This window comes from Mus musculus, chromosome 19 (genome assembly GCF_000001635.26).
Source record: "Mus musculus strain C57BL/6J chromosome 19, GRCm38.p6 C57BL/6J".
In the NCBI taxonomy this organism is placed as follows: Eukaryota; Metazoa; Chordata; class Mammalia; order Rodentia; family Muridae; genus Mus; species Mus musculus.
In genome coordinates, this window is record NC_000085.6 from 30,509,662 (window position 1) to 30,581,750 (window position 72,089).

General features: G+C 40.5%; 2 protein-coding genes and 1 pseudogene across 5 annotated transcripts in view; all 3 read right to left on the reverse strand.

The window, feature by feature from the left end:
* Positions 1-29,214: 29,214 nt before the first annotated feature.
* Positions 29,215-30,057, reverse strand: Ppp1r2-ps3 (protein phosphatase 1, regulatory (inhibitor) subunit 2, pseudogene 3; annotated as a pseudogene). Its single transcript, NR_003650.2, has one exon. The product of NR_003650.2 is annotated as a protein phosphatase 1, regulatory (inhibitor) subunit 2, pseudogene 3 (transcript).
* A 6,157-nt stretch (positions 30,058-36,214) lies between these two features.
* On the reverse strand, positions 36,215-39,835 carry Dkk1 (dickkopf WNT signaling pathway inhibitor 1). Its single transcript, NM_010051.3, has 4 exons — positions 39,473-39,835; positions 39,117-39,285; positions 37,902-38,051; positions 36,215-37,777 (listed from the first exon to the last, which is right to left on the reverse strand). Exons 1-4 carry the CDS (start codon positions 39,716-39,718, stop codon positions 37,524-37,526), a joined length of 819 nt encoding a protein of 272 aa, NP_034181.2. The 5' UTR covers positions 39,719-39,835; the 3' UTR covers positions 36,215-37,523.
* Positions 39,836-54,825: 14,990 nt separating this feature from the next.
* Positions 54,826-72,089, reverse strand: part of Prkg1 (protein kinase, cGMP-dependent, type I) — a 1,200,782-nt gene continuing 1,183,518 nt past the window's right edge. For 2 of the 3 annotated variants that reach the window (NM_001013833.3, NM_011160.3), the window contains exons 15-18: positions 69,097-69,219; positions 68,949-69,011; positions 61,951-62,017; positions 54,826-59,675 (exon numbers count right to left, since the gene is read on the reverse strand). In NM_001013833.3, the coding sequence (NP_001013855.1) occupies positions 59,577-59,675; positions 61,951-62,017; positions 68,949-69,011; positions 69,097-69,219 (352 nt within the window). In that variant the 3' untranslated portion in view covers positions 54,826-59,576. The remainder of the gene's footprint in view (positions 59,676-61,950; positions 62,018-68,948; positions 69,012-69,096; positions 69,220-72,089) is intronic. The other variant, XM_006526768.4, reaches the window with a different exon arrangement.

Here is a 72,089-nt window from a genome sequence, read left to right on the forward strand (position 1 = left end):
TCTGTACCATTTAGTGGCCCGATAGCACAGTAATAAAGCAAAAAATAATAAAGAAGTAAGGCTTAAAACCATGGATTCATATACTTCTGGATAAAGGACTGTGTTCAGAATACTAGCCCAAGCAAACGATTCTCAAGTTCAGCTACATTTTCTGCTGCAGGGGTGGCATGGAGAGACAGAAGCCACACAAAAAGACAGGGGAGGAGGTAAGAGGAGGGTTAATGAATAGATACTGCAATACTTAGAAGCTCAGTGTGAAGACAGGATAATGCTACTGCTACAGAAGCAAAAGGAGATGAAAGAAACATCATGTTTTTAGCTGTGTAATTATGAAGTAGATAGAACTTGAGAAAGAACTAAACTAAGAGAATAAATGACCTGGACTTCCCATAATTAGTACATTCTGGGCATACTGGATTATATGGTCTAATAGGCTATGCTGCCGCTCTCTAGGTTACTTCAGGTCAACAGAGTGGAAGCAACAATGTAACAAGAAGAATGAGGAGACTGACACTGTGGTAACACTATCAGCTAACTTCTTAGGATACCACGTGTCTAGATGGAATCTCTGAGACCTAGCAAGTTTAGACAGAAGTGGTGTGAGGATTTCCCCCAAGTTTGATAATGAGACACATTTCCCAGCATCTCCTTCCTTACAGTCCTGGGGAGATGAGAGTGTCTCCTCTTCATTCAATTTGCTTACCTGGTAAGCAAAGCAAAGCATTCATTTGGATTTGGGCTAAATGACAAGATGCTGTCAGGGACTTGTGTTTAGCATCAAAGCGGAGAGGAACGCCCAGTCACAGTTCTTTCCGACAGTCTTTCTAGGCCATTGTCATCTCTCCTGTTATCACCACCCCCCACCCCCTCTTGCTTGTTCAGCCATCACCCATTTGTCCACTCCAACTTTTATTCCATTTGTCTTTTACACACTCCCTGTCTGGTTGAGCGCTCCCACTCATGTCTTCAGCAAACACTGGATGAGTCTTGCAAGTAGCTGGTGCCACACTGTAGACTAGGAAGGGAAGGCTAAACAACATAAGAAAGTTCCAACCCCGCAGGGAGTTTGCTAAATATTAACCCAAAGGATACAGGGCAAAAGCAATGGGCTGGCTTCTTTATTGTGTGCATCTAAGCATATCCACAGCGTTATCTCCTCTGATAGCTTTTTGAATGGATACTACGTCTTGTAGGGAAAAAGTGTGGACAGGGTGATCAGGGTTTACAGTTTAATAGTTGTGAATTTAGCTTTGTAGCTGAGTGGAGAATGGTAGAAGAGCATACTCTCTTTTTTTGGAGGGGATTGTTATGAACATGGCTTGCTCAGTTAATGGCAGTAGTGAAGATGTGAGAATTTTATTACTAGCAAAAATACATTCACTAGCTTCTGTAGGGTAAGAAATATTTTGGGCGTAGTTTCTTTCTTTCTTTCTTTCCTTTTTTTTTTTTTTTTTTCTTGTGATTTCAGCGAAATAGGTGTATAGAATAGAGCTCTGACAATAGTAACACAAGGAACGAAATATAAACCTCATATCCCAAAGAGCTGGATTTGACTCTTAGATCTGCCACTGATTTTACCACCTTGCACAAGATAGTGACAGCCCTGGGCCCCTGTTTCTGTATCTGACAAACTTATATAATAATGCCTATCTTCTCTGAATGTTCATGGTTTCAAACACATATGGCATTTTATAAAGTTTTAAACTCTGGGCATAACCATTCATCAAATATAGGTGATAAATATTTTCCTGTCTAGCCCTTTCTTCTTTTGGCAACAACAAAAGGAAGGGACATGAAACACTTTATAATTTTTCTAGACTCAAATCTTGGCTGCATTCTATCTTTCTCAAGATTTATTTATTTATTTATTTTTTGTTTAGTCTACATGTACGTCTGTATCCCATGTGTGTGCTCCTGGTGCCCAGACAGGGGGTCAGAAGAGGACAGTGAATTCTTGGGAACTGGCGTTGCAGACAGTTTGGAGCACTGGGCACTGAATTCAGGCCTTCTAGGAGAGAAGGGCTCAGTCTGCCGAGCCATATCTCATCTCCATTCAGTCTCATTTCTCATTGTTTCTATCAATGGACATTTCTGTTAGTCATGTCTCATGTCCCCATCTTTTAAATCTGTTACAAAATTTGGTTTTTTTTTAACCTAAAAAAACAATTTTCACTTTATCCCATTTCATATCTTTCAAATTACAAAAAGAATATGTTTATTGTAGAATGTAAATATATAAAGATGAATAAATCCAGACTAAACTTTGACATCTCACCTCTTCGAATCATGATTCTCGTGGTATAACCAGAGGTGTGTGTTTCTTGTGGAGACATCTTTTTTTCTGAAAAGAAAATAGTTTAAAACACATTGTTTATCTTACTTTTTAAAATTTAACATTTAATAATATTTGGCACAAATGTATCTTTCCCCACTTTCCTTCCAGGGTTATCTCTTGCTCTTATCAACAGCTAGATGTGTGTGTGTGTGTGTGTGTGTGTGTGTGTGTTTGGGACTAATTAAAGGTTATTAGGGTATTCCAAACACACACACATTGATACACACACACACACACACACACACACACACACACACACATGCACTCACACACACACACACACACACACACACACACACACACACGAATGAATGAATGCAGAACTCAAGAAAGTTAATGTGCAGAAGGACCCAAGTAAGGGTGCTTCAATTCACTTGGGAGGGAGAAGAAAACAATCACAGGAAGCAGAGGGAGGGAGGGATCTGAGGGGAAAAGGAGAGGGGAATGGGAAAAGGGGAACATGATCAGGTATGAGGGGGATGGGAGAATGAATGGAAATATGCAACCTGGGGGTGGGGTGGAAGGTAGGGGGATGCTCTAGAAAATACCAGAGACCTGGGAGGTGAGAGACGCTCAGGACTCAAAGGGAGGGACCTTAGATGAAATGCCCAACAGTGGGGAGAGGGAACTTATAGAGTCCCCTCCAGTAGAAAGACAGGGCATCAAGTGGAGGGATGGGGTTCCACCCCACAGTCAAATACTCTGACCCAGAATTGTTCCTGTCTAAAAGAACTACAGCGACAGAAAGAGAGAGAGAGAGAGAGAGAGAGAGAGAGAGAGAGAGAAGAGAAGAGAAGAGAAGAGAAGAGAAGAGAAGAGAAGAGAAGAGAAGAGAAGAGAAGAGAAGAGAAGAGAAGAGAAGAGAAGAGAAGAGAAGAGACTGAAAGAAAGAAGGTCCAGTCACCAGCTCAACTTGGGATCCATCTTAAGGGGAGTCCCCAAGGCCTGACACTATTACTGATGCTGTGGTGTGCTTACAGACAGGAGCCTAGCATGGCTGCCCTCTGAGCAGCCCAACAAGCAGCTGACAGAGTCAGATGCAGAAACTTACACCCAACCATTGGACTGAAGTCAGGGACCCCTGTGGTTGAATTAGGAAAAGGCTGAAAGAAGCTGAGGAGGAGGTCGACCCCATAGAAGGACCAGCAGTCTCAACTAACTTGGACCCCTGAGATCTCTCAGACAATGGGCCACCAACCAGGCAGCATACAAGAGCTGATCCAGGGCTTCCAACACATATACAGCAGAGGACTGCCTGGTCTGGCCTCAGTGGGAGAAGAAGTGCCAGGGAGTGGGGAAGCTTGGTTGGGGGTGGGGACATGCTCTTGGAGACAGGGGAGAGGAGGACTGGGATGAGGCACTTTGGGAGGGTGGACCAGGTGGGGATAACAACTGAAATGTAAATAAAAGTAATTAAAAAAATTTTAAAATTAATTAAAAAGTAGAGCACAGGAGAAAGAACAGAAGCAGCAACAACAAGAAGAACCCGTTGACAATTACCCAGTGTGGTTATAAAGCTAGGCTTGTTTCTTTATGCTAACTCTTGTTCACATACATCGTTCTTTCTCCTGTCTATGTTCCTTCCGAGCCTCACTATTTCTTGAGGTTAGTGATAACCTTCGATTCATACTCTTATCTTTAGAGGCAGATAGTAAATATACAGAAGCCTTTAGAAAAAGTAACTTAGGTAATGGCTCAATGCCCCAGTGTAGGGGAATGCTGGGGTGGTGAGGCAGGAGTGGGTGGGTGGGAGGGTGGGGGGGGGAGCACTCCAAAGGAAGCAGGGAGAGGGGAGATGGGAGAGGGGAGTTGAGGAGGGGAAACTGGGAAGGGGATAACATTTGAAATGTAAATACATAAAATAACCAATAATTTATAAAGAAAGAGTCCTAACTTTTCAAGTCAAAGAGATTTAGATTCAAATCCTCTGGCTGAAGCTGGGTGAGTGTGTCAATGGGCAAAGCTCTTAAAACAAGAGCGCCAGAGTTTGGATCCCAAGGACTCAAGTAAAAAGGCAGCAACAGCAACATACATCCATACTTTCTGTGCTGGGGAAGCAGGGGGAGCCAGTAGACAAGCTCTAGGTTCAGTGAGGGACCATGTCTCAGACAAACACTCACACACACACACACACACACACACGCACACACACACACACATGCACAACCACATACACACACACACACACACACACACACACACACACACACACACATACACACATGTGGAACAACTGAGGAAGCCCACTAGTGTCCACCTCCAGCCTCTGCATGCAACATTATTGGGTTCAAGAACAGTCAGATTTATCAATGAAGTGAAAAGAGCATAAGGGAGAATCTTAGAGATCTTGGGAATTGAGGAGATCTTCTGACCTTTCTAAATCACTGCTAAGCCTTTGTCCAACCTTTGATGCTCCCAGGGCCTTGTCACTTCCCTTCTGTTTGGGGGACTCTAGACCTGTCTTTTCAGACAAACCTTAAATTCCTCACTGACTTCTCTCAAAAGAATGTCTTTATCTTACACCTTAACTTTTGCTTCTACATTTAAGAGAATAATTAATACAAACTAGTCGAAAGTAGTAGATGAAAACAGAGATCCTTTTAAGTAGAGTTAAGAAGTAATCCAAATGTCATTGTCTCATAGTCCGAAACCAGGGGTGTTCTTCCAGGTGGTCGAAAACCATCCTTGAGCTAGGAACCATACTGAGGGGTCAAAGCAGTTCCCCCTCCCCTGGGAGACCATGGGGGAGATAATGGGATCCATACAAAGAGGCTTATCTCACTGAAAACCATGAAAGAAGCGAGCAGTTTAGGAATGAAAGGTTATCAACCAGAGACAGAGTGACCTGGTGGGAAAGGCAGTCATTTGAAAGGTGTGTGTGCAGCTCCTGGAGCCCTGCAGTGTGCAGTGCACCCTCCCTAGCTGGATAGTTGTTACGCAGAGTTAATACTGAAAGTGACTGTTAGGCCGCTGGCAATCAAGAACTATAAGCAAAATTAAAATTGCATGTATTCAGATACTAATAGGCAGTTCTAAACTATTCAACAGCCTTCTCATGGAATTAAGAACATTAAAACGTGGTAGGCCATCTGAACACCTCAGTCATTGCCTCCAGGAAGGACATAACACATACATGTGGAAGGAAAGCCCCTTTATATTTAGTGGAAGTTCCAGGCACAAAGGTAGTTTTGGTAGTATAATGGTGACTCAGGGAAAGAGGAATCAAAAAGTTAAAAAGAAAAGAGATCAGTAAGAAGATGCCTAATCAGCCTAGGGGCCTTGGCAAAGAAGAGACCAAAGAGGAGATAGGGTTAAGAGATGGTTGAGTAAGAAGAAAATGGATTCGGTGAGTCCCTTGATAAGGAGGAAGAAAGGGATGCCATGCGTCTGTCTGAAAGATGAATGATAGCATCGTCTTCAGTCTGAGGGAGAGGCAGCAGCTTTGTCCACATGACACTGAGTTGAGTGACGGAGCCTTTCCTTTTTCTTCTGTAAATAATAAAAATAATCCCAGAGAATTTTGCACAGTTAAGAAGCAGCCCTAGGCCTAGTGCTGAATCTAGGTTTATGCAGCATTTACACCAAGCCTTTAGCTTTTATGAAAGGCAATGTAAAAATCAATTCATTTGTACTGAAACTTCAGAGACTTGCTCAATGGGTTCTGTTAGCATGATCGACTGCTAGTGTTTTGTTGTAATGTTTCACTCTGTATTTAATTATCATCTTTTGTGGATTTCATCTTTTAGTACACAGAGCCTCCTTACACAATGTACAGGATGTAGAACTATACATATTTTTCTAACTAGACCTTTGCTTTATTTGTGTGTGCTCATTTTTTCTTAGAATGGTCCTCACATCTGTACACAATGTTTAGGGGCTGTGGAGGGAGGAACAAACAAGAAAGTAAAAATGGATGAAATTTAATGTATAAACTAATTGGCCTTAAAGTCCAGAGTGAAAACTTTATTTGTTACGTTGTAGAATAAACGTATCATCTCACATATAAAGAACTGTTACTGAGAAAGAAATATTAGACGTCTTTGACAATACAAGAGTAAAAAAAAAATGCATGGGTAGAGATCAGCCAGATAAGGGTTAAAATCAGGAATGTAGGATGCAAACTACATCAACGAAGTAGTACTACATCTGTTAGTAGTACTACATCTTGGTACTACATCTGTTTAGTCACCATGAGTAAAACAGACATGAAAATAGATTTTTAGCTTCTTACTTAAGCCAAGGGCAGCATATTTTTGGAAAAATGAATTGGGTAGAAAGAGGTTAGATGTAGTGAAAATAGCCCTTAAATATAAAAGCCCACGACAAACCCTGGGGCTAAATGGAAGTTGTTGCTGCTCTATTTCAGTTTTCGTCAAACTCTCCCATTATCTTAGAACCCCGTTTTCCCTTGTTGTGGTCTTGCCAAAAGCTCTCTTCTGCTTTTTTCTATACTCAAAACCATGATCAAAGAGCAGGTTAGCCCAGCTGTCTGTACTGTGCAAGTTCTTTGAGGAGCTGAAGATAGAGGCACGGGCTGTGGAGAAAGATGGGCAGGTTTGATTTACGGGAAATATCTTCGAAAGTCTGGGCTGTACAGGGCTGGAGGAGAAACCGGCTGCCTTTATCTTGCTCTACTATCTGAAAGATACGGAGTCCATTCCTCCCCTTAAGAATTCAAGCAATGCCCCAGCAAGGCAAATTCCTACTGATTTGATCTTTATCTGAGACATACCAGGCCTGGAGGTCCAAACTCTACCTATAATTAGGTGAGTCACCTTGAACAATTCTAGACCTTTCTCAGGAATAGCCTCTGCCCCATAAAGATGAGAGACAGCAAAACTCCTGCCTCCTTAGCTTTGTGGGTGCCGGGATCTTCCCTGAGACCAGAAACGGAAAAAGGATGGGACTGGTATAAACCAGCCCAGGTCAGAAGCCAGCAGATTGCCTGGCTGTGCTTACACTCGCATTAATGTTTACCCAGTGACCCGAACAGCTGTGAGATCCTTACAGGATTTTTCAGGTTCTCACTGAGTACAAAAGTGAGTGAGGGATCCTAAATAAAAGAGCAAAGTTCAGATCTCAGTAACCATCATTGCACAAACGTAACACATTCTTAAATATAGAAAGATTAAACAGAAGCAAAATCCCATTGATTAAAAGGCAAAACGGACCTTTGTTTGTTTGTTTTTTTTTAATATGTAACATTGTATCGTTTTTCTCCAGCGGCCTTTCCCTCCCAGGCTTCTGGTTTTCTTTAACTGGTGTAATGAGCTGCCTTCTGTATAATCCTGACGTTCCTCAGCCTTCCCTTCAAATGCTTGTTACTTGATTTCGAGGAGAGATACAACCTGCTAACTCTGAAATACAGAGCTCTCGCCCACCAGGTCCGGGTGACCAACCAGCCCCGTTTCTCAGCAGTTACACCTTCCAGATTTCTTCCTAACCTTCACCCACTCTGTTTCTGCCCAGTCCCTTTATATGTTTAAGACACACTAACTAGTGTTCGTCTGGGTCTTTCCCTTTGACCTCCTTTCTCATTATGCCTCCACTTAATTCTACGAGGCTTCCCCAGCGAGTCCCTGCCTCTGGACTGCCTTTCCTACATAGTCTTATAGAGTCCTGGCTGAATCACACAGTTCCTCTGAAGCCTCTGGGTTTGATTTGTCCTATGAATGCTTGCGTTACGTCCAACCTTGTTGCTCTAGGCATCTGAAGAATAACAAGAAAAGCAATGTCTTAAAACATAGTGGTGAGGGATGATGGAGTGAAGCTGAAGTTTCAGGAATGGTGCAGGAGGGTTGTTTTTTGTTTTGGGGGGGGGGGTGTTTTTTGTTTGTTTTAAACATCCCTTTAAGAAAATCCTCTAGAGCAGTGATTCTTGTCGCGCCCACTTCGTCCAACAAGGAAAACGCAACATGGTCGGATTCTTCTCAACAGCTTTATTCCAGGAACTCCTCGATGCCACGGGCACCCAGAGAGGACTCCTTATATACACCCCAGCACTGGGGAGGGCTATGTGTCCTCCTGGGATTCGTCAGTCTCCCGGCATCTTAATTTGCATGCACCCGCTTGGAAGGGGTTGGCGCCAGATTCCGGCTAGCGCCTGAGCAGTGGTATTATTTACAGCGACAGTGTACCGGAGACCATCTTTTAGGCGCCGGCTGCCTACAGGTTCTCACCCTTCCTAATGCTGCGACACTTTAGTGCAGTTCCTCACGTTGTGGTGACACCCCCAACCACGACATCATTTTTATTGCTGCTTCATAACTAATTTTGCTACTGTTATGAATTGAAATGTAATGGAGATAAGACTTTTGACAAAGGGGTGGTGACCCACAGGTTGACAACCGCTGCTCTAAAGAGTTTACCATATTATCAAATCTATCAATGAAAGGCGGCGATTTATTATTTTAATTTTATATGTCTATTTTTTTTGTAGTGGCAGAGATTTAGCACAGGACTTCATATGTTTTGAGCTACAGTTCAACTGCCCTCGAGCCAAGATAAGGGCCTTTAAATAACATGGAGAAAGAAGGAAGAGTTGAATTCTGTTCTATTTTATTACATTTTTACAAAAAATATATTTAATTAGAACACATTTAGTAAGAATTATTGGAGAATTTACCAAAATATATGACAACCCAAATCTGCCTTAATTTCCAAGAATGCTAGTGAAGAATGAATGCCTCTTAGAGAAGGTGCTTCGTCTCTAAATGAACCAAGGAGATAGGAAGAAAAGACACCAGAAAGATCTGCTACAGAGAACACAGTTTTACTCAGAAATCAGAGATGAAAGTGTTCGGGCCAAATGGGAAGAAAGGGCATCCAGGTAGCTCTTCACCGGGCTTTCTCTAGCTCATTGTAGACTCAGTCTGAAACCAGGGGGAGTCCTCTTCTGCTTGGTCCCCCAGTTCCCCTTTCCATTTAGTCTGTGTAGTGTTTGGAACGAAGGCTGTAAGCACTGAAGAACTGTCGTGATCTCAAAGCTAGCTCAGCTGAGGAATGTGGGCTCTTCGAAGGGCGATTTCATTTGCCACATTCACATCCAATTCTGAAACGCTGGGGTCACTCAGGTCCGACGTTGCTAATCAGAGCAGCTCTTTCTGCTGCTCAGTCTCCCACTTGCCTAATACAGAAGGCATCAGAGATCAAAGCTGGCCCGGGACATCATCGTCTATTCCCTCGGCTTCTGTCAGCCAGAGTAGCATGAGGTAGACAACCAAAACATTTGCACTGTTATTTGTGTCTACTATGTTTAGTTTGGGGACATAAATTTTAGTACCTTAGCCCTCAAGTTTTTAAAACAGAAACCAAGTAAATATTGAAGCCAGTTAGCATTTTGTTGACAGTTGGCAAGCACAGGGTACTTATTTTCTGCTCTGATTTTTGAATGTGCTTGCTTCTAGGGTAGATTCATGGTAACTGTCATCTCTTGGCTATGTGTATAGAAAAGCCTCTAAAACAAGCCAAGTAGTCATTCTTAGAACACTAGTAGGTGCCCAACTACTAATGGGAGGAAACTTCTCTAGTGGTGATTTTTTTCTAGTCTCTACATCCAAGTTAACAATTATTGTGCCTTATTTAATTACTTATTTGAGTTCCCATTTCATTTAGAGTTTGTGTTACTAATCTTAATTCCTATGCCATTTCTGGACTAAGGTCTATACATTTCTCATCATAATAACTTGCCAAGGTGTCTTTTCTCCCCTCTTCTCATTGTGTAGTCGATTAGTCTGTGAAGCCTGGGTACTTGCCAATGGTCACAAAGCAAGTGAATCAAGGTTTATTTAGACCCAAGCCTTGTGTTATTTTCACCAAAGAAATTAAAATGGCAGGTGTAATGTAGATAAAGTATCATGTAGAGGTAAAGTAAGGAGTTTTGCTTATGGGAAATGGGTAGATCTGTAGAAGATTTATATTTGTGGAATAAGGGAATGACATGCTGTGAAATATACATTTTTCTTTTCTTTTCTTTTCTTTTCTTTTTTTTTTTTTTGCCAACTTTGAGTAAAGTGAAAAGGTATATTTGGCAAATACCAAGACAAGGATTTCAAAGTCTAGTTGAAGCCTGGAGCTAGAGATGCAGCTCAGTGGGCAAAGGTCTTACCATACAAATGCGATTTTTTAAAATTGAAAATTGGGTGTTGATCCCCAGAACCCAGGTAAAGCAAGAATAACAGTAGTGAAAGTATATGTAACCCCAGCACAGGCAAGGTGAGGTGGGAGGATTAGACAAGAGACTCCCCAGAAGAGTGTAGGCCAGGTAACTGGGTGTGGTCAGAATTGAATAACAAAAGTGGAAAGCAAGGACCAACGCTAGAAGTTGAACTCTGATTTCCACATATACTCTGTGGCCCAAGTGCAACCATGCTCACAGGCACACACACACACACACACACACACACGTACTTACACTCACAGGCACACACATATGCACATTCATGTCACATACACATGCATGCACATACACATACTCGCACACTCACTCACAGGCACACACACATGCACATATATATACACATACACACTCTAACACACACACATGCACACACACATACACACAACCTTTAAAAGTCTAGTAAAAGTCATGTAGTCCTGCCACTATGGACTCCATTAGAGTACAAAGAAGGTAGAAATAATTCAAAGGATTATAAGGATTCTGTAATAAAACCTTATGTCAAAGGTAGTGGGGTTTAGACTAGAGTCATAATAGAATGACAAATAAAAATATGAGGACATGAAATTAAAGAATAAATAATTAAAGATTATTCTACTAAAATACAATTATGAAAAGTGAAATAATATCTGATACCTCATCTGGCAAGCTCTGAACATCCTAGATGTTGTAGACAAGACAAGTGGATAAACCACAGCTAAGCAGTTTCCTAATCAGACCCTGTTTAACTCTACTTATGTGAGTGTCATGCTGAACAAGAATAACAGCGCTAACTTCAACCTTTAGGGGGATCATAAATTGATATTTGGTTGAAATGCGAGTAGGATGTGACATGGAGGGAGAGTCAGTTCATCTGTAGTTCATAAAAACACCCTAAGGGGTTCTGCGACTGTCTTCTTCTTCGGTTGTTTGTTTGCTTTTGAGACAGGGTTTCTCTGTGTAGCCCTTGCTGTACTGAGACTCAATCTGTAGACCAACTTGGCCTCGAACTCAGAGATCGGTCAGTTTCTGTCTCCTGAATGCTGGCACTAAAGGCATGCACCATCAATCTGTTGCAAGTGTCTTCTAAAACTAGATATCTTTCTGTTTGCCTATGGAAATATTTAAAAACTACAATGTAGCTTCTAGATTACTATATTTTCTCTCTTTGTTTATAGATCATGAAATAAGCAACATGGAGCTCTTGAGTAAAATAAGAACTGAATTTGCAGGATAGAGATGTAACCATCAAGCTAACATCTATTCCCACCGGTGCCCTATTTAGCTTCTAAAGCTTGCTGCGTAGTCACTGTTCTTTAAATGCCTCGCTCTGTTTTTTAAACTCAGATTTGCTCATCAACCCCAGAAGGTGGAGAACTTCTAATCCCCAACTTTGCTCTTCTAAGTTCATAATTTAGAACCACTGAGAAGACGAGGAGGGAAATATTACTGGGTAAGAGTCTTAAATACAAACACAAAAGCTCAGAGGGGGAAAGTCACAGAGCTAAAACCATACTTCTCCCTGGTATGCGGAACTGAAGACAACCAGCCCCAGGGTTTCCTACATACTGTGCCGTCCTACTACTGAGATACACTTTGCTTCCCTTCCTGCAGGTCAAGGAACAGCAGCGTGGTCGGACAGTTTGCAGGCTGGAGGGCAAAGTTGAATACCACAAAGCTCTTGAGTTTGAAAGAGCTTAGCCTGGTATGTAGACAAACAGACTATTATACTATCGCAGCAAAACTGCATTCTCGACACTAATGTAAAATGTAGTACTTGCAAACGTTAAAGGACTGTGAATTCTTTGACCTGCCTCTCACTGGAAGGTATCCCCTTCCCTGACTTTATGTCTTGGCTGAACTCTTACCATTTGAATGTAATAAAGGTCCATCTTATCATTCTGAGTTCTGATCCTTGGAAACCTATGGCGTAGTGCAGAAAATACTACTGATGGCCTTACCGTGTGGACCATAAAGAGGCCTTGCAATTACATGAAGAAGCAGAGGGACACACCTGGCCCTGCCTTTTGCTGTCAGCAGTGTTCCAGCTTGGAAATCAAACTATTAGAACTTTACAGCGAGTGATAAATCAGATGATCAGTTAGTTGTCTGAAGTTCTCTCTGTACCTTAAATTCCTATGCAACAAACTATAATTAAGTTTACTTAGTAAACTAACATAACACCTAAGGATATATGTATAAACATCAAACAGCCAAATATGAACTAAGCATGAATAGATCATGCACAAATAGCACAATTACTTAGCAAGAGCCAATCAGGTAATTACTTTGCTTTGCTTCCAGGTTTGTTTAGAAAAGTTTGCTGATCAGAAAAAAATGGGATAACTAATTTCCTGTTATGGAAGGAAGTCCTCTCACATGGAGAAGCCTGAGTATAGTGTCGAATGGTAGAGGAAGGGATGGCTTCCTCATCTAGTGGCAGGAGTCTCTTTAGGCGGATGGAGCAGTAAGAGAGAAGACAGACACCAGTATTGGTGCAAGGTATCAGAACTTTGGGGAATAAATGAGAACTTGGGGAACAGACTGGAAATGCAGCACACCCCGACTCCTAATCACTTTCAACTAGCTTACGGCTGTTGAGGGAGAAAATTGAAGTCGAAAATTCACTTAGAAGGTGACACCAGTGTTCCAAAGAAAATCAGATGTGGCAGTAGGAACAAAGATTAAGAGGTAATTTAAAACCCAACTCCATGAGCAATGGATTGGCTGGATAAAGAAAAAAAAATCAAGAAAGAATATTGAGTAAATCTTAATTTTTAGATTTGGTGACTGAGTGAGTACTCACAATTAAAAAATTACTAAGAATTTCAAGTTGGAAACATTTTTAATGAATAACATTTTGTTTTATGCACATGGGTAGCTTTTTTGCACGTAAGTATGTGTACCATGTATGTGCTTAGTGTCTGTGGAGGCCAGAAGAGGCATCCTGGCAGTGGAGTTACAGATGGTTGTGAGCCACCACGCGGGTGCTGGGACTTGAACCCAGGTCTTCTGGAAGAGCAGCCAATGCTCTTCACCTCTGAGCCTTCTCTCCAGCCTCCAGAAAGTTGTATTTCAAGCTCAATATCAGCCGTGCCTTGCGGGAACATCTTCTGGATATAAAAAATACTTAAGTTTAAGCTTGATGTTGGGGCTCTTTCTCTGTTCATATTATATATGCTATCAATATGTATACATATTAAAAAAAAAACTAACTACCCACGGAGAGATGCTGGAAACTTAGTAAGTACATGTTGAAAATAGCACAACGCAAGGGTATTCTGAATAAACCAGCAACATGAAAGTAGAGCAAGCAAGCAAGACTGACTGTTGATGCTAATGTATAGAGGGCAGGCAGAGAGAAGGCTATGAGGGGATCCGGCCAGGCAAACACGCCATGAAGATCATGTTCAGAGCCGGTCTACTCATTTCAGTTGCTTAAAACTCTGTTCACAGACCCCACCCAGTAATCTAGATTTTATTTCAGTGTCCTTGTGATTTGACTGCTAATAATATCTAAGTGTTATGTGAATTCAAATAACTATGAATTTAGGTCTGGGGGTAGCAAGCTATAAATATATATAATTGCCCTGTTTTATACATGTGTATTTATTCTATACTATTCACTCCAATGTTTGCTTTTAAAAATAGCCTTTCACCACCATATCAAGTGATCCATTGCTTATTTTCGACCCACTATCAAAAGCCAAATAAAACATAAGCGGTCAAAATATGTTTTACTTTATAAAACAAGGGCATATTCTTAAGCTATAAAACTCAAGTTAAAATTTATCAGATTGATAAATATGTAATTGACCATTTTTTTTATGAGTGAAGTAGAAACTACGAAACAAAAAGGAAATATATATTATTTTGTTAAGAACCATAGAAATGTCAGAATTTCAGAGGTGGGCCCACGGGGAGTTCAAGGTTAGCATCAGCTACCTTTGTGAGACTGTTTTAAAAAACAAAGCAAATGAACTAAAAACCCCCAAGGAACTGCTTGTTCCTGTCATTGTCAATATGAAGCGTTTTGATGGAAAGACCATTACTAATGTACCAGCCTGCTGTCATCTCCTAACTCAGGGAGTATTCAACTATTTTGAGAGGAGAAAATTCTGACATGACTTGTAATTCTCTCTTTTTTATATTAGAGTAGAAATATATTTATTTTTGCTCACTTTTCTAGAGATCAGGATTTGAAAACAAGAGCTTCACTATTTCTTATTTTTCTCCAAGACCTTAAATCTCCTGTAAACGGAACATGGTCAATTCCCACTTGTGGAATAACCACAAGGCAATTGGAAGTTAAATTGTTGAGCAGCCTGCATCTAATTGAAGTCTCTCCGTTTTAACTATTTTATTTTTAGCACCTGGAGCAGTCTGTAGCTTTCCTAGCCTGTAATCATGTTTATTTAAGAGCAGTGCAGTCTTCAGCAAGAAAATACAGACCTACCGGAACTCTCCAACTGAATAGGAGAAAATAGGAAGAGACCGGCAAGCTTCGGGCGCTGCTTACCCTCCCTTCCCTTCAGTTAAGGCCCAAGCATCCTAGCTCTCTAAAAGCCGCCCCACTCCTATAGTAAAACAGATAATGTGTATCTACCTGGGCTGAAGCAACCTAAGGAGCTAGAAGGCAGGAATGTTGAGAGAGATGTGAGGAAAGAGGAATGGCTTGTTGATGTTTCCAGAGAAGCAAGAATCTATCAGGGCCATGTGTGTGGCATTTGTGATTAAGAATCAGAGGGAAGTGAAACCTTTGCTTTACAGGGACAATCAATAATGGTTAATTGGGGCTGAAGGATCAGCAGTGATTAATAAGAGGGGTGAACTCCCCTGGGAAGTACTTCCCTTGGGTCAGCACACCGGCTGCAGTGCCATGGTGGAGGGCCTAGCTGGAAGCCGATCTCGGTAGGTAACGTGAAGAGTTTCCTACATGATACTGGTTTTGAAGGCTTGAAGGGGTCACAGGGAACAGCTGAGGTTTGGCAGTGGGAGAGTCTAGAAGAGGCCACTGGATAAACTGTGGGTACATTTTCTTGCTTGATAATGGATGGAGGAGAGCAGAGCTCACTGTTGGTTGTGCCTCTCCTGGGAGAGGTTCCTGGGTAGTGTAAGAAAGCTGGGTGGGCAGAACCAGGAACCAAGTCAGAAAGCAAAAGTTCTTCCTGAGTTTTTGCTTCAATTCATACTTCTGTGTTCCTGCTTGGGTTTCTGTTTTAACTTTTCTCCATGATCACGGAGTCTCTCCTTGTTGACTTCTGTGTCTTCTGACATGTGTTCACTGATCTTGAGGGGCTCTGTTCTGGGAATATCTAAGGGTTTTAGACTTCTCTTGTCTTTAGCCTATCCTAGGATTTTCTTAAAGAATCTTTCCCATCTCTCCATGTTTCTCTAAGTGAGGGATGATGCTTACAAATGCAATTCTAATTGGTGTGCTTGCTCCCTCTAAGTGTCACAGACTTCAGATTTTTGAGTATAAGGCAAGAGAGGGAAAGGACGTGTAAATGTGTTTGCATATGTGTTTTGTGCATATGTTATTGTACACACACATCACAAATTTATACTGGTGCCTTGGTCAATAACATCACTAGATATTAACATGGATTTCTTTAAAGATTATGGGCAATATGACGTTACTTATCCCACAGGCTACTTTTAATCATTAAACAGAAAAGAATATTCTTACAACATAAAGATCGAGTTGCCATCACGTTAATCAAGTAATCAAAATTTTCATCATTAATACAACAAACCAACGTTGCAGGTCTGCTAATATAACAAAATAGAAAATCACAATGGCTCAGTATACATGCGAGAAATATTTAATCATAAATTATCACATGACAACTATCAGGTGAACTTAAAAGGGTAGGTAGGCATGATGGTATCTGTTTGTTCTGTCACGAGGACTTCAGAGTTAGAGAAAGGAAGATGAACAGTTTAAGTTACCCTCACTTCTACGGCAAATTCGAAGTCATCCGGGGAGACATATAAGACTGTTTCAATCCCTACCCTCCTTTTAGCATCAGTTTCAAACTCTTTTTAAACATCAATACCATGAAAAGATAAATAAGGTTGTTTTTATTTGTCAAAGACATGACAACCAACTGCAATTTATGCTTTGGTATTAGGTCCAAAATTAAAGGCGAATAATAGGGACCTGTGTGGTGGGAGAGAGGCGAGGTGGTGGGCAGCTGTAGAAATGGAATATAGATTTCACATTAAGTGTTACTGTTGAGGTTAAGTTTATTACGCTTAATAATGTTAGTATGGCAATCTCAAAACACGTTCTCGTCCTTAGGAAATATCTGCTAAAATAACTTGGGAGTATTGCCCGATATCTGCAGCTTTGTTTGAAATGCTTTAAGCAAGTTCTACCTAGGAAACAGTGACGTAGCTCATGGTTGTAGTTTGAAGTTTGTTTGTAATTGAATTTATTGTACTGTTCTTTTAGTATTTTCAAAAATAAGAAAGACTATCTTAGTTGAAGTCAATACTTTCAAATAAACACATTTTGTAATCATCAATATATTGAAATTTGCTTAAAATATACATTCATAAAGCTTCAAGGGGAGAGATTAGCCTTTTAAGATTAACCATTTTAAGATCACTTAATATTTAGTAAGCATTTATTAAATACTTACTTTGTTCCAGAACTATCAGTACTTCATAAATAGGCTACTAGGGAGGTACCACTATTCTGAATGCAGTGATAAGATAAATGAAGATTAGAATTCAAGCAACTTGATAAGGGTCCAAAGCTAATCTTTTAGATTCCACTCCCGAATATACAATTCTTATCTACTTAATTCTATGAGAAGAGGAGGGCTAGTCAAAATTCAAAGCCTGAGTTCTGCACTTAGTTAGGCATTTGTGTCTACCTTTGTCCAGTGGTCTGATTTGAGAAAAGTCACATAAAGTGACCACAATTTGAATATCTGTGTGGCAATTATGCTATAGAGCCAAATCCATTGAAAACTCTTAGTACTGTAGCTGGCGTGGACACAGTCAATGCATCCTGGACAAGGTTCGGGTTCACTCTTTTTATATGTGCTTTCTCATTTTACCCTCACCCTGTCCCTCCCTCACACAGTTCCTCCTCCCAAAACCCTTCTCCTCTGAGAGGGTAGAATATTCCCCCTCACCCCACCCACCACCCCCTGCGTGCATATCAAGTCTCTGCTGGCCTAGGCGCATCCTTTCTCACTGAAGCCAGACTAAGTATCCCAGTTAAGGGAGCAGGTTACATAGACAGGCAGGCAACAGCTTTAGAGAGAGCCCTCCACTCCAGTTGTTGGGGAATCCACATAAAGACGGAGCTGCATATGTGTGGGGGTGGGGGTGGGGTGTCCTAGGTCCAGGCTGTGTATGCATTTTGGTTGGTGGTTCAATCTCTGAATGCCCCCAAGGGTCCAGGTGTGGAGTTCCTATCTGCTTCAGGCCCTCAATCCTTCAGGAAACTTCCCTAAGAGTCCCCAGCTCCATCCAATCAATGTTTGGCTGTGGGTCTCTGCATCTGTTTCAGTCAACTGCTGGGTGGAGCCTCTCAGAGGATTATGCAAGGCTTCTGTCCACAAGGATAACAGAGTTTTCTCATTCTTAAGTATTCAGTACTGCCAGGTAGATTCCTACAAATAACGCTGAGGACATCTTAAGTAGATCCAAGATCAAAACCAGGGTTTCTATAATAGCAGAGCAGGTGGCTAGTCTGCTGTCTTACCCTGAAGGGCTTTTCTAAGTTTATTAATCTAATAGGCTCCTTTAAGTTCTATCTTTTTATTCTTCAATTTTTCAAATGAGTAGATCAAATAGAACTAATTACAAATATACTTCACAGTTTTCCCTTTTGAATATAAAAAAAGTCATTGACAAAACCCCTGTTGGTTTTGATTCAAGATTGAATTTTCACAATAACGCAGGAATTAGGGTAAGATTTGTAAAGTGATGTTTATAGTGAGACTGAACTATTTTTTTTATGTCTTCCCCCTTCCCATTTTCCTCTCCGTAATCTCCTTGTCCCATCCCTCCCTCCCCCCTGCTTCTATGAAGGAGCTCCCCCACCCACCTTCCACCCCCTGCCTTGGGGCATCATGTCGCCACTGGACTAAGGGCCTCCTGTCCCTTTGATTCCAGATAAGGCTGTCCTCTGCTACATAAGTGCCTGGAGCCATGGGTCCCTGCAAGTGTACTCTTTGGTTGGTGGTTTAGTCCCTCGGAGCTCTGGCGGCTCTAGTTGGTTGATATTGTTATTCCTATAGACTACTTTTTAAAGCTTTTTAAAGAGCTACTTGTGACTTAAACTTTAAATTTAGAAATGCATAGTGTCATGAAGATATTTTTAACTTAGAAGTGTTTGAAGGCAACTTAGCAGCATTTATTTTATAAACAATAACAATGGCCATATAGAAACCCAATACCACCAAGGGAGAATGTGAAGGCTTATGGGAAAGTGACCTCAAAATACCACCCTGATAAGAATACAAATGAGGGGGAAACAATTTAAACAGATTTCTCAGTTGTAGGAAGTTCTCACGTGTTCTCCTTGGAGATCTTTGGACTATATGTTGGAAGAGGCAGGAAGATGAGGCGGCAGATGAGAGGTGGAAAGCTCTGTATCTGATCAATGCTTATAGAAGAATCATGTGAATGATACACCAAGGGAACTGGCTCTGCAAACAAAGGCGATCTGATCTGGGAGTAATGCAAAGTCCAAGGGGGTCAAAAGAGAGCAATAGAAACAGAACAGAACAACAGTGCCAATAGGTCCAGAAATGGTCTAGCATATTCACTCTGCATGTATGGAAAGTCAGGACCATGGAAAATGGATCAGTGTTAAAGACAGATGGAAAAACTGCAATAATTGGATATTATGATCCAATAATACAACTCCATACCCAAGGCCCAGGAATCATTATGGAAAAGGGAGCAGAAAGATTGTTAAGAGCTAGAGGATCCGAGAGTTTGCTGTGAGATTTTTGTCTGCTAGGAACATCGGAAGCTACACTCAGAAATTCTCACCAACAGGACTTCCTAAATGTGAGCTGAAGAACGATAACATAAATAGACATGCTAACGCGGATGATGGTGGGTTAGGGTGCCATAGATCAGAGAACCCAGGAGGCTTCAACCCTACACAAAGAACTAGAGACAGCAAAGAAAAGCTGAGCTCAGGTGGGAGAGTCTACCCTGGAAGGGCATCCTAGTTGCTAATTCAATATTAGTTTGTTTGGAAGCTGGTGTTTTCTTTGTCTTTCATCTCTAGTTGAGTCCGGTGTCTCCTCACTCTTTACTCTCGTGCCTAGCCATCTCTTTGCAGTATCTGTATGTCATAGCTTCCTGCTATCTGTCCTGTCCTGGATTTGCAGAATCTTTATCTCATGGAAGGAAGAAGTTGAAATCCAATAGATAATCTTAAAAAGGAAAGATAATCTAGGAGATTTCAATGTGTATGAATTATTGAAACAGCGTTTGCTCGGGCAGCTTTCCAAGGAAGCCAATTATTCTAACTCTCCAAAGTATGCATTTCTAAGTGTCCAACCTGTTTCTCCGTGGAGGAAACCTTATGAATGTTATTCATTTAGTTCCTGGGTCTGGGTTTATTTCCTATGAACATTGAAATTTTTTATGTTATTTTTACAAGAACACCTTCCACTTAAACTTGTAATTACAATTTTTATTTGTGTGTGTGTGTGTGTGTGTGTGTGTGTGTGTGTGAATGTGTGCATATCACAGAAGGCAACTTTGTTTGTTCTCATCTTCCACCGTGTGGGTTCAGGGGATTGAACCCAGGTACTTAGAGATGAGGCAAACACCCATCTGCTAAGTCATTACACTGGCTCACTATTATTTGTTTGTTTGTTTGTTTGTTTATAACATTAGAAAGTCTAAAACACATCTGGTAAATTCCTGATGAACTTATTTCTCCCAAGAATTTTGGGAGGAATACTTTAAATGCACCTTTTTTTTTTGTTCCCATATCTAGCTATTATAAGCCTGTATAGAGTAAATTTTATGCAGTTTTTATATATAAGTATAGAAGGACCTCATTTTGAGAAACAGGTTATTAATGGAATTGTGAGGTTGGGATAAATGTTCTTAAGACAGTTTGATACTTTGGCTTTTGGTTTTAAAAAACGTCTTCCAGGAAGCTGTCTTACTTAGAATACTAGTGTGGATACCAGTAGCTGTCATAGATATTAAAAAGATTTTTAACTCTAGAAAGTAAGGCAGGAAACATAAGTGAAAAGGCGTGGGATACGCAGCAGATAAAGTTAACTTCATGAATAGCTCCAGAAGGCAAATTGAAGCCCCCTGAACATTGCCACGTTCAATGAACAATTGAAATAGTGTTCTGTTGAAATCTGATGATTAGTAACATCTCCTGCTGGAAACGGTATGGGACTACATCCTTCTCTGACAGACACTCATTTCAGGGATACACGTGGACCTTCTCTGACACTGGTATCATGGATACACTTAAGACAGTGACTACTGAGAGGTAATTAGCACCATACATTCACATGTTAAAGTAAAAAACCCATATAAACAAAAGCCTGCGCATATACTCAAAGGTATATATTAGAATGTTTGAAACTGCATTGTTTAAAAGAGTGCAAACTTGCGTGCCAATAGTCAAGAAGATGATGATTAATAACCTACAACCAACTATGCTATGGAGTAGTGTACTGACTTTATGGTGAAATATGGTGAGTTTTTATATGTTAGTTTGAAAATCATCCAAAATAAATGACTGGATGAAAAGTAGTTTGGAGCCAATTATTATGGACAGTCTTATTTATACTATAATGACAAACATTTAATGTTTAATGATTAATGGATAATTAATAATCATGGATATGGAGTTTGTGGTAGAAGAAATGAACTGCGAAAAGATTTGTCCAGGTATATATCAAATAATGAAGACATATCTTTGTACACCTTCTGGTTTAAAATAAAAGATATTGAATTAAAATCAACAACATATAATCCACAAATGAGTATATTTTAAAACATAGCTAAGTCTTAGGGTGGACCGGGAGGGGAATAAAATCTGGAGTGTAAGAAAGAGAAAAAATAATAAGAAGAAGAAGTTAAGAGATCTACTTATCCCTGAGTTATTAATTTTTAAAAATACCTATTTTTCTTGATTCTTCAATAGTAATATCTTTTGTAAGCCAAGATATAAATATTAGTGAATAATAGCATAGCAATAAAAAATTAATATATGGAAGGCATATACAACAGTGTTCATTTTCTTTTTAAAATTTTTTTTGTGTGTGAAATAAAAGTGTATATTTAGAATTAGCCAGCTGTACTCAGTTTAGATGATCCTAATCTTATTGGCAACATCCAGAGCATCATAATCAGGAGCCAAGTGAGCATGCGCCATCTTCTCTCCATCAGGCCACATCAATGTCACAGAGATTCTTCACGGCCTGTTCGATTTGGTGCTTGTTGGCCTTGACATCCACAATGAACACAAGCGTGGTGTTGTCCTCTATCGTCTTCATGGCTGACTCGGTGGTCAGTGGGATTGATGATAGCATAGTGGTCAAGCTTGTTTCTCCTGGGTGCTGGCTTTGGAGGATATTTGGGCTGCTTCCAGAGCTGCAGGGTCTTGGGCCTCCGGAAGGTGGGTGATGAGCGGACCTTCTTTTTGTGGCTGTGGACGCCTTTCAGTGCTGCCTTCTTAGCTTTCAAGGCCTTGGCCTTGGCTTTGGCTTTGGCTTCAGGTTTGGGAAGGGCAGGAGCTTACTTCTTTGCTTTTGTTGCCATCTTGACAAAAAGGGCAACAGTGTTCATTTTTTAAAAATAAATTTATTTATTTATTATGTGTAAGTACACTGTAGCTGCCTTCTGACACACCAGAAGAGGACATCCTATCCCATTACAGATGGTTGTGAGCTACCATGTGGTTGCTGGGACTTGAACTCAGGACCTCAGGAAGAGCAGTCAGTGCTCTTAACTGCTGAGCCATCTCTCCAGCCCCAACAGTGTTCATTTTCAAAGAATTTTTTCCAGCATAAATTATTGGTAAAACAATTGCTTGTAGGCATAAAATTTTCTTTATGAAACATACTTTCTGTAGTGTTCATGGCTTCTTGTTAAAGCTTATTTTTTTCTTTTGATTTCTACTGATACAACAGTGTCCATCAATAGTTACTCTGAAGGAATAGTTATCGTTTAATTCAGACTACTCAAACAATTTTAATCTTTATTATTTTTTCTTTAAGAAATTCACCCAGGTTGAAAGATAATTACTTCAAATGAAGTAATAAATATCTGTGCCATTTCAGAATTATGGAGTCTGAGTCAGTAAAATCCAAATCAGTGGAGTACACTAAAATCTGAAACATTCATGATTAAAGTTTTAAAGTCATTATTATCAATATTTTATATTTTATTATATATGAAATCGTACACTACATAGATAGTCTCTGGGCTCAAAATTTTAAAAAATGCATAGTTGTATCTGGATATGTTTTAATTTTTATCTTGTTTTTATCATTGTTAGCATATCATATCGTCTGACATTTTCTGTGTCTCTATAGTAAATACATATGATACAATAAACAGCAAAGATTTAGAACCAAGGTCTTAGGGAACATGAAAAGCTTTAAAGCAACAGCTGCTTCCACAAATCAAAACAACCAACAGCTTAAAGTTTATTACACTGTAGTGTAAGGCAAAGGGAGCCAGAGACATCACTGTGGGCTAAAAAAGCAGTTGATGTTTAGTTTAAAAGAAAGAGTGGGAAAAAGGTCAAATGAAAGACTAGAATCCTTAAGACCTTGACACCTGTGCCACTTACTGGGCATGAAATAATTAGGAGTTAGGCCACCTGTGTGCGCATGCCCACCTCAGCTGAGGTCAAGGTTCAACTATTTCCAGACTAGAGTTCAAGGAATTAAAGGACATGTGAAATCGGCCTAAGCTGCCTTTCTTTTAAAGTGGGGTTGCTTCTTTCTTCCCTCGGAGCTTAACTTTTTATATACTTTCTGTGTCTTCCACCACAGGCCCTGTCATCTGCTGCTTTCCGCTCAGGGTCTTCCAGGTGATAGAGTATAGTTTGTTCATTCATCGAAGAGGAAGAAAAATGAAGGAGGCATAAACATTTTATGGCCACAGAAGATGTTGCTGTGTGGGACTAGAAGAACATGGCTGATGTTCAGTCAGGGTTAAGCTTGCAAGCTCTTTAGAAGTACTCTAGCACAGTACTTTAGAATCCTTGCTTACTTCCAGAGACCATTGGTTTTGAATTGCAACCTCCTCCTCCTCCTCCTCCTCCTCCTCCTCCTCCTCCTCCTCCCCTCCCCCCTTTCTAACCTAATAGCCAACATCACAGCAGAGATTCCATCCATTCTCCAGAACAGATTCACAAGACGCATCGTAGAAAAACATTTAGCACTCCCAAGTATGCGTTCAAGCTGTATCCTTCTCAGATCAAGAAGTCAAGGATGATCGGGTTGTTTCCATTGCTTGAACATTTTCTTGCTGTTGCTCATTGCAATGACTGATCCTGCTTAATTACCTATAACTGCTTCCAAGCCACCGCCAACACTTTCTGTCATACAGTTCATTTTGTTATAGCAAGTTTCATAGAGGATATACTTCACAAGTAAGCTTGTTAGAAAGAGTACAAACACTGATTTCCATACTGGATGGAGTTGCACTGCTAGTAGGGTCATAACAAGAACTTTGTGTCACGTCATTGTCCCCATATGCCATCGGGTTAGCTTTACTTTCTTTTCTTAATATTACAGATAACTTCTCAGCGTCTTATCCACAAATGAACTTGGAATTATTCTCAGTGTCTAAGTCCTTTTCTCCCCTGAAATTCCCATTGGAGTTGGAGGTAAACAGCAGTTAGAGTTAGATTGAGTGTGTTGGGAGGTCACAGATGCTGCTGAATTCTGAGCTGTTAGAGAAATGTATTGCATGCTTTCCATGCAGAGCACATCAGACGTACATTAGGGAACACTCAAAGTGGCCTCCAGTGTAGTTGAAGCTAACTTGCTTGAGAGAACTGAGAGTAGCAAGTCAGTTGGCAAGTGACCAAGGAGGGGGGCTGCTACTCTATGAAGCCTTTAGGCATGTTCAGCTGCTTGCTGCTGTGAATCAACTCAAGTATGAGGGATATTGTTACAGATAAAGCCATCATAGAAGATGGAAGTAAGTGGGCCTTTGAGCCTAATTCTGAAGCCTATAGAAAGAAACATAGCCAGAGAATGCATCTCATTGACTCTAAAGGAGGTGTCTAGCGGTTAATTCCAGCCTTGCTGGCAGGTAACCTAGACAATATCAGAGAGAAAGTAAAACCATTTTGTACAGGGGTTCTTAATTAGCAAGACCTAATAGTAGTTTTGGTTCCTAAAGAAAGAGAGCTTACAGTAAAAGGAAGGCACTCTCCTAGGCAGTCACAGTCAATACATCTTTATCAAGTGCTGGCTGAGCTCAATCTCAAGAAACACAGTATGCCCTCTCAGGTCACATTCTGTGAAAAGTTCATCTACTCAGCCATCTCACAATTTAGACACGATCTCCATGAGAGTAACACAAGATTGCTCGTTTGTTGTAAGCCTGGATTATGAGTCATGGTGTAATGCTCTCTGCCCAGAGTTACAGCACCTGCTTGGTCAGGCCATTGGTGTATTAGTCTCAGTAGGTTATTTGTTTCAGGTGGGTTCTTGGGTACTGGCTCTCATGGTATTTATAATCCAGGATAGGTTTAACTCTCCTAAAAAAGAAGACAATATTCTCCCCACCCCCCAGCATGGGGAAACTTGCTTTCAAGGTCCCGTAACTACAGGAAAGGGTATGAGCCAGAAGTTGTGAGTACCATCACAGGATGTATCAAGCTGCTGACTTTAGAGATCTTGGGTTTGACAGTGGTATCCTTGGGCAAGGTGATAACCAGACTCTTATTATCACAGTTACTGCTTATATGACAAACACGACTGTTAAGAGTATATTGTTGACTCATTTAGACATGGAAGTTGAGCACTGGAAGCAGAACTTATCATAAGCCAGATGAACACTGGTATAGCAACATACTCTATGAATATGGGAAATGGTTATACTTTGATGGTGTCTCTGTATCGGACTTCCTCGGGCTTTTCTCACATCTCTCAGATAGCACAGGTGATGTCTGTCCACATGTCTATTCTAGACTTAGATGCCTGAGTTCTAGTTGGCCTTCTGCCTCATAAGTTGACAACAATCCACAATCATCTGTATCGCAAGCATCCTAGTTTACTGCATACAAGTGAAAGTACTGTTCCTTGCTGAGGTTTCTAGGAATTCTGCTCTAGTAGCTGCCTTTGCCCTTGGTGCACCAGGCCTTGGTGGCCTCCCTTCACCTGCATCATGACCATCTCTGTTCTACAGAGGAATCCCAGATCCTTTAACCTTTCAGTTGGCACTGCTTAAGGGTGGGATTCTTGCTAGTATTTCTGAGAACTACAGCCATCAAGTATGCAAGAGTCCTGATTGATCTGAGTGTGCTTGCACTCTGTTCAGACCCTACTGTTTTAATATTTGCTCTGAGGAGAGCCAAAGTAGTACTCAAAAAATAGATTGAAGATTAAGATTCTTAATTTGACATGACAAGGTCATCATGAATACTTAAGCTAATGAAATGGATATAACCATTAATAGTGAGACCTTAGCTTGTGACCTTTCCACAATGAAGCCTCCTTATCCAAGACTAATGAGTTTCCTCTTTATAAAAAGTGATGATGCTCATGGTTTGTCTATGGTTGACAAGTTTCAAAAGTCAAGTACAGTGATTGGGATAAGTCAACCTATGAAAATGAAATCAATAACAGAAGAAAGCCATTATTTTAATGACAAGGTTATGGTAAGTATTCTAGGAATCAATAACTAAGGCTTGAATATACTCACTTAGATGGCTGTACAGTAGAAGCCATAGATAGACTCAGAAGGAATATGTTGGGACAAACACTATATGATGTTACTATGTCTTTTATTGATGAACATTTTTTTTCTATTCATGAAACTACAAAGCCTGTAGATATTGAAAAATCTGTTATCTTTAGGCCCGATGGTCTTATACAAACACAGACTTGGACAATAATAGGGAAAAGACCTCGAAACATTGGATCTTGGTCATTTGTTAAAATTTACACAGGTGTTGGTACCAGATTACTGGAAAGGAAAATAGGGAAGATGGCTGAAGACCTTATTATACTATGTGACTGGATCAAGCTTAGAAGAGAAGTTGACTAACCTTGTGGAACTGCTATACAACTTCCTTAGTGAGAAGGGAATTTGTCTACTTAGCTTGCCTGTTGTACTAGCACAGTGACCCATAGATGCCAACTGCATCTTCCCTCTTGGTCTCTTCTTGTTACCAAGAAAAGACAAGAATACATGGTCCTGGATACGATGACACCTGTCAAAGTTGATAGGTGTTAAGATCATAACTCTGTCCACTCATTGTCCTTGTCCAAACACTGGTACCTCTCATTGTTTTTTAAAGCATATATAGTGCAAGAGGGTATGGAACTTATTGTATTCTCCAAGGAAACTCCAGTTGATATTATACCAGATGATTGCCATGTTATAAATGTCGCAGTCAACAAGAGGGGAGACTCTACCATATTAGAGACCATTAAGAGATCTTATCTCTGTGGAGTGGTCTCATTATGACTTCAGTCATAGTTCTCACTGTCAACCAATATCTCGGCTGCTCTTTTCTTTGAGTTTAGAAGGGGTACTAAAGGTGCTATTTCTTGCAGTAATGCTCATACTAAAAATTTTTATGAATAAAGTCAGGTCAGCCAATTAGATTAAATCAAGTGTGTTGAAAACCCGTAGTTCCCAAGATGCTTTTGTTTTGGCAGCATGACTATTGATTAATCAAATAGCTTTTCAAACTAGTTGCCAAGGCAATATTTAATTTCTTAGAGGCAATATGTTTGTTTCCTATAATGGTCTAAAAGTCAAGAGAGGGTCATTCTAAGTAGAATAAGGAAATGGGATGGAGGGAGTGCTGGCATCAATGATTAATTCTCTTCAGTGTTTCCAAGAACTTGCAAGAAAGGCATTAGGTCAACGTGTGCATCCTGTCTATTGGTATCATTCAAGCTATGAGGAGGAGGGATTGTCTGTGGTCTTTGGTAGAGGACGTGTAGCATATAAATATGAAGCATTAGGTCCTTCTTTAGCTTTGGTTTATGATAAATGAGTTTCTGTGTCTTCCTTGTTCACCTCCTGTGAGTTACTCTTGTTGTGTGGGGCAATTTTTTTTTTTGACTCTTCCTACTTTTTTATTTTGACATCATGATAGTTCCAGAAATTTAAAGTGGAAGATAGCTGTTCAATAAAAGCCATTTCATATATATAATATACAGAAATTATTTTAAAAGTCTTTCATATAACAGATTCATTTGGTGCTACCAAAAACTTAACGATACAAATAAACAACTACAAAGGGAACCATCACTAAACTAAGACACACAGGAACTAGGCTTCATTTCAGGGGAAAAACCCACATAATCTCTATCATATTAGAGGAACCGTGTCCATCTGCCACAGTGTGCATTATCGTAGTCCCTTTAAAGCAGACTCCGCAGAATCTTTAAGTTTAAAACTGTCCAGGTATAATTCTGTCTGTACACTCAAGAACAATCATATTCTGATTACATACAATGCTTTCATCGTGCAAAAATGCCTTAGTTAATTGTTTTCTAAGGTCTAATGTCAAATGAACTAATATCAGGCATTTACTGACCAAGCTGTCAATCAGAGAAGGACAGTGATCAAGCTGCTAAGCAGTCCTTCCTGCCACAGTATGGCCACTACTAGATCTGTTTCCTTCATGCATTAGAACTAGCAGGTGCCAAGTGAGAATTCACTACTGCAGCAGATGACAGAATATGCAAGAAGAGTTCCTCACGTCCAATAGCCTTTGCCATCCTACAATACAATATTACAACTGCATGTGTATCAGCAGCGGGAGCAGGAAATCAGAGCAGGTTAAGACAGGTATATAAATAAAGGGAAACGAAGATAGCGCATGGTATTTAAAACCTTGCCTGAAGTTTGCATAGCGCACGAAGACAGAGCAGAGCAGGTGTCAGTGCAACTTTAACCTGGACATTTATTTAACCTGGACATTTATTTGTGTATTTATTTGGGGTGGGAATGGGGGAAACCAGTTTGGATAAAAAGATTTTATTCCTTTCAAGCACAAAGAAAATCGACAGGAATTTTAAAGGTCATTGATCAGAAAATGAACAAAACTTCTTAGAAACCTTTTCAATTAGCCAAAACAAGGTAAAGATAAAAGTTAAATTCTTTCAGCCTAAATATTTATCCATCTCTATATCCCACTTTGTGAATAGGCTTTTGATTAAAAGAAGAAATGACATCAAACTACCCCCAAACATTTTGTAAGAGGTACCACCATCTAGAAGTGACAAAAATAAATTAGTTTCCCCCATGATATTTAATCTCTAAAGCATAAAAAGCTATATAATATCTTATACAAATTAACCAGTGTTTTTACAAAAGTAAAGCAGTTTTGGACTACTAACAGTACACTGTACTTGTGGTGAAATATGAGGCACAAGAATATATGTATTAATTAGGCATTTTCCATCTACTCAGTCTCTATGGTCTTAATTCTTGGCAATATATAACTGGTGTGTACTCTGGTACATAAGTCACGATTGTAGAGAACAAGAAGCAGTGTAGTATAGTAACAAGGTTTGTATTTGACAACGACCGCATTGCTGAACATGTTTCTTTTATGAACTTTGTGATTTGTGTTGCAGATGGTCACTTGTAGTAGATCCTTGACTTGACTCTTCAACAATCATGCTGTCTCCATCTGCAGTCTCTGCCATTTCTTCATCTTCTTCATCATCGTGTAGGTCTTTTGAAATTAACTGTCTGGCTAACTTAATATTGAGTCCTTCATTGTAATGAAGCTTCCTTTTCATTTCAAACTGCCGCTTCTTTTCTCGCTCCTCAGGGGAGAGGTCATTATCTTCCTCTCCACTACTTTCTTGCTCCCGAGTCCGAGTCCGATACTTTGGCTCTGAGCCTTCAGCAGCAGCTAATTTCTTAGCTAAGATATCTGGAGTCATGACTTCATTGCCTTCAGAATCACTATAGGCGTCTTCATCGTCACCTATCATATTGTGATATGGGGTGTTTGGCTCGTCTATTTTCATCAAGCCATAGTCTTTGTCAGCGGGATGATATGTTCCCAGGATGTTCATTTCATCCCACTTCTGAGACTTCTTACTCAGTTCCTCTTCCACGATCGGGCGGGGCTGTTCGGCCGAGGGCACCACCGGAGGGGAAGCCGCAGAGGTCTTGTTCTTCAGGATTCCCTTGATGGGCCGGTGCGAGGCTGCCATGGCCGGTTGCTCCGGCTGCCGGCTCAGGGTCGCTGCTGGCGTGGGGTCCCGGAGGAGAAGGGATGGGCGCTGCAGAGACCCTCCAGGCAGCCGTGGAGCCCAGGCCAGGCTAAAGCAGCCGCACCCGCTGCCGCGGAAACCACGACCGGCGGCGTCTCCGTCACGACACAATGACCGCAACGCCACAGCCAACGCCGCGCGGCGGGCGGCCCTTCGCCGCCGGCAAAGTAGCCCGCGGCCCGCAGAGGAGGCCGGCCTAGTGTGTGGGGCAATTTAAGAAGGAAAAAAAAAAACAAAAAAAAAAAAACAAAACAAAAACAACAACAACAACAACAAAAAAAAAAACCAGAGAGAAAGAAAGAAAGAAAAGGAAGGAAGGGCGAAATAAAGAAAAAAGAAAGAAAGACATGATGCCAGTAGAAAAGGGCAAGCTGTCAAATGAAGTGGAACTATGTTGAGAGAGAGAGAGAGAGAGAGAGAGAGAGAGAGAGAGAGAGAGGGGCTTGTTTCCCAGTTTCACTGGTAATAGACCACAGCCACACCCAGAGCATGTTGGAGTTCCTGGTACATTTGTTTCTTTTAAACACTTTCTACCATAGACCATTTAAGTGTGGGGACGTGAGAGCACTTGGCACTCCTTGATCAAAAAATGATTGAGACGGAAGGGAAAAACTGTGAATGTACAGAATCCCCGAGTAAATATGTTCCATCCTCTTTGCTGTCTCCAGCTTTCTGTTTACATTAGCTATGAAATTCAATCTCCTAGCCAGTAAGGTGGCAAGTCAGGCTGTCTAAAAGTTTCACTCTCTCCACAGGAGAAGGGCGAGGTTTGTCTCACAAATGGAGCTGTCTAAACTAAAGATCATGTCCTGCTCAAATGGTTTGATGTATTCACGTAACTTATGTTTTCTTTCAGTTCACCAGAAAGTAGAGTTAAGAACGTAAACATGGAGCCAAGATAGGAGTTGGGGGGGGGGGGAGTGAGAGTGATTATTACAATGTAGCTGTGGTTTGTTTCTCTGCCTAGCTCCTCTCCGTGCTTTGGATTGTTAATATACGCCATTTTATTATGTCGGTAAAATTGACATGTCCTGTCATGCTTTCTACAAGCCCTGACCCTCTTCTCTGTCTCCCCACCCCCCGTGACAGTTATTCTGTTTCATATTTCTTACTGGAAAGTAAGATGTGCTTAGTAGGTGGAGGATTTTTGTCAGTGAGTTTTCCAGTTGGAACGTAACTCATCAAGCTTCATAGTTCTTATGGAAAACCCATGTTCCTGCTCTCCCTTTAGAATGTATAATATATTACATGATTGAGAAGAAAAGAATAAAAAGAGATGAAGTAAGTCCCAAAATTCTGTCTTCCAGGTAGGCCATGTAGAGTTAGACTAGGTATTCAACGTTCCTGTAGGATCATGTATGCTTTATAACATGCTAGATTCTAATGTTCACACATGGAAAAATCTTGATCATTTCTCCATATTATTTTAATGATTGCAGAGTTTCAGGGACCTACACACATTGCCTACACATATCTGCTCTGTTGTACGTTTAATCCGTTTATAGGTTTTGCGATTATGCCACTGAAAATAAACTTTTACATAGCTACAGTTCTGTTCTTAAGATAAGTTTCTAGAAATCAGAGTATTATGGGAAAGACCATTCTCATCTAAAGCACCTGCCAAGCTGTGTTTCACAAAAAGGGCCCCACTGCTCTCCCTACCAGTAGCACCTAGATTTTTGTAGCTGTACCAGATACAGATTTCATTCTCTGCTTCTTTAGATAGGAATCTGTTTAATTTAGCATTTAGGATCATTACAGGCAAAGTAAACACTCTGCACACAGCTAAAGGGCTTCGTAGTTACTTTTGTATTAACACTACAGGGCGTGCATCTATTACAAGATGATGTTTCAATCTTGTTCTGACATAACTGCCGTGTACGAATAGAATCTTAGACTTGTGTGGCAGTTAAACAGTAATTCACACTTAAGTTATCCTCTTGTTTATGATGTGAAACTAAAGCTCAGAGTATCTCTCTGCAGCTCTCCTGTAAGCTCTCTTGGTTTGCTTTGAACACAGACAAACATACACGTGGCTTTTTTTGGTGCACATATACATATTATCTTTCTTACATGTGCTTTTAGTGTGAGATGCTTTTATAAGTTATACACTATGCACTTTTGGGACATGGTTCTTTGAGAACTAATTAACACTCAGCACACTGGCCTACATATCCGTCCACAGTGCCAACTGAGTAGAAGATGAGCTAACTGGTGTCAAGAGAACTTCTGTATGGCGTTCAAAGCACGTGATGCTCTGCAGTGATCTACACAAGGCTGCTACTGTCTTCCTTCGAAAGAGTTCCAGTATGCAGGTTTAAGATGTGTTGTTGTTTGAATAGACTCACCTGAACACTTCATCCCAGTGCTGTTTGGGAAACCTGTGAGACCTTTAGGAAGGGAGACCGTGGGGGCAGACTTCATGCTGTGTAGCCTGTCCCACACTTGGCTTTCTGAGCATAATGACCAGCAAGCTGTCTTTTCCCATCACCATGCCTTTTGTGTCAGCTCCTGTGTCTTTCCTGATACATATACTCCCCCACTTTAGAGCTGAAAGCCACAATAAACCCTTTTCCCATTAAGTTGTTTCTGGCAGAGTAGTTTGTCATACTAACAGAGGAGAAACTAAGACCAAGAACATTCTAACATTATCAGGTTCGAGTGATGTGTGTCTTTTGTATTAATGTGACTATCCTAAATGAACTAGTTAGTGAACTAGTCATTTATGGTTTAGCCACCAAGCATATCAAGCCTGAATAAGAATAGAAAAGAAAGGACAGCAATACTCAGAATGCTGTGTGTTCATCTGTTCTTCATTTGCTATGAAATGTCTCCATCAGGTTCATGTTTTGAATACTTGATCCCCAGCTGGTGGGAACTATTTTGGGAGGCTGGAGAAACCTACAGTGTGGGGTCTAACGGAAAGAACTGGACCACTGGGGATCGATTCTTGGTGGTACATTGTCCCTGACCGCTTCCTATCTCTCTACTTCCTGCCCAACATGAATAAAGAACTCTCCCACATCAGTCAAGCTTGGTGACACATGCCAATCCCAGGACTTGGGAGATGGAAACAGAATCTGGAGTCCAAGATTATTGATGCCAGTCCAGGGTATACAAAGCCTTTCTCTAAGTAGAAAGGCAAATGATGGAGCGAAAAGAAAACACGTTTCCTTCACAAAGTGTCCTTGCTATCGGCAATGTTCTGCTCATGTGCTGGAGAACAAGAAAGCATCCATGAATCCCATGAAAGTGATCAGAATCAACAGGGCACTCTTCTCTCAGGTTGTTTGGTCGGGCGTGTGGAGAAATACGTCGTCGTCGTAATCTGCTCAAATAGTTTCTCTTCAACTGCTGTCTGATGTTTAACCACAGCAAGCTTGTTAACAAGGCAAACAGCATCTCCTCTGGGTGTAGGTTTTAACGCATAGTTCTCAGTCCATGGGACAGACAACACATACTGACACTCATGGCTCCCACAACAGAACCTAGCTAGCACGGCCATGCACAAGGAGCAGGAGACTAGACATGTTAGAATTCCTCTGCTCTTCCAGTTAATCTGTGTGAATAATTGTGGCAAGACCAGGGACACATAGTCTCTTTAACTTTGTTAATAGCTTTGGAACTCTGATCTTCATCATAGGAGGGAGGGAAGAAGGGAGGGAAGGGAGGGAGGGAGGGAGGGAAAGAGAGAGAGAGAGAGAGAGAGAGAGAGAGAGGGAGAGGGAGAGGGAGAGGGAGAGGGAGAGGGAGAGGGAGAGAGAGAGAGACTGTGCTATTTGACATAGTGATTGCTTGAAGAAATCTTCCCCAAACAGTGAAACCCCTCATGGTTCCATCAGATTCTCTCATCTGCTTTTGATTTGAACTTCAGAGTGTCGCAGATATGTGAAAGCTTTCAATATAAGATTCTTTTAACACTTTTTTTTTTTCCTTTTTGCCCATGAGGAGAAAGTTGTAAAATACTGTAGAATGTAATATTGAGTTATACTTAGCCATGTTTCTCGTCTTTCCCCTAGTTTAAAGGTTTGTGTGTGTGTGTGTGTATGAGTATGGGGCTGGCAGTCACTGCTCTACTAAAGATAATTCTGCATGTAGGGGCTGGGGATATAGAGACATGGCTCAGTGATGAAGACCATGCTTAGTGTTTGCAAGTCAGTCTTCCCCACCACTGCCGCTGCTGCACACTGCCTGCCAGTTCTGGGGCTATGAGAATATGCATATCTACATATACACATAAATATACACATATACATATATACACATATACACACATATTTGTGTGTATAAGAAAAAATTAGAGAAAAACCAAGAGGTTGTGGATCTGAAAGAGAGCAAGGAGAGGTATATGGGAGAGACTGGAGGGAGGAAAGGAAAGGATGGAATGATGTAACTATATTATAACGTTAAAAATAAGAAATAATTTTAAAAAGAGGAAACACATTTCAAGTCTTCCAGCTGAACATGAGATAGAGGTGAGGGACTTGTATAACCACTTTGATATAAAAGAGGTTAACCTTCTCCTAGTAGGAGAGACTGATGCTTACTGTAAAAAGTTTAAGTAAAGCTTCTATCCCACCCTTCCTCCCTTCAACAAATTTTCCTAAGAGTTTATCACCACAGAAATCAGAATCTACTGTGGCTACTGTGGCCATGCCAGACTTTGAGTAGGTAGAAAAAGCACGGCATTTGATTTGAAATTTTGTGTCAAAACTCAACTATACTATGATTAAAACAGGAGGATTTTATGCCTGTGGCACAATAGTTATTAAAGTCACTCTGGAAACCACCTGATTGTCTCTTGGTACCTGGTTGAGTAAATCAGAGAGCCTCTACCTAATGCAAGCCACTCACAGGTTGAGTCGCCCACTCTTTGTTGTGTAGGACAGTAGTCAAGACACTCAAAGCAGAGAGAGCAAGGTGCGAGGCAGTGTGTAACCTATGGAAGCTTAAAATGGTAAATTAGCTGGTGAAATATTCTCATGGGGAAGAAGTCAGATACATTGTTTAGGGGTCAACCATCACAAAGCATTTGAACCAGCTATCACAAACAAGTTCTAGATCCCCTAAGATCCCATCTAACGATTGTGTGGTATATAATGTCCCTCTTCTAATTTTTCAATTAAAAAGTTCCTACGGTTTTGATTTTTTCATCTTCATATATATATATGTATATATAATATATGCAATATACATTATGCACATATATGCAATATATTATACATATATATACCATATACTATATTATATTCTACAAAACATATACAATATATAATATAAATTTATATTCTATATATTCGTAGATTTCCTTTTCTTGGTACTGACCTCCTAAGATCCCGTTTAACGATTGTGTGGTATATAATGTCCCTCTTCTAATTTTTCAATTAAAAAGTTCCTATGGTTTTGATTTTTCATCTTCATATATATATATGTATTTATAATATATGCAATATATTATGCGTATATATGCAATATATTATACACATATATACTATATACTATATTATATTCTACAAAACATATACAACATATAGTATAAATTTATATTCTATATATTCGTAGATTTCCTTTTCTTGGTACTGACCTCCTAAGATCCCAGGTAGATGGAGGTTAACTGACCAGTCTCTCTGGCCTCAACCTGAGGGTCACCAGGAGAGGCTGAAACTTAACATGCTCAGTGAGATGTACAGAAAAAGGTATCCGCACTCCAGCAGGCCCCTGCATAGAGGATCCAGTAACCAGAGTGCAGCAAGCATCTGCCCTACTCCTCTCCTAGAAAGCCCTTCTTCCTCCTGTTTTACAAAAATGTCCCCTTGACCTTTCCTCTTATTGGGTACTCCTGAAGATGGCAGGCCTCGAGATCCACCCTCCTAGAACAAGAGGCAATGAACACACTTAGAGAGTTTCTCTGGATGAAGAAGCAGAGACCTGTGAACAAAAGGGCCACAGCCACTGAAGTCCTGCCAGAGTTCCTCTCTGAGAGCCCCAGTCGGAGTGCATACGCGGTTGCATGTCTCCCTTGAAAATTAACCACTTCCGGGAACACAGAAACAGATGAATATTCTAGGCCAGCTATGCTATTTAAGGAAAATGTTGGGACAATCAGTCAGTCCCGACTATCCTGTGAATAGTGAACCCAGCATTTTGTGGTTTTGATGCAGACTTCCAGAATACTAGAGAATAAATAAATTAGGAAGGTTGTTTTGTCCTGCCCCGCAAAGAAATATGAAATTTAGTGAGAAAACATGCAGAGAGAATTCAATTCGGGGATTTTTTTTTTTAATAAAGCCATTCTCATTCCAATCAATGGAGTACAGGTGAAGCAAAAAATGAAATAATTTCTTGGCAAGAGAAGTGTTACATTCTAGAATTTATGATTGTTTAGTAATTATTTTTTAAATCAAAGTGATTGAAACAATTCTTCAGCATGTCAGAGGATCTAAAATATTCAGAATTAATTATTTGGCTTAAGTTGGCAGGCTTCCTTCTGCATAATCTCTTCTGAATTCTGCCCATCATCTGGAATCACTTGCTTGGGCATTCCCTCCCTTCCAATAACTGTTGGTCACTTAGGTGAATATTAATTGGTTGTTAACTACTTTTGGTTGATGTTTTTTTTGAAACTGAACATTGTTCTATAGAAAGAGTTGGCCAGAATGGACCTGAGTTCATGGGCATCCCTCTGCCTCAGCCTCCAAAATCCTGGGATTATAGGCAAAAGCACCAACCACACTTGTTAGAAGTTTTGAAGGTAGTTATACCAAATTCAAGCCCATATTACCAAAGCCATTTGAGTTTTATCAATGTAGATACATTCTCTTTAAACTAACTCACACACAGACAATATATCTTATCATTTTAACCCCCCCTCTCTCTCACACACACACAGAGCCCCAAATGTATCTATACTTCTAACTTAATGATTATTAAATGTTAAATTTTATTTCAAGGACTACCAGCTGAGAGAGACAGAACTAGAGAGGAGAGATGTGTGTGTGTGTGTGTGTGTGTGTGTGTGTGTGTGTGAGAGAGAGAGAGAGAGAGAGAGAGAGAGAGAGGGAGAGAGAGAGAGAGAGAATCTAAGCAGAGAGCACATCTCAGGAAATAAACTGATACTTTCATGTTAAATTTTAGATGCCTATCACCGACTATTCCATTTCTCCTTACATTCGACCCCCTAGACATTGAAGCAGAAAGGGTTACACATTTAAGAACTGTAAACCAAAATTACTTCAATATAGAATATTTATGAGTCAAGACAATCAACCGTGTACAAAAAAAATTTACATGCAAGAGAAACAAGGCAATGTAGCACACCTCTAGAAAAATAATTAAAAGTTTTGCTGCATTTACAGGTAAGTGCCACACTGAGGATTTACAACACAGTAATTTACTGCAATCACAGGGGAGTTCCATCAAGAAACAAAGTCCTTACACTCCAGAGCTTTTGGAAGGTATTGTCGGAATGCTTAATTACACACTGAAGATTCCTACATCCTTGGGATTGAGCTGACAAATCATAAAGGATTTTCGTAGCATATATTAGATAAAAAGAGTCCATCATATTTAGACTGTCGGTTTAGTGTCTCTGGCAGGTGTGGAGCCTAGAAGAATTGCTGGCTTGATGGTGATCTTTCTGTATCCTGCAAGCCAGGCCTTCCCCGCAGTAACAGCGCTGGAATATCTCCAGCCCGTGGGAGCCTTTCCGTTTGTGCTTGGTGCACACCTGACCTTCTTTAAGGACAGGTTTACAGATCTTGGACCAGAAGTGTCTTGCACAACACAGCCCTGCGGCACAGTCTGATGATCGGAGGCAGACGGAGCCTTCTTGTCCTGTGAAGGAGACAGAAGGAAAATTACAGTTACTGCGAGGCCTGTACCATCCCACTGAGACAATTCTAAATGCACTTCTGATATATTAAATGGGAAAGGCTGAGCCTGAAAGCCCCTTTACTACCTTTGGTGTGATATATTTTTGAAGTCAGTGTGGTTCTTCTGGGATATCCATCCCCCGCGGCGGCGTTGTGGTCATTACCAAGGTTTTCAATGATGCTTTCCTCAATTTCCCCTCGAGGAAAATGGCTGTGGTCAGAGGGCATGCATATTCCTAAGAAAACCAGAAATAGTGATTAATCCTCAGGCTGTAGTTTGTTGCTGCTAATAGCCAAGACAGGAGCAGTGGGTTATACAGACACCACTGTGAGTTACCTCACTGCTGTTGCTGCCTTTCTATTTACCAAAACTCCCCAGAGAAAGCAGTATCAATGAGTGTACTGTCGAATCGTATGGAACGCCTCAGGTATAGCCATTTTAAATGCTTTCCTACTAATTGTAGTGGAGGCAGTAGAGACTTTTCTGTCTATTTTAATATTACCCTTTGGGCTAGGAAAAAGAAATCCAGTCACTTAAAAGAAATTAATCTTAAAAAATAACTTCTCTGCTCTGGGTGCTAGCTGCGCAATGCAGTTCCGGCTGCCTGGAAGACTGCGATCTCACCCGCTAGTTACTTTACTGTATAATTTTGATATTACGGAGATTTTAGTGAGTTGACTCTGGAATGCTGCTGTAACCTAGGAAGTTAGCCACCCCTCAAGTTTATTTCTGGAGACTTCTTTGAGACATTAACATTTTGTGGATCTGTGGTTGTGTGTGTGTGTGTGTGGGGGCAGTACTTCTTTGAAGGTAGTTGAGGGTGGAGGGAAAGGGGAGAAGGGATGGAGAGCTAGGGGTGTAAGCGGTACAGAGATCTCTTTTAAAAGCTGGCCAGCAGAGATTAATCATTCTAGCTCCCCGTTGACAACAGTTGTAATAGCCTTAGAGGAAAGAGAGACTGGCAAAGCCACGCAGAGTCCACCTTAAGAAAAAAACGTCTGGCTCCCCTTTCAGAACGACCTCTCCCCCTTTCTCAAGTGCCCCAAGGCTCCCTGAAGATAATTGTTTGATGGAAGGGTCCACTTTCAGGTCTTGTTGTTAGATCACAGAGGGAGGCAAGGAAAGATAAACTTTCAAGTGCTCAAACACAAGCCAGTGACGATGTGTCAGGAGAACCCTTGCATGAGCACGCGTTTGCAGGTGGCGCCACCTTAGCTTTGACAGAACCAGAGCATTTCATTTGATTCCTGGGTCCTCAAAGGCAAGGTGGTTCTAATTTAAAAAGGAGTCCAAGACTCACCATTTTTGCAGTAGTTCCCGGGGCAGCACATAGCGTGCCTCATGCAGCGCTTCCTGCGCTTTCGGCAAGCCAGACAGATCTGTACACCTCCGACGCCGGCTGCCCCGCGGCTGGGGCTGGAGCAGTACTCGTCAGAGCCGCACTCCTCATCTTCAGCGCAAGGGTAGGGCTGTGGGAAGGGAGCGGACTGGTGAGCAACTCAAGCATCCTGGTACCCACACCTTCAAGGTCCCCATCTGCCTCTTCAAAAGCCCCTTAAGCGCGCTGCTCTTAATGCAGTGATTCCAAACACACCCCAAATCTCACACACCTAGATCTTTCTGAGACCCCCGTCGGGATCACAGCACCCCTCTTACCTGGTAGTTGTCAAGAGTCTGGTACTTGTTCCCGCCCTCATAGAGAACTCCCGGCGCCACACTGACAGCAGAGCCCGGCTGCCCCCCAGCACCACCCAGCGGTGGGGGCAGGTTCTTGATCGCGTTGGAATTGATGAGAACTGAGTTCAAGGTGGCACTGGCTCCTAGCAGAGGGAGGCTGCAGAGAGCCATCATTGTAAACACGGCCAAGAACCGGACAGCTGCCGCTGCACACACAACCATCATCTCCGAAGGACGCAAACAGGCAAAGGTCAGGAAAAGAGAGGTCACTTTGCACGGCGGCTGGCTGCAGAGTCTGGACTGCGGAACCTCAACTTCGGGACCTCCGCTGGTGGAGTCTCTGGCTGCCAGGCGCACAGCTCTGCACCGCCACCGCCACCTCTGGCTGCCTTTATACTCAGGCTCCCAGCCCTCCCAGCTCCTCAGGGAAGACAACAAAGCCGGGATGGGATTTCAAAGCTTTGGGAGGAGCTGGGAGGGGGAGTGTTTGTGTGTCGGAAGCAGGGAGGACTTTGACACTCTCCCCTCGCCCCTCCCTTGCACTGTGGTCCCCTTGTCCAGCTCACCTTAGAGTGTGGGTCACTAGAGCACTAGAGCATTAGAGCCTAGCCCAAACTTATAAATAAATAAATAAATAAATAAATAAATGGCGGGAGGGTGCACTCTGTGAGCTTGAGTGTTCTGCTGTGGGGCTGGGTTAGTTCTGTCTGAAATCCTTGTCAGAGTTAAAAGTGATAGAATATACAAAACCACGTTTCTTCTCTTCCCCATATGAGTACCCTCGCTTTCTGCGCACGCAAATAATATTCAGTATTAAATACAATGCGAGCAGCCATTCATCAAAGGTTTTGTGAAAAGCCCAGGTGGCTCCTATAGTTGCTGATTAACCCTTTAGCGTTGCGATTTGCAAATGAGGTTCTTGTCTTTTAAGTTTGTCTAGTTGCTTCCCCACTTCCCACTCCCTCCCTCCCCCCACCCAACCCTACACACACCAGGAGAAAAAAAAATGTGCAAAGACAAGAAAATTTGCACATCAAATGAGGATGCCAAGGGAAGAACTAATTCGCTTTTGATGGTGAGTTTGGGGGGGTTGGGGGTGGAGGCGAGAGACTGCCGTTTGGAAATTAAATCAGGGATGGAGGGGAGAGGGAAATAGGCACCCGATAATCAAACTATTTAATGTGGTTCTTTGAATCTGGTCAATCCCAGCAGTAGATGAACTTGATTAAGCAGACACATGAGATCAAAGTGGCTCTGAGCCAGAGCGGACAGGGTCCCTGAGCCTGGTCAGTCCTCTTTCCCTGGTTCCCTGTTCCCAGCGGTGGGTTAATAGAAGAAGATAAGAAACCCGAAGGCTTAGCTCCCGGCTTTCTCATTAGTGTTTCATATCGCTGAGCAGGAGAGGGCTTGCTTTTGATCCCAAATCAAACCTCGTCCAGGACAGGACAGGACAGGAGGAATAACCCTCTAGGGAGATAACAGAGGACCTCCTGGAAAAGAAGTGCTGAACCTAAATCAGAGAATGAATTTGAAGGGGTTTCGCCCAGTGTGTAAAATAAGAAACAACATGGACATAAGAATGCCGTGCTTATAAATTAGCGGTAATGTATGTAATAATGACTTTTATTAAAGTCAGTCTTTTATCCAACCATCACAGTGCTAAAAGAGACAGTTGTCATGAAATAACAAAAGATAAGAAATGTGAATGGATAATGTTTAAGAACAGATCGATAAATCTGAGACCACAAGCAACTGTTGTATGAGACTGAAAAGGAAGAAATGATCTGAAATCCTTGTTGGAGAGGGTGAGCTGAGATGTCCTTTGTAGCCCCTTAGCTTCTGGATCTGCTAGAATTATTCACGACACCGCTTTATCTATAATAGTTATTCTTAGGAAGCCCCCCACCCCCACAATAGCCAATGACAGTCTTGTACAAATATAACCCTGAAGTTGAGCTAGGAGGGATATTATGAACAATATTTAAATATCTGTTTGGTGGATTTCAGAACTTAAGTGTCTTCCAAGTAACTTTTAATGTTGCCTCAATTCTACCCCAAACTCCATTCATCCCGAAGAATTTCCTGTGGTTTGTTGAAAGTCTAACATGGATTAAATCCTATGTACTTATCTGGCTTTTATTAGGAATATGTGCAATTGTGTAGCAAGGCTAGTTACCCACAGATCTTTAAAATATTTGAAAACAATGAACAGGTTTTAAAATTTTGTTTAAAAGTGAATATTAGGAATAATAAAGGGGGACAAATAACTAACAATAAATCAGATTTTCCTGGCTCCACGCAGACCTACCAGTCAGTGGATCTGAACCTTGCATAGATGCCGGGAGATGGTGGAATAATGTGGTGGTGGTGGTGAGCTCATATTATCACATTCAGCATACTACTAGCAATGTCAATGATCAACGTGTTAAGTATCTTTTCCTAGAAATACACATATGTGCCACTTCTCTCCCCATATTCTGATGTAATGATGATTCTTGATTAATACACCTACTCTAAATGAGCAGAGCTCAGCTCACCAAGAACATAGGCCCACAGTTGAAACCAGGGGTGGGTGGGGGGCGTGGGTGGGGGTGGAGGAAGTTTTGGCACTTTCTACTTTTTATGTTCCTTCTGGAGGTATGAATAGGTCCACACCTGAGGCTAAGCAGTGTCCTTGTTGCTTCAATAAATAATAATAATAATAATAATAATAATAATAATAATAATAATAAAAAGAACAAGAACAGTCATCTTCAAGTTATTTAGGAAAAGATGAAGCAAGCTCACAGATGATACAGGGGGAGACAGTTGCCATTTCCTGTGCAGCCTATTCTCCATTTGTGAACCCTTGTTTTGATTGAGCTTACTTCCGGGGTGTCATAATCAGGAGGTGAAGATCAAAAGAGATAGGTGCACTGCTCCTGCAGTGCCGGAGAACACCCAGAAGAGCCCCTTAAGAGTGGTTCTCTCATATGCTGAAGGCAGGCTCCTTCCAGTCTAGGAAGCATGCAGCCTAGGAAGCATGGTATCAGGTCACAGAGGGAGTTTTGCTGTTGTTTGGCTTGGTTTTTGTTGTTGCTTTGGGGGGTCTTAGCACTTTAAGACCACTGGAGTCCGACTATGTAGCCTGCACGTTAGATTTTCTACCACAGTTTCCTCCATTGCTAGGGTCAGGGGCGTATATCACACAGTTTTTTGTTTTTTTTTTTAAAGTAGATTTTACTTGGTGCGTATTGGTCGGGAGAGAAAAGAAGAGAGGTCCAGGAACTGGAGCCACACCCCAGCCTCAGGCAGTCAGAGGTCACGTGACTTGGAGTCTCATGCAGCCAGGCAATGGAGTGCCTTGCTGTATCGATCAAACTTAGTTTAATTTCTTCAGGAGGGAACTTTGTATCTTGTTGGATATGCTCTCACTATGACCATAGTTATGGCAATACAGTTAATGTTTCGTATTAGATTTAAAGCTAGGAGGGATGTTTAGCACAGTAGAATTAAACTGTGTGTGTAACTCGAGGATAGCGTGAGACATGACTTCCTTCTGTTTTAAATGTTGGGCAGCAGCCTAGGATACCGGTCCTTCTGATTCATGAGACAAATGACAAATAATATTTAAAGACACAGAACCCTGGGATATTTGCACACTACTCTCCCACCTCCGTTATTTGGGGGTACTTCTCCTCCCCCCTTGTCTCCTTTCCCCTCCTCCTCTTCATTCCTTCCCTCTCCTTATCAAACTGAAGGTAGTCGATCTGTTCACATTTAGTTTTTGTAGTCTTGTCTTGTCTTGTCTTGTCTTGTCTTGTCTTGTCTTCTCTTCTCTTCTCTTCTCTTCTTGTTTGTTTGTTTGAGACAGGGTTTCTCTGTGTAGCTCTGACTGTCTTGGAACTTGCTCTGTAGATCAGGCTTGTCTGGAATAGAGATCTGACTGCCTCTGCCTCCAGAGGGCTGGAATTAAAGGCATGTGCCACCCCCACCCTCCCTAAAACTCTTATTGAGCTTTCAATAAGAAAACTCGAAGTAGGTGGTGGGTGTTGCCAGCATCTTCCTTGGTGCCAGCCTTGAATTAATAGCAAAGATTTCCCGTTCCTGACGTTTAATAAAAAGCATATGACTTTCTCCTCGACTTTTAAAAGATTTTTAGTTTCTATGCTCATCGTGATAGACAAGCTTTCAGACGTGACTCATGTTTGGAGTCCCTTGAAGTGGGTAGGCTTTTCTGTCCTACAAAGAGGAGCAAGTGAGTTTGGGATGCTTATCTTCGCTCTGTCCCTGGAGATGGCTAGCCTAGATAAACCCAGCGCCACAGTCACAAGACTATCTAACTCAGCTCAGAAAACGATCCTGGAGCCCTTGAAGCATAAACAGCCTGGAGCTCAGAAGTGAAGGAGGTCTGGTGAGAATGATGACAGCAGCATCTTTCAGGAGGTCCTGACTCCCAGAAAGGCCTGTGATAGGTAGGGTCTAGGAGTCCAGCTGCCTCATAATATCCCCTGTAGGACTTAATATTTCCAATCCTAAAGATAGGGCGGTGCCAGCATAAGGCGGGGCCCGGACAGCAGATATATAGGAGATGGAATTTTCTTCTGTGCCACTGGGTTCTTGTCATACTCCCTGTATCATACTGGCATTCTCCAAGGGCTGTGACCAAAAGGGCCCCTTGCCACTGCCCTGGAAGCTAAGGGCTGGAGCTCAGCAATGGACTGCAAGGTGACAACTGTCCCTTTGTGATTGTGGAACTAGCTTTCTTTTCATTTGTAAATGTCATGCTGGGAAGTCAAGGGAGCCCCCTTCTGGATACAAAAGTAGTCTTTAAGCCGTCCTGGGCAAGGCCTTTTGTCTTCAGGTTAAATGTCTTTCAGACAGCGTTATTAAGCAATACTCACTATTGTGGACCCTGGGAACTTGCTGATTTTGGAGAATGTAAACTAAGTTTCTGGAAATATGGTGAATTACGTGACTCTTGATTTTCTAAAAGATGCCCGAGCAGAAGGGAGTGAGAGAACGAATGAACAAATTAATATGAATGAGAATGGATGAATGAATGATTTTGTTTCTTCATCCCCAAATTTCCAGCTAGAACATTGTATTAGAACCTTGGTGGAAACAAGATGTAGGCTAGAAACAGTACTAACTTCTGCTAAGGGGTTGGAGCAAGGATTCTTCCCCCTTGAGAGGATCTTGGAGCTCCAAGCTGCTGTTGCACTCTCTTCCTGCCAGGGTGAGCCGCGAACCTCCATTGCCTGAGCGCTGGCTCAGGCGGCTCACTGCAGTCACAAGCCATCGCCACCTTACAGTAGTGTAAAATGAAACTTGCTTAAAGACTCTTTGATGAGAGAAGATCAAACAGCTCAGGGTCCCTGTCTTAATCAACCGTGAGCCAGGTGGCCTCGCAGAGAGCTGGATTTGGGGCTTCTGTGGACTTTGTGTTTAGCAAATTCATCAGCGTAATCCCGTTGAAGCCCTGGCCTGGGCGCAAATCTCTTCGCACTACACTGCTGCTGTGGGTCCACGGTGTCAGTTCTCGGGGCAAATAAATCAGGGTTAATTAGAAGTGGGGAGGGTAGAGGGGGAAAGGAGAGGCACAGGAAGATTTCTGCTCTGAGAGACGGTAAGTCCTCACCACTGCTAGTTCGGGAAGGAGCAATCCCGTTCCTCTGCTTCCCCCTGGTGGATCCTATCGGAAGTGATCTGGACCTAAAGTGAATTAAAAAAATAATTCTTTGGAAGATTTGTTTCATTTTGTTTTTAGAGACAGGGTTTCTCTGTGTAGCAGCCCTGGCTTTCCTGGAACTCACTGTTTAGACCAGGCTGGCCTCGAACTCACAGAGGTCCACCAGCTTCTGCCTCCAGAGTGATGGGATTAAGAGGGTATGCCACCACACCCGGGATAACTTCTCCAGCTCTCACACTGAAAACGTTTCAAAGCTAAATAGTCTCCAACTTTTAATATTCCATATAATATATAGTAAATCTTCGCATAATAGAATAAGATAGGATAGCGTCTAACCGCTGTCTAAAGACTAAGGAGTTGGGGTCTGGCACAGAGGCTCTCAGTGAAATGTTTATTCAGTTAGGTTTAATTTGCACACCAGCATTCCTCATTCCTGGATGAAAACTTAGGCTCTTCAGATGATAAGTACCACACTTAAGGAGAATCCTATGCTGCATGTATTTCAGGAAAGTTCATTCATCTATAACCATTTTTTATAAAACTTTTTAGAAAATGAAAATATGTCATTTGTTTCAATGAGAAAATGTTAATTTCAAATTTTCCACTTTTTTTAAAAAAAGAATATTATCTAGGAAGCTTATGAAAAATACAAGCAGGTAATAATTTTGTGCCCACTCATGTTTTCCTTTTTTAAAAAAATAAAAGCTGTTGGAACTTGTGTGATAAATCTTTTAAGCATGCAACTCAATATTTATAATCTACTAAATTTTAGATATAACAAGTGCCAACTATAGAAATCACACAGCATTGTTTTCATATTGGGCTTTAGATTATGTTTTCTAAGAATGGTTTTAAAGAAGTAAATTGACCTTCAACAAAAGAACTCGAGAGGTTTTGTTTTTGTTTTTGTTTTTTCTTCCTGTTGTTGCTTGGGACAAGGTTTTGCCATGTAACCCAGGCTTGTCTTGACATGGCAATCGTCCTACCTCAGGGTCTAAATGCTGGGGTGACAAGCCCGTGCCACCTGAGCTGGCTTCTCACTGATAATTTCATTAATCCCTGCCCACCTTTTTGGCTTGAACTCTGTGTTCCATCAGTACCTCCACAGACTGCTGTATCAAATGGCTCTAGTTATAAGAAAAGCCACTTTCACGTAAGCTGCAAGCCGGAGAAAAGAGTGAAAAGCAGTTTGCAAGGTTCAGGAGCTTGGTGGGTTCAGCTTAGCTGCAGATGTCCTTAGAAGGTACAGGAGCGGTAAGGAAAGCTGACTAGCCTTCTGTGAGAACTGGCTTCCTTTCTTTCCTCCTAACGATGTGAGAGGAAGACTGAGGCTAGATATGTAAGCCCTAAGTCCTAAGGTTTGCCTTTTTCTGTGCTTTTTGTTGTTGGTGTTGTTATAGATTTAAAAAAAAAAAAACTTTAAACATTGTTATCTTAACAGCAGTAAAAGACAAAAACAAGAACCAGAAACCCACGCAACATATTAATTCCCACCCCAAAGACCGCACAGTGCAGCGAACATAGAGTAGCCATTGGAAACAGAACTCAAGAGCTTCACGTCTTACGCTTCCACTATGGATATATTTTTTATTGTTGCCATAAAAAAAATCTACAATAGAATTGGAACAAGGAAACCATCAGCTGTGCATCAGCATTCATAACTCATTCTGTCCTTCTTCACCCCTCACATTCAGCATTTTTGACTCTCTTGTTGTATGCTAGATGGCATCTACATGCAAACTTGTTTACATACACACACATACACACACACACACACACACACACACACACACACACACACACACACACGCACTGTCATTAGATTCTGCATATGAGGGAGGATGTGGCTTTTTTTCTTCCTGAGATTGTTTGGCTTCATATTACTCTAGACTCTGAGTACATACATTTTTTTTTTTTTTTTTTTTTACAAATTTTGTGGTTTCATTTTTTTTTCCTTTAGCACTAAGTAGTATTCTATTTTACACACATACACACCAAATTTTTCTTTCTCCATTATTGTAAAGGTCATGATTGATAGGCAAAGTCAGTTTATTTGAAAACTTATCATGCTCTTGCTTTATGATGTTTGAGATTAGAAAAATGGAAAGGTGGGACGTGGGTAGAGAACTGGCTCAATGGTTGTGCACGTAGAATAATATAATAAATCCAAATAAAAAAGAGAAACATAAATAAGAGAAATTTTCACTTTCATGTATGGGAAAAACGAGGGAAAAAATTGAATATTTTGTACTGATCTGGCTGGTACAAAGTTGAACAGACCTCTGAGGAGGAAGTGAGGGTGACTATAGGAAAGATAGAAAAGCGATGCAAGAGACAGATATGGGAGGGCTGCAGGTCAATACCACACTAGAAGTGAGTGTATTTCTCTTAGCCTTCATATATTATGGTACCCTGGGAAGGAAAGCCACAAGCTAACAGAAACAAGTTGCTAAACTATACACAAGGCATTTGTTCTCAACCAACCCCCAATTCCTTCCACCGAGGTCAATAGAATCTTAGCCCCTCGCCCTGAGCCTCAGGTGCACACATCCTTTTCTCGGTCTGTGTGCCTTAGCAGGCCTGGAAATCTGCCAACAGACCATGACCTGCCTTGACTCTGCCCGGAGGTTCTCTGTCTGTCTGTCTGTCTGTCTGTCTGTCTCTGTCTCTTTCTGCTTTAGAGAAGAGGGCAAGCAGCTCCCGACAATACTAGGGATAGGAAAATGGCTCAGTGGTTAAGTAAGGTGCTTGACATGAAAACATGAGAATCTAAGTGCGACTCTCCAGAGCTAACCTAAAATGCAGGTGCTGGAGTAGGGAGCTAGAAATGGTAGTCTGAGAACCAGGCAGGCAGAGGCTGGAGGATCCTGAAGGTGGATGGATGGGCAGCCAGTTTAGCTGAATCATTGAGATTCAGTAGTAATGAGAGACCTTATCTCAAAATATAGTTGAAGAGAGACTGAGGAAGACACTAAAAATCATTCTCTGGCCTCCAAATGTATGTGCGCACACACACACCAACATTAAATAAATAGGTGAATGAGTAAAATATATTTTTTTTTATTTTGAAGATGATGACCAGGCCAGCTCAGTCAGTCAACCAGGTCTCAAGGGAGGGAGGGAGGGAGGGAGAATTGAAAAGAAAAAGACAATTAGACAACATTATAACATGACTCCAGCCAGTGCAGAGGCTGAAGTAAATTTTTTCCCAGTCTGCTTTTATAGCATTTTAAGTACATGCAAATAACAAGGTCAGTTCTAGGTCAAGGAACAGACAAGGCAATAAACTCAAATAGTTGAGGGGCTTATGATGACCAAGACAAAAGGAGTGCCACACATTCCTGGGTGGCTGGGCCCACTCTGAGCTTTGCCTTAACCCAAATGTAAATATTCTCAATATGAGACTATTTCCTGAGTCCTAGCCCAAAGTCAAATTCCTGCCTGAGTTTAACATCTTTGTTCTAGTCCAAAGTCAGATTCCTGCCTGAGCTTACCTCCTTGTCCTGGTCCAATGTCAAATTCCTGCTGAGTTTCTAGAAGTGGCCCCCAAAGCCCTCCACAAGATAGTGAAAGAGGTTGTCAATTAAAACTTTCTTTTTCTCTACAACTGTTTTTCAGAAGCCCTTTGGGTGTATGACTCTTTTGTTTGTTGTTTTGAGAGTGAGAGATGTAGCAGCCTAGGCTGGTCTTGCATTTCTAGTCCTATACCTCCACTTCCAAAATGGTGGGATAAAAGGCCTGTGTCACCACACCCAGGTACAGCCACGGTTCTTAAATATCCACTAAACTAAAAGCAGCTTTCCCTTCAACTTTGAACCCAGCCCTGATTTTATTTACTGTGGATTTTTCTGAACACTCCCATCATGAGCCAAAGAGATGATCTCAAATGTAATAGTAGTTTGGATTAGAATTTTTCAGTTTATGCCATGAAAGAAATACCATTCACTGAAAAGCTTAATGTTTGGCTCTAGATCTTGCCTGGGCTATCAGGACCATTGGTAAGATGTGCAGTGTACAGGAAGCTATAACTCCCAGTCAGTCATGGGGCCACCAGGCAACCGACCAGCACTCCACAGTTACATGGACTGCTGAGCCATCACGTTAGGTAGTCGTTTACATTATGTTAGGTGCATTTTGGGTTTAAAGTAATTTTCAGATTTTACTGTGTATTAGGTGCAGTTTGGATTTATATTATTTTCAGATTATGGTAGTATTACTGGGCTTCAGCTTATTTGGAAGCCCAAGAGCAATTGTCAGAATTCTCTAGGGAAAGAGAACTTGTGCTGGTTAGTCTTTGTCAAGTTGACACAAACTAGTCACCTGGGAAGAGAGAACTTCCACCGAGAAGTGCCTCCCTCGGGTTGGCCTGTGGGCATGTCTGTGGTGCTACATCCACTCCAGTAGTGACTTGCTTGACAGGTTTAGAAACCTGGAAGCAGTCCTGAGGCGAAGAGTCTCCTGGAACTGTGGCATCCCATAGCATGTATGCTCCAATTTTGTCCTTGCAAATGGATCTGTGTGCTTTCTTTCAGTATTGTTTTATTATAGGTGCCTCCAAGCAATGACTTGCCAAATACCTAAGCAAAATTGAACTTTGCTTCCTGGCCTTCACCAATGCCGTAGGTAGTCCTTGAGCTGACCCTGGGCTTTGAATTCAGTAAGAATGTTAACTATTCAGTGACATTCAGAATTGCCTCTAGTATTGTAAGAGAGATAGTGAAAGAAATCAGGCATTACTATCTACTACATAGAGTTAGAAATCTCAGGGCAAGCTTAGCAAAGTAAGTTTAGAATTCTTCTTATAGTTATGTGTGGCAGACTACATTACTTATTAGTAGAAAGTCCCCCACACCATCACTTAGAATAAAAGCCAAGTCACTCCCATATACAGGAATTTACAATGGTTTAGGAAGTAGATCGGGCTGTGGTTTTAGAGTATTGCATTATTCATGAGAAGGTTAGCTAGAGTGGAACTCCCTAATTAGAACCATGACTTGGGCAAGAGAGCCCTTGCCCTGGAGTGTAAAGACCTCACACCTGGCTTCTAAGACTATTGCTGACCTTAGATAGAGCTGACTTTGTCTCAGTTGTTTTATTGCCCAGTTCCTGCCAGCCTTTGTGTTTGCATTCCTGTTTTGTGTATGAGTCATTAAGCATCCAGTAACCTCATTGTATCTTGCCAATGTGTCACCTACCTTCCCTATTTTCTTCTGTATAAAAAGTCTGATGCTCAATTTGACATTACATTCAGATTCAGCACAGTCCCTTGTGTCCTGTCTGTTTGTTACCCCATTCTCACCGACTCTATGCCCATCTGTCTGAGACCCTGATCCCCACAGATTGAGGGGGGGGCGACTGGGCCTGGTCTGTGGCACTGTGGGGTTGTTTTCTTGGTTAACAATTGATGTGGAAGGGTCCAGCCCACTCTGGGTGGTTCCATACCCAAGAAGGTGGGCTTTGGTTGGATAAGAAAACAATCCAGTGAACAGTGTTGCTTCATGGTCATAGGTAGCTATGGACCCAAAGCCCAATTCTAGGCTAGAAAATGTTCTCATACAAAAGAGTTTTAACCAGCCACTCTTTCTCCTCATTCTTAGAATGTCAGCTCATTAACCTGTGGTATGTTGTCAACTTTTGGGGACTTTTGGAAGATTTTCAAAAATTATATCCATAATACACACACACACACACACACACACACTATTATATAAAACTACAGAGATGGCTTCATAGTTAACAGCACTTGTTGCTCTTCCAGAAGACCAGATTTTGATTCCAAGCACACACATTTCATCTCACAGCCATCTGTAATTCAAATTCCAGGGGGTTCCAGAAACTTCTTTGACGAGGGCAGAGAGATACATTTATCTTTTGGTTTCGAACACAGAAATGATGCTGTTTTAGGAAAGTAGCAGTAGTAGACTCTCCTCTAGAGTGCATGACATCGGCAGCCACAGGTAGTTGGCTGGGTATAAAGTAACAGGCACGAATACCCTCCTTTTGAGTGGGGCTTAAGTCCTATTAGATGACTGTTGGTTGCTCACAAGGTAGATATTGCATCCTTGAGTGTATCTTGCAATGCTGGTCATTCTCATGGCTTGTAGGCTCACACTGGGCGAGAAGACTGCCAACTACTTTTCTTCCTTGGCAGCATGCAAAGCACCTTCAGCTACTATGAGAGCTAGTCCCCAGGGAGGAGGCCTCCAGGTCCATTTTAACCCAACTCCTCCAAGTCCTGTGTCTGAAGTGTGTGATGTTTTCATTTATAGGGCCTCACCTTCAAGTTCTGGGAGGCAACCAAGGGCAACAGTGGTAGCTTATGCTGTTTTAGAAATCTCTTGAACTCCACTGATCAACTGGAATGGAGGTTTTGCATGCCTGGTACTGTCTCCCCCCTCTCTCTGTGTGTACAAATCATACCTTGTGAAGATTATACTATGTCTATTCCTCTCCTTCTGTATGGGTTCCCTCCTTTTTCTAATTAAAGATACTTTCTCTGAAGAGAACCATTAATTAGTAATCTAATGGCAAATGTTCAGGCCTGAATACATACACACAAGTTACACTATAAAGACTGAGCATGTCTCTGTGTGTGTGTGTAACAACAATTAATGCAAAAATAGGCCATAAGTGATGTAATTTATTGTGATCTCAAGATTTTATTTATTTATTTTTCCATTTTTTATTAGGTATTTAGCTCATTTACATTTCCAATGCTATACCAAAAGTCCCCCATACCCACCCACCCCCACTCCCTTACCCACCCACTCTCCCTTTTTGGCCCTGGCGTTCCCCTGTACTGGGGCATATAAAGTTTGCAAGTCCAATGGGCCTCTCTTTCCAGTGATGGCCGACTAGGCCATCTTTTGATACATATGCAGCTAGAGTCAAGAGCTCCGGGGTACTGCTTAGTTCATACTGCTGTTCCACCTATAGGGTTGCAGATCCCTTTAGCTCCTTGGCTACTTTCTCTAGCTCCTCCATTGGGAGCCCTGTGATCCATCCATTAGCTGACTGTGAGCATCCACTTCTGTGTTTGCTAGGCCCCGGCATAGTCTCACAAGAGACAGCTACATCTGGGTCCTTTCAATAAAATCTTGCTAGTGTATGCAATGGTGTCAGCGTTTGGATGCTGATTATGGGGTGGATCCCTGGATATGGCAGTCTCTACATGGTCCATCCTTTCATCTCAGCTCCAAACTTTGTCTCTGTAACTCCTTCTATGGGTGTTTTGTTCCCAATTCTAAGGAGGGGCATAGTGTCCACACTTCAGTCTTCATTCTTCTTGAGTTTCATGTGTTTAGCAAATTGTATCTTATATCTTGGGTATCCTAGGTTTGGGGCTAATATCCACTTATCAGTGAGTACATATTGTGTGAGTTCCTTTGTGAATGTGTTACCTCACTCAGGATGATGCCCTCCAGGTCCATCCATTTGGCTAGGAATTTCATAAATTCATTCTTTTTAATAGCTGAGTAGTACTCCATTGTGTAGATGTACCACATTTTCTGTATCCATTCCTCTGTTGAGGGGCATCTAGGTTCTTTCCAGCTTCTGGCTATTATAAATAAGGCTGCTATGAACATAGTGGAGCATGTGTCCTTCTTACCAGTTGGGGCATCTTCTGGATATATGCCCAGGAGAGGTATTGCTGGATCCTCCGGTAGTACTATGTCCAATTTTCTGAGGAACCACCAGACTGATTTCCAGAGTGGTTGTACAAGCCTGCACTCCCACCAACAATGGAGGAGTGTTCCTCTTTCTCCACATCCACGCCAGCATCTGCTGTCACCTGAATTTTTGATCTTAGCCATTCTGACTGGTGTGAGGTAGAATATCAGGGTTGTTTTGATTTGCATTTCCCTGATGATTAAGGATGTTGAACATTTTTTCAGGTGCTTCTCTGCCATTTGGTATTCCTCAGGTGAGAATTCTTTGTTCAGTTCTGAGCCCCATTTTTTAATGGGGTTATTTGATTTTCTGAAGTCCACCTTCTTGAGTTCTTAATATATGTTGGATATTAGTCCCCTATCTGATTTAGGATAGGTAAAGATCCTTTCCCAATCTGTTGGTGGTCTTTTTGACTTATTGACGGTGTCTTTTGCCTTGCAGAAACTTTGGAGTTTCATTAGGTCCCATTTGTCAATTCTCGATCTTACAGCACAAGCCATTGCTGTTCTGTTCAGGAATTTTTCTCCTGTGCCCATATCTTCAAGGCTTTTCCCCACTTTCTCCTCTATAAGTTTCAGTGTCTCTGGTTTTATGTGAAGTTCCTTGATCCACTTAGATTTGACCTTAGTAAAAGGAGATAAGTATGGATCGATTCGCATTCTTCTACACGATAACAACCAGTTGTGCCAGCACCAATTGTTGAAAATGCTGTCTTTCTTCCACTGGATGGTTTTAGCTCCCTTGTCAAGATTTTATTTATTTATTTTATGTATATGAGTACACTATAGCTGTACAGTTGGTTGTGAGCCTTCATGTGATTGTTGGGAATTTTATTTCGGACCTCTGCTCGCTCCGGTTGGCCTGGCTTGATTCCCCATTCACTCAGTCCCTCCTTGCTCCAGCCCAAAGATTTATTTATTATTATAGATAAGTACACTGTTGCTGTCTTCAGACACACTGGAAGAGAGTTTCAGATCTCATTATGGGTGGTTGTGAGCCACCGTGTGGTTGCTGCTTTCTGCTTGTCCTGCTGGGCACCATTCTGCTCCATCATGCCTTCCTGCTTTAATGGCCTGATCTCTTGGAGACATCAAGGTTTGAAGATTTCCTTTAAGTTCTCTCTCTCAGGTGCTGGTCACAGTAATAAGAAGAGTGACTAATCAGGATAGGACACATTTAAGGCTGAAAAGCTGAGTAGAGATCTGTAACTAGTAGGAGATTCTTCTCTAAGACACTGACTTACTGACGCTGACTCCCATGAATAACTGTATAATGACTTGACTCTACTGATGTGATAGTGGGGGAGTGGCCAACTCTAGCCTTTTATTATGTCATTTGTAAGCATCAGTGTCACAACACACTGGGCTTAACACGGTGGATAATTTTAAAAAAATAAGAAATGAATAAAATCATTCTTAGAACTATGGTAGAAAAAAACGGGTAGATATTTCCTTCCAGGTTTTGACTGTCTGAGAAAGTTACTGGACTGGGTATCTGGTTTTCATAAAGGATATCTAGTTTTCATGAACTGTCACTAGTCATCCAAGCATGTCAGTGGGATAAAAGCAATTGATTTGAGGGAACCCAGATGTCAGCTTTACTGGGTTAGTCATTTCCTGCAATGAGGAGCAAAGGCGGCGGTGGCATGTTAAGAGAACTGAGTTTTTACATCCCTGTTGTCCTCAGCATCCTATGTTCTCTGTGTATCTGAAGCTCAGTGGCAGGATCCAAGGAGCAAAGGCACAGAACAGTGCTTTACATATCAAATACTCCAGGTTTGCTATGGAAATCTTGCTCTTCCCACTGCACGGTCTTCTGATATTATCTTTATTGAATTAAAAAACAACCAAACCACTGCCTTATGTTTCTATTATGCTATTTCCTGAAAGACACTTGGGTACTAGTTAGAGTGACTATGTGCCATCTCAAGTGCTGTATGGTACCACACTCATTCTATTGTTCGACTCATCTAGAATTAAAGACAAATAAGTTCAAAAGTAATTATTTTTTTTATTTCAACTCTATAAAGTATCCAACAGGCACTCTGCAATTACAGCTGCAGGGAAAATACAAAGCAAATCAAAGCAGGTTAAGTTATGAAAAAGTTTTTAATCTACATCAAAAGAGTGCAAGTGGCCAATGACCATTAGATGACAGTTTGTTGCATTCTAACAAAAGACTCGTTCATGTAGAACAAATTGTAAGAGGACAGTCAAATAACCATAGCTGTAAGAATACAAAAGAACTGACCAGTTGTAAAAACATCATACGTTGAAATAAACTTGATAAATGATGCTTAAAGAAATGTCCCTTTACGTAGAAAGCCCAAACCTCTGCGTCATAGCCAAGGTCCCAGAGCTCTGTCTGTCGTTGCAGGGCTAGAGAAGGAGGAGGGCTAGCAACATACTTCCAACGGTTTGCTTTCAAAGTCTCCTGAAAACTCGCCTCATACATGATTTACATATACGAGAACTCAGAGAGAGCATCCTGTTTTGTTGAGGGGTGCACCAAGGTACATTTTCATTGTTGGTTTCCTAACGAGGTGTGGTGAGCAGTCATTTCCAATTTTTCCTTTGGGTTTGACCATTGTTAATGGAATCTTAAAATGAGATATGTTAGGATTTGACTGCGCTACTTTTTTTTTAAATTTGTTGAGTCTGCACAGCTTTAGCAAAACAGGAATATCTGTATACAGACTGATAGTATGTCATATAGTAATTTGACCTGCACATACATTTATACATTTCACAGAAATGACGCTGTATCTCATGAACAGACACACAGCTCTGGTACATTGAACAGAAATAAGATAACAACTTCATCATTTCTGTAATTCATCAATATTATATAATAAAGGCTTATAAATTGTTAGCAGAAAGAACTGTAAAACGCAGCAAGCTAAGAAAGGACAACATTTTGAGGTGTGTTTGTCTTTGTCATGCAGCATAACACCAAATTTGTTTTCTTAATAAGATGCCATGAGTTTAAGGCACTTGCAACAACGCCAGATAGCCAGGTCATGTTCTAAACTATGGGACAGATGGATGACAGTACTGTTGACTTAAGTTTCAATAATACTAACAATTGTAACGTCCATTCAAGTCTACTTGGACCTAAAACATTATTTAATACAAATAAAATAAAATAATGCTGTGAAACACTAAAAAAAGTTATATGTACCACAAAATATCACACAAAAATATCTATTTACATAAATATTTGTTGTGGTCCTATCCTGAAAGAAAATGTGGTGGATAATGCACAAATCGCCTCTGTTGTATAAAGTCAGTTTTAATACACTTGTGTTCAATATGGTAGCTGACTTCTTTAGGTTTGTCATCAAGCCTGTCATTTGGAAATGAAGTGAGGACGATTCCACAGTTTAGAAATTATTCTACATGTGTAATTCGCGTGTATGTTCCCTAATTTTAAGGAAGAAAAAACTATGACTAATGAGGATCATAATAAAAATAAATTTGTTTTAAATGCTACATGGATCTCGTTTACATCCAAAAAACAAAGAAGATCACAAATATAAAAAAAATCAACCTTAACAATTTTCCAAAACTCATTTTCTCTAATGTGTTCGATCTTCTTAAACACTGTGATGTCCTTTCTCGGCAGTTTGCTGTTTTGCTGTGATTTCGGACACACAGGAAGCCCTATTTCCCACACACAAAACTATCAACAGGAAGGTCAGTTAGCAAATCAAACAGGTTGGCACTTTTCTATTTTATCCAGATGGTCTTTAGTACAACAAAACAAAATGATCCAAAACCCAAGGGGGCATGGAAAAGTCCAGAAAGTTAAAATGTGGTTTAGGAAGCTGACCATGAATTATAGCCCTAGTGTCTTCATTAAGACAAGATTTAAATCCTTAAAATTCAGTGTTGAAAATTTGATGAATGTTTTCTGTTAGCCGTTCATGGAAGATAGAGTTCACCTTTATCTTGTGATTGTGTTGGGCATTCTAACTAATACTGTGGATGAAATGAACAAAGAAAACAAGTGGAAAATCATGAGCTGGAAGCAACAACTTTCTTCTTCACAGAACACACACACACACACACACACACACACACACACACGCGTACGCGCACGCACACGTACCCATGCACACATGCACACACACACACACACACACACACACTCACGCACGCGCACACACACACACACACACACGCACACATGCACACGTACACACACACACGCACACATGCACACACACGCGCACGCGCATGTACCCATGCACACATGCACACACACACACACACACACACACTCACGCACGCGCACACACACACACACACACACACACACGCACACATGCACACACACGCGCACGCGCATGTACCCATGCACACATGCAAACACACACACACGCACACGCGCACACACACACACACACACACACACACACACACACACGCGTACGCGCATGCACACGTACCCATGCACACATGCACATGCACAAGACACACACACACATGTTGTCTAAGCCTCGAACCCCAGTTCTTAAATACATGGTCTGTGCTAATTCCTGGGTATCTGTGACTATTTGAAAAATTAGAGAGACAGATCCCCTCTGCTAACAGCAAGGCTAATATAATACCTTCGCAAGCCTTTAGCATACCTAAACCACACTATCTTGCAACAAAAATTATTGAACACTGATGATAATGATGGAATTATGTTTTTAAAGCCAGTTAAAAGATAAATAAACCTCCAGAAATCCCTGAACTTTAGCATGATATGTTTAATTTTATTGTATATAGTCTGTTGAAATCTATAGATCTTTTGGGAAATCTAGTAATATTGAGAATTGCTTATGAAAGAGAGGATTTCAATCATCATCATCATCAGATCAAAGTTTTAATTGAACTTTTTCCTGCTTAACTATACACTCAGCAGTTTTAGGCTTCAAATGTAAATTTTAGACTATTGTATTTCGATAGGATAAGCACAATGAAAGTTTTAAGGATGAAATTTGAAACAAAAATCATGTGATTTATTGGCTAGGCTATGATAATCTAATGGAAACATTTTTTTTTTGTAGGAATTCATATATATAGGAAAAAAAACCCTACTGGAAAAATAGCAAACCTCTATTAACACACATATATCCAAATCAGGATGTTATCTTGGACAATTGTTCATTTGTCTGTACAAATAAATGTCACCTGCCAAGGGAAACCTCTGGAAAGTTGTGCCACTTAATAATAGTGGCCAACTGGCCTGCCAACAACACATTCTTGTTTTAATTTGATGATTCTTTTCCTCACGTGAAAAGGACAGTACATCTGATATCTTCAAATCTTATCTTCTCTAGCTCAGGTGAAATTTCAAGATTGCAATACCTCTGCTTGATTCAGCTAAAAATGTCGTTTTTGAGAAATCAGTTTTCTGTTTTCTTTTCTTACCCCCTTCTTACTCTGATAAACTTCTCTAGGGAACAGCCCTCTACTCCTGGTTTTGCCTTCCTCCCTGGCCTCAAGTCAACAAAGCTCCTTAGTACAGTCAAGTCTGAACACTTGTCTTTGTGCTTTCAGACTGGACATATGTATTTTGTTTTGGTTCAGGCCTAAGACAAGAGACTAGTTTAAATACATTTTTAATATCCTTCCTCTCTGAGACCTGGACTGTGTTGCGATGTCTGACAGGAGTTTATTTTTAATAAAGTTGGTGAAAATGCTTGAGTCTCTGGCTAGACATGATGATTAGAATCTGTGTCGTCCACTCAGACACTGATGTCACAGAAGAAAGAAAGACATAGCACCTTTTCATTTTTATTTTTTGGATGGGTCTTAATTCCTCCCCACCCTACCACACCCCTCCCCCCAGGGGTTTATTCTTATAAAAGGGAATAGTTTAAGCCTCACTTTGAGGATGTTAGGTAATAAATAAAACCAATTGGCTGCTAATCATTTCCAGGACCATCTATAATAAGCACAATATGTTTTTTTTTAAAGATATGAAATGGTGTTGTGAATTCCTTTTCCCACTTCCATATTGCCATGTCACTTTCTCAGTTTTCTTGCTTTTTTTTTTTTCCCATCTCCAAAAACACACTATGTACCCATCATGGGAGGCTCGTACAAGAACCATACAGTTGTGCTTTTTAAATCAGGGCCAATGTTTAGAACCGATCAGAAAGAAAAGGTACCATTCAGTCTTGTCATCAGCTCGGAAAGAAACTCAGAAACATCTAGCACTGGTTTGACATGAACTCTGCGACCCACAGATATGTGGTCCTCGTTGTACAATATATATCCCAGCTTGCAGTCACAGGCTCTCTACCCCTCTCTTGATGAAAGGGAATGTAGCCCAGGTTCCGTACCACAGTCATCTATCGTACCAAATATATTATTCTCTATTCTCCTTGGTAGTTCTAGCAAGATGCAGACCCTTCTACTTGAAGTGTTTCCTACACTCTTTCAAAATATAATCAGAGCAAAGCAAGGCTATCGCAACAATAGAAAACATCATTTTACTGGTGAAAGGCTTTGCTTCAGGACCACCATGTCAACTGCTATTTTAGGTTCAAACATAAAACAGGTAAAGAGCACTATCGTCATCTAAGCGATAAGTCCTAATGCCACTGTAGTTACTGGAGCAGCATCGATCAAAGGCATCATGGTGACCCCGAGCACTAATCTTCTCTCTTTCCCTCAGGTTTGCTGGCAGCTGTGTCTCAGAAAAAAAGCTGTCTTCAGCAAGGCAGAAGCAGGTAAGAGAAATACATTAGAAGTCTATGTCCCAGCCTGAGTTGTCATCAGGTGGTGGCTCATCGCTGTCCTCAGGGAAACTGTCAAAATTGCTTGTGTCTGTGGGTGACGCAACCTGCAAGGTGACAGAAGGAACAAGAGGCTTTTGATGATTTGGGCAGAACTGTGACCTAGAGATTTTACTTTCTGTTATTGAAAAGGATTGCTCTTTATTTTAAAACATGTACCACAAAAGCAAAATCTGTATATACTGATGGGTAACCTGACAGATGTATGCATTCAATAATGTTTAGGTCAGATTTAAGATATGCCTCCTGAATCCTTTTTGGTCCTTGTGAAGGCTTTGAGCATCCTTTCCTCCAGCTCTGAAAGGTGAAGCTCCTCTTTGTGTTTGCTCTCCCTGCTCTGATGCCTTAGCAGCCAGTGTTTTCTGTTTCGATCTAACTCGGTAGCTATAGATCAAATACCCATTCTTCACTCTTCTTGCCATCCTTATTTTTATCAGCCTGTAATTTCAACATTGTAAGGGGAACTTGCCTTTAGAGTGCTCATGGGGCTAACTGTGTACTCTCTTTCTCTTTCTGTGCCTGAATTAAGAAAGTGACTCCTCTCCCCTACTCATGTTGTGACAAATGCCAGAATTTCAGTCTGTTTACGGAAAGATAGTATTTTATCTTGCAAATGTACGAATCGTCTTCTTCCATTGGACTAGAATTGTGGTGCTGTTGTTTTGAGACAGGGTCTCACTGGGTAGCCTCTGCTTGTCTGGGACTCAATATGTAAACCAGGCCCGCCTTGAACTCATAGAGATCCACCTGTTTCTGCCTCCCTTGGGATTAAAGGTGTGAGTGCTGGGATTTAAAGGTGTGTGCCTCCACGCCTGACATTGGGTTTGAATTTTCAATGGAATTTTCTTTTTTTTTCTTTTTTTTAATCCTTCTCCATTCAGAGAGCATTTTGGAACGTGTATGGTATGGATGTCTTGCTTTAAATTCTGAGTAACTGAGCAAGTGCAACCAGGCATTCTTGTTATACCCAGGGGAAATTAGACCGTTGTTAATAATTGTGTACATAAAACAAATAATCACAGAAACCTGTGAGGAATTACAAAATTATAGCATTATGAAAAAACATACAAGTGCTATGAAAATTTAAGTGGTTATAGAAAATCTATTTGCAAAGATATTATTTTAACTTAGTAATTTTTCAATAAAGAGGACACACCAAGGCCCTAAAAAGGTTCTATGTTCTAGAGCTAATAAACTGGCCAAGATGCCCACATAAGAGAGGAGGGTGTAATGGCAGAAAGCTAGAGAGGCAGGCATATCATGAAATTTGCATGTGCATTTTAAAAAAGTATAATGAAAGAATTCTAAGAAACATGTTGATTCCAAGTATAATGGAAGTTTAGAGATTTGTTCTAAACTTGAGCACAATTCTTACAGATTGGCTGGTTAAGTCCAATCTTCAGGACATCAGCCAAAACCCTTGTAATATTCCTATTATATAAAAGTAGTCCCAGATAAATTTAGGTGAGAAAAATTTACATCAGATATCTGGGGCTTCTAGTTTCTTACCCTACCCTTACGCTGAAGACAAACCCCCCGAAATGTAATTGGGGTCTATGCTGTGAGGTCTGAGTGCAGTATTTTTACTTTGTTTCCTGAATGAAAAACAATCAGTGGAGAAATACATCTTGGAAGAAAGGAAAAATGTTTCTGTATACAAAGAATCTTGAATTAATCCAAGAGCGTCGAAGCATTTAACAAAATCCACAGAGCTACAAAGCGCTCCCTTCACCATTCCCGAAGTGCAGTGGGATGCATTAGATGGCAGATTCAGGTGAAAGATACAAGTTCATGCAGTTGTCTATTTTTGGTTAATATGGTATACACAGTCCACGTGGTAAAGTAGCTCTTTAACAGCATGCCTCTCTACCCCTTGCCAAGTAAACTATGCTGGGAAAATAGAGCCTCCTTATAGATATTAATGGAAGGAGGGAAGAACACATGACTTCACAGTCATGTTGGGGTAGATATAGATGTACAGATGAGACTGGACATACACGCTTGCTGTAAATGTATACACTCTTTAGCTTCAGATGCACATTCATCTTTAACATGTACCATAACAAAAGCCGATGTGTACTCAGGAATAAAGCACATCTGAATTCCAGTGAAGAATTTAAAAAGATAAAGGTAGATTCCATGTATAACGACCAATCCTAGACTTGTTGGTATCATGTTTGGATTTTAGAATATGTCATCATTTTAATATGCTGCTTCATAGGTTTTTGTCATCTGATGGTAAAACTCTAAAAATAACAAGTCTTTGTTGGTTAAAAGGTACCATCAAGGGCACATCATTCATAAGCCAAAAAGTCTACTTACACTTGGAATTATGGGAGGTGTCAAGGTGCCTTTTCTTAAGCCTTCCCAATTAAAGCCCTCAAACCACCTAGGAAGCAAAAATAAAGACAATTAAGACACTGCCTCTCTGCTAAATATTCTCACTATAAAACGTTTGACATACGTGGTAGAAAGCAGCCATGCAAATGTTTTCATGTGATGGAAATAGACATTATTTCTATTTAATTTTGATTTTGTTTTTCCACCTGGGAAAGGGTCTCGGACTTGCGATGTAGAAGATAATGACTTTGAACTATGGATCCTTCTGCCTCCAGTTCGATGTACTGGCATTTCACATCTGTGCTACCACATCTGGCTCAGAATGTTTTCAATTAGCTTATTTTATAAAATGTTAAAAACTATTCAAATATTTAAATATTTAAAAATAATTATATCATATATTTATAACTGTTAAGAATTTTATTTAATAACAATAAATATAAATCAAATATAATATATAAAACAATGTTAAAGATATAAAATAATAAATATAATTATTAAACATCAAATAATTAAAATAATTATAATTACTATTATAGTTTTATCTATAAAATATTTTACAGTTAAGTGTACATTTTAAAATATTTACATTTAAAGTTTAGTTACCAAATTCACACATTAATTTACCACACAACTTTTTTTTTGTAATTTCAATTTTTGTCTGTATGTGTAAGTTATTGCCATATCATAATTTAATGAATGTCATAATATGTTTAACTCTGTGCATTACAAATACTTTCCATCTTTGCCAGTGAGTCAACATCCCAGGTATGGTGGAGGTAGAAGATCAGAGACCAGTCCCACATTGTCACTTGTAGCAGCCTGAGATAGTCTTTCAGAAACCTCTACTAAGGTGAAAAAGGGATTCTTGATCTTATTGCAGAAAATAATTTCCGATGAGCCAGTGTACGGCAAAGTTAGAATTTGTTAGGAAAAGATTTTTACCATAGATTTCAGCATGGGGGTTACTAGAAAGAAACACTCATGAAGAAAAAGACTCGCCCAGGTATGGATGAGAGATGGTGTGATAGGTATGGATGAGAGATGGTGTGATATATGTGTTAACAATAGCCATATATATGATTTTTTGTGGCTCAAGCTGAACCTCAAAAGTTTGCTAAGACATGTCCTCACATTCTCTGTTGCCCTCTTTTTGGAGTGTATAGGGTGGCTCCATGGATACCTTGGTTTCCAATATGATAAGGTAAATGGTGGCTAATTCACAATGAGGGGATCTAGACACACCTCTACCTATCCACGAGGCTCCTAGAACACTGTAGGCTTATAGAAGGAAAGGAGAAAGATCATATGGAACAGGGCTTTTGAGTATGACTCGTTGCTGTTTTAACATTGCTATTTGCAGCATTTCTCAAAAGAATCTTGTCCCTACACAGGTGACCTTCACAGCAAGGGTCTTTGTTCTGTCTTTACATATGTAGTGATATTTACATATTTTTCATACGATACTAAGTCAGTTTATAACACAATTGAACATTGATGTAAATTGGAAGAGTAAATTAGCTAAAACTCCTCTTAATTCACAGTATAATTGGGATTTAAGACAGCTCCCAGCTCCAGTAGCCTCAACAGACAAAGCTTAGTCATTTGTCCCAATTATGCAAGTTGAAGAGACTGTAATGGCAAGGGTTAGAGAGAAGGGTTTGGTCTATGTAGTTGTGCTATAGAAACAGCTATTCTGACTGGTGTGAGGTGGAATCTCAGGGTTGTTTTGACTTGCATTTCCTTGATGACTAAGTATGTTGAACATTTCTTTAGGTGTTTCTTGGCCATTCGGTATTTCTCAATTGAGAATTCTTTGTTTAGCTCTGTGCCCCATTTTTAAAATAGGGTTATTTGGTTCTCTGGAGTCTAACTTCTTGATTTCTTTGTATATATTGGATATTAGCCCTATATCAGATGTGGGATTGGTAAAGACCTTTTCCTGATCTGTTGGCTGCCATTTTGATCTGAAACTCCAGGTAACTCCCCCACACCCATTCTGCCTCAGTTACTGCCCATCAGTCACCCACACAACACACTACTTCTAAACCACATGGATTGGATGAACAACTCCAAGGATATCCCCACACCAATTCAGCTTGCCTTTCCAGTTGCTAGGTACCCACTGTGGTCCTGCTCCCATAAACATAGCATAGAGTCTGACCTGGAACTTCAGTGAGGACCTCTAAGCCCAGTCTATGATCCCAATTCTATCAGCGACTCTACACCCTACTCCTATGCTCCCGCCTCTCCACCTGGTACCACATCAAGTCTAATATAGTGCTCCCAGTAGGAATTCTGTACCCATTTAGCCTGCTTGGCTTTATAAGCCATCTCACTTACAGAGTCACCCAGCATAAGTCTGACCTGGAACACCAGGGCGGTTCCTCAGATCGTCTGTGCCCACTCAATTATCAGCCACCCTACCTGCCACATCACCTGCCACAGCTTAGACAATAACCCAGAACTCCAGACAGAATTCCCAGACCTGGTCCATCCACCTGCCTGCATATTAGTCACTCTACCCAGTTCCCTAAGTGGAAACTGATCTGGAACTCCAGGTAGGTTGCTAAGAATCCTTCCATTGTCCTACTTACCGGCTGAATTCTGAACTACCTGGATCTGGCAGGGGACAATAGGCAGGTCTTATGAGACCTTTTCTGCCTATACTGCTGTCCACCAGCCTTTCTATTCTCTGCATTAAGTGGAATACAACCCATACATTCATGTAGCTTCCCCTAGACCCATTCTGCCTATGTGTCTGCCTATCAGTCACCTTTCCCATCACTCCATCCTGGCATCATATGGAATCCAACCAGGAATTTCTTGTATGTTCCCCAAACCCATTCCCATCCCCCACTTGCCTACCAGCCACCCTATGCACTGCATCCAGTGTGACTTTGTACTCTATTACATCCCATAGTGCATCTTTTTACCGCATGCTACCCTACACATACACTGCTACCATACAGTATACAGTTGGATCTGAACTCCAGGTAGGTCCCCCAAACCCAAACTTCTCAACTACCTGCTTATTGCACGCATTGCTCTTCTCCAGCACAGTATAGAGTTTGACCTGGAACTCCAGGTAGAAACTCCCTAAGACAGTCTTGCTCTCTACCTTCCAAGGCACCCGGGGTTCATAAGGTCTTGTGCCTCTAACTCCAGATAAGGATACCCAGCCTGGCTTCCACTCCACCCACCTCCATCTGAGGATGGTGTGGTGTCCTATATTCTATCCCTACAGAGCATTGCCCACTCTCACTGTGATCCCAGCTCCTCCAACCCAAGGAACACCCATAGAAACCAAGGAGGGCTCCACAGCTCAAGACTGACAGAGAGATTCTCCCAGGGCCCAGAGACCCACAAGTAGTATCTTATTTGCTGAGTTAGGGTTACTTCTGAAACCCCATCTACATATCAACACAGAGTGGCCCAAAGACTGAACACCAAGGACCATTCAGCTGATCCATAACCTAGAACGTTAGGGTACAATGAACAAAACATTCAGGAAATCTGAGACACTATAAAAAGACCAAAGACACAAATTATAACTATAGGTGAAAAACCTAGGTCAAAGGCACAGAATAGATTTTCGATAAAATTGTAGAAGAAAAATCCCCAAATCTAAAGGAAGAGATGCTCATTAAACTGCAGGAGGTACAAAGAGCAGCAAATAGGCAGGGCCAGAAAAGAAACTCCTGAAAAAAAAACCACATAATCAGAGCTGTAGATGTTTTAATTAACAGGACAAAGAAAGTGGCAGACAGAAAGAACGAGTCATTCCTAAGAACAGGTCCATCAGAATAGCACTTGCCTTCTCCAGAGAGACTTCCAAAGCCAGAGGGTCTAGAATGATGTTCTACAAGTGCTAAAAGACCACAGACAGCAGCCTAAACTACCCCTATCTTACCAAGGAATTGTGGGCTTTCAGCTCCTATGATGGCTGTCTTTGAAGAGGGAAATTGCTCAAGGTTTCTTAGTAAATGTCCCCACTCAGAAGCCTGCAGTGAACATTGAAGTGTTCCAGAAAACTCTGGACATGTAAACTTTTTCAATATTCCTTTCAGCGTTGGGGTTTTGTTCTTTGCCTTAGGCAGTAATTTCTGATCACTTACTAAGTAGACTTGCGTGGTATTTATAAGGATGACCCTAAGCCACAGCCCTGGGAATTACCAATTTAGAAAAGCCCTGTGTCTTCTATGTAGCAGAGTAAGATACAGCATTGTGACTCCTTACTTAAAAGCTAGGTAAGGGACAACCCCAGACACACAGCTTACTTTAGCAGCTAGACTCTATAATGTGCACATAGCTAAGACACTCACAACCTGTAGTAGCCATGGCAATGCTGGCGGGTAAGCAAAAATCACTCGGATAAACCCGTCCCAGAACCAAATGAAAGTCCATCTTACACCAAAGCAGAGAAGGCATAGGTCACAGACTGACTGAAAATGACTGGTGAACTTAAGGCAACATAAAACTCTTGATTTAAACAGATCAGCCGAATATCATGTAGGGACTTCATGACTCATTCCTCCTGGGAAGGAAAGCATTAACCGTTCTAGTCGTTTATGTCTTTTGGGGTTAAAGGATCATAAAGTCTACAATTCAAATAGTCACAACGTCCTGTCTGCTTTGTCTTCATAATTACCCAGGAGGCAGAACTAAGCACCTTTCCCCAAGTCATTATAAAAGGTCGGCACATTCTGAGGAGATTGACCACGAGATTTTACCCAAGTGCCTCCCTGTCAGGAATATAAATATCTCCCTGTGCGCTGACAATCTCAGGGTGGAGAGAGATCCAACTGCACACAGACTGAGAGAACCCACATGCTATATTGTATAATAAAAATTGTCCCTGCTGAGACTCGCCGGTCTCAGTGATAACATGGTACTTAAACCTGTAAATTCTGAAAAGCTTTGACATCATCTTCAAGGAATAGACAAGTAAAGCATTGTAGTATCGCAACTTCCTAAACGCAGGGACAAGCCCTACTTTACAAATTTACATGTTTGGCATTGTGTCAAATTAGGCACAATTAGAAAATATACTCAGTGGCCACAACCTCAGTATGGTTTTTTCTTTCTTTTTTTCTTTTCTTTTTTAAATTTGTTCTACCACTGGATGTCTTCTTGGAATTGTTCTTTTTATGTTTTGCCACATTCTCAATATACAACTCCTGGTAAGTTTTTATGTCAGCCCGAAGGCTCTCAAGTTTGGAAGTCAAAAAGTATCCATGAGGAGTTAGAGGCGGTAAACAGAGGGTGGCTATGATCAATGATCATATGCCATTGTCTACATACATGGAATTCTCAAAGACTGAAGATTTTAAAAAAGACTCTAAGGAGAGTGACCCTCAATATTCCGAGAACCTGTGCTGTTCATTATTAGAGTGGAGTGCATCTGTATCTGACATGTCAGGCTTAATGTTGTGTCCACTCTAGGTTAGATTCCGACTTAAGTTTTAGTCATTCCCTAGTACTCTGGTCATCAGATATCTCACACATAAGGAGGTACTGTTGTTCTGTTGCTAATATTAAAGATATCAATCTATGTTATACTTTCTCATTTGTATCATTTGATGTCCCAAGTATCTCTTATCATTTCCACGGGATGATACTCCTCCAGCGTCCAAACTCAGACTCTTATCTCATCCTTAGATATCACAGTTTCAGACATTAGCTAGCATTCCTGCTCAGCAGTAAAGAAGTTTTAGAATATACATCTTTGAATGAACATTATGCACCATTAAGACCAAGGGATCAAAGCTTCAGAGGGGGAAACTGAGACAAGATTGAAAGAGAAAACTAAAAAGGCAGGAGAAGTAATGTTTCACTCTGAAGTCTTGTCACAGTCTCCTGCTAGATCAGAGTTAAGAACCACATCCCAGTTACCCATCTGCTGTGAAGATCACCTACATAGAGACAAAGTTCCTTTTATACAGTTGTTAAAACGGAAAGTAATCGGCTTGATTCCTTGTTGTAGCCCTACAGCTAATTCCTTGTTGTAAACCTACAATTACCTAAAGGTCTCACCAGAAAGCATATGTGTAGTAAAAGATGCCTTATCCCTTTGTGCAATTCTGGAGACTCAGTTTTCTAATTTATCATATTTCTATTCTAACCAAGGTATTTCTTTTGGAAAAACAAGTTTCTTAGCAATAATTGAAGATGAAAGCTGACAGCTACCAAACAGGTGGCTACTGTTAAGACACCCACATGTCTTGGGAAGGCCACGCCTATACTTGGGTATACCTTCTTTTTGAGTACTCTCTTTGTATCCATCCCTATGCTTACCATAGAAATCTCTTTCTAATAACTTCAGCTCTGTTTCATCTTTGCCTGACCTGAAACATAGGACTCTCCTCAGCAAAGTCAAGAATCCCATTTTTACTTGAGTAGAGATATCCTAAAGAGAAGATTCAGTTACTATAAGTGGATGTAGAGGTGTATCCTTAGCTCCTGCATCCCAGTGCCACTGATGCTCAGCAATCTCTCTCTCTCTCTCCCTTTCTCTCTCTCATAAATATATCCTTTAATTAAAAATAAATGTTTTAGTAAAGCAATTTTGTTTTTATTATGCAACAAAGAATAAAATTTCAAAATTATCAACATGCATTTTTTTCTTTGTGACAAAGGGGGTAAAACATTACCCCTTAATGTTAATTGAGAGAAACTAAGTGAGTGAATTGCTGGATATTAATGAGCAAATTTCCATATATACACATATATTTCCATACATATACATATACATATACATATACATATACATATACATATACATATACATATACACACATACACACACACACACACACACACACACACACACACACACACATATATATATATATATGTTTTTAAAAGGTTAAAATTCTCTCCAAAAGTTCTCTTCAATAGCTAAAAACTTCCACCTTGGGGAATTCATCATGATTTCTGAATTCTAAAATCTAAGTTATATTAAAAAAAAGAACACTTACTTGTGTTTCTGAATGTCTTTGACTCCGTTTTTCAAATTTCCTAACCTCTCTGATGGGTTGTCCCTAAAAATGAAATAATTGTCATGTGAAAAAAGATGAATATTTTTGCAGAATGATTCCTTAAAAGTGATGCACTCCGAACACTTACCTGCATAGTTTTTTAATTAAATTAGCAGCATTTTTTGCAATCTTCTTTGGAAATTCTATCATGTCAATCCCCCGCAGTATGATATTGTAGGTTTTCATTGGATCTGGGCCTGAGAAAGGTGGGCTGGCAGGGAGGAAGATAGAAGAGATGATATTTTTACTCTCTGAATAAGAATTAAAGTGTCCTCACGGTCACATGCTTGACGTCAGCTTTAACGCTGGGAATTGTACTAGCTAGGACAATGGGATGAGAGTTAGAAACTAACAAAGCACAAGTCATTGTTGAGCAAAGCCACTGGGAGATGCAGCTTGTGCATTCGTCCCTCCGTCCTTTGACCCCCTCTTGCCCCCATGCTTGGTTACTGTGCTGTTTCCTGAATGGTCCTGCCTTTCCACACTGACTTACTGGGCTCAACTTGTGAGGCTATCATATACTTGACAAATTCTTTCTTCTGAAATGACTCTCTAAATGTAGAGTTCATACCTCTTTGGGGGATAAATCTTATGAATTATTTTAGGCTACATTCCTCACTTTTAGGGTGTGATAATATTTCCCTTGATTGTGTGTGTCTTCCTACTTACTTTAGTATATTATTAATAATATGCAACTTTAATTGCCATTCAAGTGCATAAATGCAATTCTGTTTAATCTCTTAGTGTTTGCCCTTCTTGTGGTGTCAGAATGGAATGTTTTTTCTTTTCTCTTTTAAGTTAGCTTGCCAGTTTGCTTCAGAAATGAAGAATCAAATCCTTAGAGTCTTCTGTAATTTATTTAGCATTTTCTAATTCATGTTTTTTTATATTCATGTTTATTTTAGACAATTAAATGATTTATTAGAGATGTCTTTAGTATATTTTAGAGATAATGCATGCTTAGTCTTTGCTAAAATATTAATAGCGCTATATATTATTTAGTAGAAAGTGTTATATAATGCCCCAAAATATTAATAATCAACATTTGATGAACATGATTTCAGGAAATTATTTGTATTTATAAACAGAGACAGTTATATTGTACATGCTTTTAAGTTATTTTTCTCTTTTTAGAGATGATGAATTATTATTATTGAAGCTGATAATTCTGACATGAGAATAAACTTGCAAAAGATATAATTAAAGAAAACACAAAAGCCATTCTGTACAACAATCTTTGATTCAAAAGAGCTGTATTTTAGGTAGCTTTACATTTTCTGATTTGAAGAAGAATCTAGTACATTTTATGACAGATGTATGGTCAAGTTACATCATCATTTAAAATACCCTCCACATGTCCATTTGTCTGCCTTTTCTCTCAGATTTTTTAATCAGTTTAAGTGTTCTATTAGGGCTGTGCAGCGGTGGTGCACACCTTTAATCTCAGCACGTGGGAGGAAGAGACAAGTTGTTCCCTGTGAGTTTGTGCCCGTCCTACCTATACTATGGAGTGAGTTCCAGGACAGTTAGAGATAAATGCAGAGAAACCTTGTCTTGAGAAACCAAAGATAGAGTTCTATTAAGAAAAGCAGAAATCCTTTTCATTGAATATTAAATTTATAGTCTGAAATTTTTAAACATTGGAAATGGATTCTTCCCTCATACAATATATCCCAACCACAGTTTCCCCTCCCCTCCACTCTACCTACGTTCTCCTCTCTATCCCTCCCTCCAGATCTCCTCTGTACCAGGTCCTCTGCATGTATGTGATGGCTGTCAGCTTGGTAGTTTTGTGGGACTCCTAACAGCAGGAGCAGCTATCTATCCAACTTATTTCCTCGTAGTTGGTTGCCATGTCCAGCCTTGATATGAGGGCTTTTGCCTTGCCTTATTGTATCTTGTTTTGTCCTGTTTTGTCTCTCAGAGGCTGCTCTTTTCTGGAAAGCATATGACTTTTAAAATGCAGATGTGTGTTCAACTTAATTTTGATTCAAGGAGGAGTAACATTGAAAGAAATGCTAAGTTTTGAACATATTTTAAAATAATAATATCAATTCCTAAAATATTGTTCTAAATACTGCAAATATTATATTTGAATGATGAAAAATAAATATGCCAATAGCTGACCCAGCCCTTTCCTTCCTACATGCTAATTTATATTGGTATTAAAATGGTTAAAGAGTGTAATATTTATATTATCTTTTTATATTTAAATATTAATGTTTATTTTTAAGGATATGATAAATGTAATCACAATTCTAGTTACATTGGTATCTTATTGAACCCTATTCCTATTCTAGTACACAAAATGGTATCTATCCCTTAAGGTTCTAAATTGCTGTCAAAGAGTTAACTACTCCTAGACAAGGAGATGTTACTCATAATGGACATTGTCCTCACTCATATAATAATAACATATTTGCCCTTTTAATTATGATATATACATATTTTAATTTTATAAAGGCATAGTGTGTTAATTTAAAATATACTTATATCCAGCAAAGTCTCTTTAATAACAAATAAATACACAAAGATTGAAAGATCCAGCACAGGACTAGTGCCTTATCTTCTAAATTAAACAACATCCATTTTTTTTCAGGTAATTTATTATTTATTTATTTTAATATGAAAAGGCAAATATAAATTTAATCAATGAATATAAATGATAGTTTGGTTCTAAATCTTTCTTTGGAATAGGTAACATGAAGATATATAAATATTAATGTCTATTTTTATTATATTCAATACAATATATATTTTTATACCAATCATAAAAATGGTGGACATGTTATTAAATAAACATAAATAGATAAAGTCTTTTTGTTTGTTTTGTTTTTAGTAGAGTTTTAAAATCTTGGCTCTTACTGTTGTACAAACTCAAAATAAGAGTAATTTTTAGACATTGGAGTTCATTGTAATAAGACTGTACTTCAATGTCCCTCACATCACCAAAGGATTTTACCTCCATAGTAGCTAAGCTAAGAGCTGACAGTTCTGCTGTGCCAAGGAATGTATTGTAGGCATGATTATTTGGATACATATTTCCTGCTATGGCCAAAGCTATTTGACTTGAGTGATTGT

Coding starts and splice junctions, on each gene's coding strand:
- Dkk1 (NM_010051.3), bottom strand. CDS start 39,718: ATGATGGTTGTGTGTGCAGCGGCAGCTGTCCGGTTCTTGGCCGTGTTT. Junction 39,286..39,472: donor AGACTCTTGACAACTACCAG/GTAAGAGGGGTG, acceptor CCCTTCCCACAG/CCCTACCCTTGCGCTGAAGA. Junction 37,778..37,901: donor AAAAATATATCACACCAAAG/GTAGTAAAGGGG, acceptor TCTCCTTCACAG/GACAAGAAGGCTCCGTCTGC.